Source organism: Sparus aurata, chromosome 6 (assembly GCF_900880675.1).
Source record: "Sparus aurata chromosome 6, fSpaAur1.1, whole genome shotgun sequence".
In the NCBI taxonomy this organism is placed as follows: Eukaryota; Metazoa; Chordata; class Actinopteri; order Spariformes; family Sparidae; genus Sparus; species Sparus aurata.
Window position 1 is genome coordinate 4,372,154 of NC_044192.1, and position 72,089 is coordinate 4,444,242.

The 72,089-nt window shown below is 40.0% G+C and overlaps 2 protein-coding genes across 4 annotated transcripts; one reads left to right on the forward strand and one right to left on the reverse strand.

Moving 5' to 3' along the window:
- Window positions 1-488: 488 nt before the first annotated feature.
- On the forward strand, window positions 489-11,552 carry LOC115583274 (programmed cell death 1 ligand 1-like). Of its 3 annotated transcripts, XM_030419936.1 has the most exons (7): window positions 489-627; window positions 3,638-3,961; window positions 4,267-4,295; window positions 4,790-4,796; window positions 6,548-6,826; window positions 10,102-10,197; window positions 10,392-11,552. In XM_030419936.1, the coding sequence occupies exons 1-7, from the start codon at window positions 576-578 to the stop codon at window positions 10,451-10,453; spliced, it is 849 nt and encodes a 282-aa protein (XP_030275796.1). In that variant the 5' UTR covers window positions 489-575; the 3' UTR covers window positions 10,454-11,552. The 3 variants fall into 3 exon arrangements, with proteins under 3 accessions (XP_030275796.1, XP_030275797.1, XP_030275798.1); XM_030419937.1 differs by lacking the exon at window positions 4,790-4,796 and having other exon boundaries at window positions 4,267-4,302; window positions 6,551-6,826; XM_030419938.1 differs by lacking the exons at window positions 4,267-4,295; window positions 4,790-4,796 and having other exon boundaries at window positions 6,551-6,826.
- Window positions 11,553-14,779: 3,227 nt separating this feature from the next.
- Window positions 14,780-44,554, reverse strand: LOC115583266 (uncharacterized). The gene is made up of 12 exons (XM_030419926.1): window positions 44,228-44,554; window positions 41,112-41,435; window positions 39,557-39,592; window positions 26,317-26,418; window positions 25,351-25,392; window positions 24,979-25,002; window positions 24,216-24,269; window positions 22,286-22,333; window positions 17,671-17,715; window positions 17,195-17,248; window positions 16,015-16,062; window positions 14,780-14,903 (listed from the first exon to the last, which is right to left on the reverse strand). The coding sequence occupies exons 1-12, from the start codon at window positions 44,292-44,294 to the stop codon at window positions 14,854-14,856; spliced, it is 894 nt and encodes a 297-aa protein (XP_030275786.1). The 5' UTR covers window positions 44,295-44,554; the 3' UTR covers window positions 14,780-14,853.
- Between the last annotated feature and the right edge of the window lie 27,535 nt (window positions 44,555-72,089).

Sequence of the window (72,089 nt, forward strand, 5' to 3'; positions counted from 1 at the left end):
GTTATGAGCCCAAACTGTAAGCTAGCTAATAATGATAATATTGATAACATTACTGTGGGTTCAATAACAGGTTTACCTCTCCACGTTCCTCTCAGCCGGAGATAACCAGAGCCCGCTTCTCCTCTTCTCCACAAGCACGAGGATTAAAAAGGAAATCAGGAATTCCCAGAAGCTCAAACAGATCTGACAGTCAAACTTTACTCTTCTTGTCACTTATATGGACCTGAGCTGCAGAATGTGATGAACCGATAGAGGCGGATCATCTGGTGACGCAACCAGGAAAGCTCTCGCAAGGGTAGACTGTCCCTTTAACAGGCTGAACGTTGTTTCTCGTGTTGACGACTGTGACCAACCACCTATCAGATCAGGGCCAGTGAGTTTTTCTGATGAGTCTAGTTAATATATGTGGTGATGACGCTTTTATTGTGAGGGTGTGTACCGGTTGTGTTGCAAGCCCTCACAGGCTGAGAGACAGAACCAGTTGTGATGAAGCGTCAGAGTGTTGAGGAGTGTGTGAAGCTCCGTCACATAGAGCCTCCATCAGTGAGGTGAATCCTCAGAGGACATCAACAACTATGGAGCTTCTTCCTCTCGTGTGTCTCTGTCTGCTGAGCTGCTCTGGAGATGGTAAGAAAACTGATCATCATCACTGACACTTTGTCATTTCACTTTATTTCATCTCAACAGAACAATGTGGAAACATGCACTACTGCTGTGTGTGTCTGTGTGTGTGGTGTGTGTGAGAGAGATAAACTTTTGTTTTGTTCTGACCTGGAACCTTCTGGAAGTTGTGTGTTGGACTTGCTGAATAACGGATGTAGTTTACTGTCACAGAGGAAAGAAACAGAAACATTCACATTAATTTAACTTATTGATCATGTTGAAGTGAATAATAAATACATAAACCTTCATGTGAGTCGAGACTCAGAGATCCTGAAAGTGTTGGACTTGTTCTCTTCGATCACAGCAGCTGGAGGTCTGATAACTGACTCAGGGTCAGCTGGGAATCTGTCTCAGTGGAGCTTCTAGTTTATTGATTATCAGCAGCAGATACATCTGTGACTGTGTGTTTATCTGGGAATGATTTTCACTTTATTTATTACTCTAAGTTACCACATGTATATAAAAACCAGAGCAGTGTGTCTTGTTGTCGTCCTCCTCTCTCTACCACTCACACTCATTTTCAACAATGTAGTAAAACCTGTTTGTGTGGTTTGAGTTAATCTGGGTGAGGAGACATCATCTGATAAATGATAAGAGCCGTCAAACAAACAGGTTCTTTAAATGTTTCCTGGTTTTTATTTCCTTCATGATGACTGGAGAGCAGTGACCTCAGAGATCGAGCTGTCAGAGTTCACACAGAGAGAGAAGAAACTTTCAGCCTCGTCCAATAATAAACCAGAGAAACGTCAGTGAACATAATTCTGTTTAAAAACATAATTCTCTGTCATGTGAAGCTTTAATCTGATGTCCTGAGAAAGTTCAGTGAACACATTTGAATGACAAAGTGAAACAACATGTGTGTTCAGCTGTGGAACAGGATAGTTTGGTGGTTAGTTGCAGTACCGCTGCTAGACATTTTGGTGCCCTAAGCTTAATTCCTTTATGATGACCCTGCAGTAATTGAGATGTATGAAGAAAAAGGATCAGTACAGAAAGAGACAAAATATTCAAGCAAAGAATCTTATACCGAAAAAAATTATAAACATTTAAAACTGAATGCATGCAGCCAAGGAGGTCTCCCCCTTTATAACTTATTCATTTTTTTTCCTCTTAGTCTGGCACTAATACTAATACTCATAAGAGAATGAGTTGCAATATTGCATACAATTCAACAATAATGTTTGCTTTATATCATTCATGAGGACATTTTATATTTATATCTTACCTACAGGAATAAGAGCAAAATGATACAACTAACACAAGACTACATTTCTGAATCTTAAACATTATTTTACCATTTAATTGAAAACAGCTTAAATGTTACAAGAGCATTTTGTCTTCTACAAAACGTTTTTCGTTTTCACTGGCAGATGTTGTCCATCAGTGGCGTGCACAGACTTTTTGAAGGGCAGGGGCGAAAAGAAGGGCACTTTAACATGTGTTTTGGCTCCCAAGAGGGCACTTTAGCCCGTGTCTTTTAACAATTGCCCCCCCCCCCCCCCCTTGCACATCACTATCGTCCATGCCTTTGCATCCCGACATAAATGCAAAATAAACGCAAGTTCATTTTGTCATGTAGCTTCTGTCACATTCAGCTGTAGCTAAGCTAGCTGTAGCAGTAACACTAAAGGTCTGAGTTCTTCAGACTTCACATTTTCAAGAGACATTTTCTGTCCCACTGCACATCCGACACCTGATGTGTGTAAGAGACTTAAGCCTACATTCTGCTGAATCCTACTGAATGACAATCCTAAAGAAGGTTGTGGGTTTATTATGCATTGCAAACACCAAAAGATGCATTCTCAAATGACACTATGCTAGGTAAACTTTGCTAAATGCCTGGCTGAAGACTATTAACTGCACACTACACAGTAATAAATGGTCTGAAGCAAGAGGAATTGTTAGCCTACCTTGTGCACTGACTGCTAACTGTTACTGAGAAAGTATTGACCACCATCACGTCAAAATAAACCATAAACTACTGCTCAGGTGTATGCTGGGCTAACCGGGAGCGCTGCCAGGGATTTTGGGCCCCATGAAAAGAAATCTAATTGGTCCCTTGTATAGGCCGGCAAAAAAATTGGATACGGTTTTATATAAAACTATGCATTTTAATGATATTTTTGACTATCATTCCCATATTTGTGAAAAGAACAACATGACAGTTACTTGGTTACTGCTCACTGTCTCCCTTGTAGTCCTGCCAGTGGCGGCCTTAAGCATCTGGGGGCCCGTTTCAATACTACATATGAGGCCCTATCCCATAAAACATTTAATTACCTATATGTTTGCGCCCATGCGTCTCTGATGCATTGAAACCTGAAAGGATGCAGTTGCCTAAACTCATCATGCCTCCCAGGGACGCGCATTGTCTTAAAACGATACATTGTGACCAAGTGTTAAAATCTCTATAGGGCAAGAAACCAGTAATGAGCAGGGGAAAAAAACAAGGATTGAAGTTAGTTTTCAACAAAATGCAAATGCATTTTTCATATTTATGTGCATTTTAAGACATGAACAGGTATCGTATTACAATCCAAAGCTATAACACCATATAACAATGATATTATGATATTTTTGGAGCCCCCTCAGCACTTGGTGCCCTACGCACAGCACGTGATGTGTGTGGTGGGAGCGGCGGCGCTGGTTCGTTGTGTCTTTGAATCCAGTCCAATAAATCAAGATCTGACATGAATAAAACTACAACTTCTGTTGGTGTTATAAAGATGAACAGTTTCCACAGCTGAACACATTCTGTAACATTCAAACACAAACACTCAATAACAGAAACCTAATTAACTTTACTGTAAGATTAAATATACTTATAATATGTCAGTACAAGCTCGACACAACCAAAACTATCATGTTAGAGGAAACAGGTGTTTGAGTTTTTGTTGTGTAAAGTTGTTATCTGACTTTGTTTCCTGATGACTCTACATGTTAACATACTGAGTAACATGTTTTTATCTTCCAGCTGTCAGAGTGGTCGTGGAAGAAGACAGTGATGCAGTTTTACCCTGTTTCCCCGTCACCAAGAGGAACCTCACGGGACAGTTCTTTGACTGGAGGAAAGATGATCAGAATGAGGTGTTCATGTATGATGCAGGCAGTCATTACAATAACGGCCGTACAGGTCAAGACGAGCAGTTCAAAGGTCGAGTCTCACATTTTCAAGATCAACTGAAGAACGGCAACGCCTCCATAAAGATCCATAAAACAAAGATGGCCGACAGCGGGATCTACAGCTGCATTTTTCCAGATCTTCAGAGTCAAACATCCATCATTGAGCTTGTTGTTGGTGAGTGCTTTCATTACACAGTTAAAGATGTCGCTCATTTACTGCTGCGACTGGTTCCAGAGTCCCAGATGGACTTTTGTTCAGTGGTCAGAATCCACATCTGGCAGGGCCTCGAGCCCACAGAGCTGCAGCCACATCTGGAGAGACGACCTCTGTATCAAACATGCTGATATCAGAGACACACTGCAGATTATGTCTCTCTGTACAATGAAGCTTCAGCCGTCTGTAGGAGATGAAATATGACTTTTACACAGTATTACCTGTCTGTTTTTAAAACTATCTAACGTGTTTGTTTTGCTTTTCAGATCAAGTCTTAAGAGACAGAACAGGTGAAGTGTCAGGTGAGTCCTGATTGTGATGACGTCACTCTCCACCTCTACATGTCTCTGTAAATGTCTTCTCAGGCCTGTCAGTCTGAACACTTACATCTGTGGGCCTGAACCTCTCTGTGTTCACCTGACTGGGATCAGCCGTCACTTACAGGTGGACACGTTTATTATATTATAGTTATACAACAACATCTTTTAAGTCCAAGAAGCCTGTGTGTTATTAAATCTAATACTTTTATTCAGATTGTCTAATTACATGAAGAAGTTATTGTTCAATATGCTGCAGTAGACACTTGGTGTCGAAGTATTCTTGAGCAAGATACTGAACCCCAAAGTTGCTCCTGATGTGCAGTTGGCACCTTGTGTGGCAGCCTCTGCCATCAGTAAGGGTCCTGCGATGAGCTGGCGACTCATCCAGGGTGAACCCTGCCTTCGCCCATCGAGTAAACTGGATTTGGCCCCAGTAAGCCCCGCAACCCCTTAGGGGGAAAAATGCGGCAACATCCTGCGACCCTCACGGATAAGCGGAAAGAAAACGGAACGGAACGGAACGGAACGAATGCTGCAGTAGAATGATTATTTACTGTATTTCCCACAAATCCTCCATTTAAAGTCTTTTTACTGACATGAAAGAATAATGTCATCTACTTTATTAATGTAGTTTAGTGTCAGGTTCATTCTGGGTTCATGATTTTAACTTAATGTTTCATATTTATGTCACAATCCTTCTGAGTCCCAACATCACAATATTCCTTTTATTCCTCTTTTTTATCTCAGTAATGATGAAATAGTTTATCTGTAAGCTGAAAGAAGCTCTTTCTGCAGCAGCAGTGACATTTGAAGCCTCTGACATCATCAATAAACTCTGACATCATCAAACTTCACCTGAAATTCTTCACCTGACAGCGATCAGATGGACTTTTTGAGGTTCTGTAACTCAGGACAAAAACTCCTGTTGACCTCAATTAATAATTAATTTTAATAATGTTTTGGTACAAAGACCTTCATCAGCTTCCATCAGGAAAATTCTGAAAGCTTCAATGTTTCCTTTTGTTTCCTCCTTTAGTGTAATAATATGATGAACTAGGTTTGTCAGTATTATCCAGAAAATATTTTGAATTCATGATATTATTTTCATAATCATTAGAATATAAACAGCTAGACATCTTTTTATGTCACTGGTGTTTATACTCACATTCATCACAATAATGGAAATTCACCATTATCAGCATATCAACTAGTGTTTTTATAGCAAACCACAATCAAAGTCTTCTGTCCTCCTGTCTCTTCACTGGACCGACTTTTAGTGACGGATGAGAAATAATTTAATTTAAAAACATTTGAATTTATGCACCAATCATACGTACGTAGAGTCAAATATAAGTGCAGTTGTTTCTGTTTGAAAAGTTCACATCACAGAGTCAAACAAGCTTTGGAGCTTCAGTATCATCTGATCATCTCTTGGTGCTTCTGAACTGTTTGTTTGTGTCGATACTGAGAAGAGTTTCTAACATTCAGTCTTCCCTCGTCGACATTAAACACTCTTATGTTTAATAGAAAAAAATAAAAGCACCTCAGATAAATCTTTCACAATTTTCTCTTGGCAGAATTTTATTGTTAATCTTTCTTTCAGGCAGCATAATTAAAGCAGTTCTCACTAACATGTGAAACATCAGGTGTGTTTACCTTTGAACACTATGTTTTATATTATATAACAATCTTTATTGTAGAGTCTAACAAATTCACTGTATATTTGCTTCTGCCTCAAACTGGAAAAAGTTTAAAATGTTTGAAATATCGTCCCATAAAATGCTGCTGGAGGCTTTTATTGTGTTTTTATCTTGTAGTGGAAATTCTCCTTGTGAAGTTAAGAGTTGCTAAATCTTTAAAGAATTTTAGACTTCAGCATATGAATCAGATCTCTTTAATAACACGCAGCATGGAGGGAAGATACGAGTGTTCTCTCCTGTCCTCTAAATGTTACTGACTTAAATACAAACAGAGAGCAGGTTACCTTCATATACAACCGTCACCAATCCCAGGACAGTGACCCTTCGATGTTTTAGATGGGACAGTAAATGTCATCTTATCTAAATTCCTGTATCCCATGTAGAGAGAATTTGCCCCACATGTGGCTTTCTCTCTCATATCCACAGTAAACTGTATACAAGCAGAGTGTAGATGAACAAAATCACAATATGACATTAATAATGCTGAAGCTGTCTCTTTATAATCTATTGTTTATATAATGTGTTCACAGGTGCAGCTCCAGAGCCATGTATCAGGACACTTTATGATAAACTGCTCTGGCGTCTGCTGCAGTGTGAAGCTCACGGTGATCCACGTCCTACATTAAAGTGGGAGGACAGTGATAACAAAACTCTTACTGCTGAGGAGCCAAAGATCTCAGAAAGAGGAGGTCGTTTTTACGTCACTGTCAAGACTACAGTGACCAAGACCGACAACTACAGCTGTGTAGCTACACAGGAGACACTCAGCCATCAGGTTGCTGCTGCGATCCCTGTGTATATTCAAGGTGAGATTCTTTAGTTGTAATTTAATATGTAAACAATTAAAAATGTTGTAAACAGAGTGAAACATTTGTGTATAAAAATAATGACGTTGCTTCATCAATCATCAGAGATTGGAGAGAGAATTAGATGCGCGTGCATACACACGCGCGCGCGCACGCACGCACGCACACACACAGACACACACACACACATCAGGATTAGAGACGGAAAATAACTTTGTGTTCAGTCTGAATTCACCTTTTAGGAGCATGAACGTCATTAATTATTGTCTTTGTGACGATGTACAACTTTTCTAATCATTAACACACTCTGTGCTGTAGGTGATATAGTTAGATTCACAGTATTACACTCACTCTGTTTACAGTAAATATATTTCAGAGGAAACATCTGAGGACAGTTATGATGCTCATTGAGAAGTTTTGTGCATCAAACTGCAGAAATCTTTATTTTAATTTATATTCCATCATTAAAGTGAATTTGAGTCGGAACAGTCTGAGACAATAAATCACTTTCAGTACTGTTGAGTTCTGTTTTATCAGATTATATAATGTTGCTGGAAGTTTAAATTATTGAAGTTACAGAACAGCTGTGTTGGATTACTTCAGATTAGAGCTGCGAGGTACGACCTTAAAATGTTATCATGATATTTTATATCACATCCTGATATAAAATATCTAACTTGATATTTAAACATTTTTTCAAAAGAACGTCATAAATGTTCGGACGAGCCACAGAATCAAATATCTCAATACGTTTGACCAAATAGATCTGACTGTGATATCAATATTGATGAATGACTATTGATACTTTAACAAAACATTAACAGGATGAGATTTCTGATCAATAATCAACATGGTTTGGGGGAATACTCGATTCTGATTGGCTGCAGGGTGTCCATTAACCCCTGATATATGGACACCTACTAAGTAGTTCCAGTCAAATTGACTGTTCACCGCTGTAAATTAATGCGCTAGCCGGCGTATCAAATCTGAATATTATATTCCCAGCACTGAGTTCAGTCTGTCAGTCCTTCAGTGTCTTATCCTCTGAACACCACAGGGTGGCGACTGTAACACACAAGCTGCAGAAAGTTCACTTCCCCTCTAAACTTACTGATACGTGAATAATCTCACGTCCCATTCGCTGTTCAGCTCTCTGCTTCAGGCTGCGGCCACAGTAACGTTACACACGGCCGGTCATTTGTTCGTGAAAATCGTGATATTGATTTGGGGAAAATGACATGACTGGTTAGCTAGCTAATCATGTTAGCTAGCATACTGTCAAATTATATTTACTGTTTGTCAACCGTACGCAATGTTATTGACTTTGAATCTTGTTAGCATAGCGTTAGCTTTCTGGCTCATCGCTGAGCGGACTAGAATATCTCCCGTTGCCAAGTCGTATCTATGGTCCGTCCTATTTACTGGAGGAGTGAACAACGTCTCCGTTGCATAAGAATCTTAGAGGAGAGTAATGATTGTTCCAGGTATTAGTCAAACCCTCAGGCGTTACCAGGGAAACCAAGTTATGGCTTGTGAAAAAACTTTATATTTTGATTGTAAAACGCATGAAAATGTAAATTAATGGTCCGAATTTCTTTCCTTTGGCAAGTGACCATGGTATAAGCGGGATAATGCCCTTCGAGGTGTCCATAAACAGGAATTAATGGACTTTGCAGGTTCTTAAGCCTCCGCGTCGTCCATTAACTCCTGTTTATGGACTGTAATGAGCCTTTAAAACCAGGAAACAGTTTTGATATTCTCACCATGTGAGAATATCAAATATCTAAAACAATATATATTCTCATATCATGATCACAGTTTATATTGTTTATGTTGCTCAGCCTACTTTAGATTGGACAGGTGTTCCTATTAAAGTGTCCACACCCAAACTATGTTAACAGAAGGAGACGAGCTGTTAATGATCCTGTGTTTCACATTTCATAACACATTTTCTTTATTATTTAATGTAAATAGAAACAAAGTTCATCACTGTTAGCTCTGTTTACATTAGAGAGATTACACAGAGACTTTATTCATCCCAACCACAAACTGCAGCTCAGTTACACAAGAATCACACAACAGACAACATGGAGACACTCAGACAGGAAGAGAAGAGTTTACTCACTGAGGGTTTCATTCTTTTATTTCTCACCTACAAACTGAACTCACACTGAAAACTAGGACCAAACTTTAACTGTGAATAAACACAATGATAGTTCCTGTAATAATATGAGATCATGGAGCTTTGAACTGAGTTTCTACTGGACACTCATTAAAACTTGTAATTAGCACCATTGTATTCAGGCTGTAACTACAAGTCTCCAACATTAATGATCATGTTATAATTGTAGTAATTGTGACTATTGAAGCAGCAGAAGCTGATCAGAGATCTGCTGAAGGATTTGATGCTGAAGGATGAATTCAGATTCAGAAATCAGGAGCGAACCTGTTTCACAGCAACATAAATGATCAAACTCTTCAACATTTCAAATCAAATCTGGATCCTGCTGTGATCTTTAGTGAGCTTTAGTTAGCTGAGACAGAAGAATTGTTCTGATTCTATCATTTAAAACTCTGTGTGGAGAGATGTGAAACTGTCTCTCAGTCTATATGTGTCTATAAGAATCTCTAAATATTGATTCTGTTCTTTTATTAATGAGTTAAAGTATATTTATGTTGAACAGTCGGAGCTTCAACAGACTCTCGCTTCATAAAACCTGCGACTGTGTTGATCTGCTGCCATCAGGCCCAATAACTGTGGACCCGACCAGCACCAAGAAGCTCCCAGTGATTTTAATCTTCATGTTTGTGGACAGTAGTCAGTGGTGGAAGAAGTACTCGGATACTTTACTGAAGTGACAGAAGCAGAAACACAAAGTAAAAATACTCTGTTCCAAGTAAAAGTCCACTTGAGTAAAAGTGTCAAAGTGTCAGTAAAAGTGTTGTGAAGAAGTTTTCTATTTGATCAGATGATCCTGTGTTTTTACTGTCAGATCAAAGTGATGAATGGAACTAAGTCCATTTGTTTCTTCACTGCTGGGACCAGAACCAGAAGCAGCCTCTGAGCTGTGGAGCCCAGCAGGAGGAAACTGGACCTGAGATCAGAGCTAACATCACTGTTCCTGCTCACATTCATCCCAGTGGAGTTTTCATGTGGAACAAGTTCAGATCTCAGGAGCAGACTCACCTTTAGTGGTTCTGTGTGGGCTGTGAGGTCCAGTCTGCTGCTCATCATCTGCACTCAGGTTCTGACTCTCACATTCACTTTTCATCAGTTTCAGGGTGGTCCGGTTGGTGGATTGTTGGTGGAGCTGTTGTAATTGTTGGTCTAGTCGCAGTTATAATCCTCCTAATAAGGTGCTTATGCAGAGGTAAGTAGCTGTTAGTATTGTTTCAACATATTAATGATGAACAGAACCAGAACTCATTCTTTATGTATCTCATGTTCAGAGTCTTGACAGATGTTTTATCTCTCTGACATTAATCATTCTGTGTATTTACACTCAGAGTAGATCAAGTTGGGATTTTCTTGAGTATAACTTTGTTTTGTTTCCTTCTGATCCAGGTTCAACATCAGACACAACCCACGGACCCAGAGAGACTGAACTGAGAGACAATATGATTTAAATACGGTCAGAACTAGTCCTGTTACCACGGCAACAGTCTCTACCATGAACTGTCCTCATGTCCTGAACCTCATCCAGATCATAGACAGTGAGATCTTACAGTTAATACATTTATATAAGAATAAATACACATATTCAGTCCTCGTCTTTATCTCACAGCACTCAGTCACAAATAGTGTCCAAGTCAAGTGTCGGACTCAGAATCCTGTCAGAGTAAAAAGACATCAGTCGCTCTGACACGTTTGTCTGATGGTTGAACAACATCTGAACCCGACTCACTTCCTGAAACCAACAAACCAACATTCATATCTGCTTAATGCTGACAGAACTGATTATTAATGAATCCTTCTGTGAAGTGAGAATTAAATGAATTCTGATATTTGGTGAGATTCAGTTCCACTCTTGTGCAGCTTGAAGAGAAAAAACGATGGAGCGAACAAACTTTGACTGTGTTATTAATGTTGTTGAGGACAAAGACGAGCTCTTTCTCTCTGTTCTATGTTGCTTTTATTCTTTTATTTTTATACTCTGATGATCTGATGCGTCTCTAGCAGCTGGTCAGTTAATCACACGTCGCTGGTTGGATCCCCGGCTCCTCCCGTCCACATGTCCAAGTGTCCTTGAGCAACAGGCTGAAGCCCAAACTGCTCCTGATGGTCAGACCAGCACCTTGCATGGTAGCTGACTGCCATCAGTGAGTGAGTGAGTGAGTGAATGGATGAATGAGGGCAGCAGTGATGTATAAATGCGTCTATTTACCAAATCTTCTCAGACTGCTTGTAGAGCTTAAAGCTCCTGACTGAGCTCCACATGTGCTTTAAAACCATCAGACTTCACTGAACTGAAGCTGCTGTTAACGCTGTCAGTCACTGTGAATATAATGTGACTTTACATTTGACATTTGTGTTGTTGGCATTATTTGGGTGGAGCCTGTGTTGGTTCTTGTTTGTGTTTTAAGGTGCTCAGCAGTCTGTCAGGTCCAGTTCCACACTGATGGTTCTGTTGTTCACTGATGATGCTCTTGTCGTGTTTCAGGTCATTTCAGGCAGCGCTTCATCATTTCTGTACAAACGCTTGAATAAAACATGAAAACTGTCAAACTGTGTGTTGTGACTGTTTCTGATGTTTCTGTGTTCAAACTGGGATCAAAGAAATAAAAGTGATGTTAATTTCTGGGTGTGATTCTGAGATGATCTCTATTTTACAGACATTAAAACAGTTTGAATGAAACAATATTTCAGATACGTCAGATTTAAAACAAAGCTTCTAACAAACAGACAGTTTACTGCACTGCATTGTTGCCTATGAATGTTTTGTTTGCCAACATTAACAGAAGTTTTCCTTCAACACTTCTTCAGAATTGTACTCAAATAAAATACTTGAGTTCCACTGTGGTTGTTTGTCCTCTTAACTTCTGACATGTTTTCATTAGTAACTCAGTGCTGAAATCCAAAAGAGGTCAAATTATTCAGTATGTCACAAAAAAAAGCATCGATCAGAAAAAAGATTTCTGTGTCAGAACTGGTCCAAAGGGACATTTTACCTCTGAAACTAAAAGTGCATTCTGCTGATAAAACTTGTGTACTTTTCCTTGAGTTACTTTGAATGCAGGACTTTAATGGTGGAGGAGTGTGTTTGTGTTGTGTTGGTCAGATCTGAGTATTTCCTGCACCGCTGACCAAACGGTCCAGTGTAAAGTAACTGATGCACTTTGAATGAGAATGAACAGGAAATGATCATCAACCTTTTGGGTTAATTCAGTTTATTAAAGTGAGTAACGAGCGCTGACAGGCTTCATGTTCAGGCTGATACACAGTTCAACTGATCAATGACCAACAATGTCTTTGACCTCAAACACAGAGTGTTTAATTAAACCAGAAACAATATAATGTGATTGTTGATTGTTAAAATTATAAAATTGTGCCGGTTTATTATTATTTGTTGTCTGCCGCTTGAGCTCAAATTCCCGTGAGCTGGAATGGGCCAGAAACTTGAAACTTGGCCCAATGATTGGAAATGATGTGCATAAACTTTTATTAAAATATGAGCCCAGTCTGCCAGATGGTGGCGCTGTAATTAAGGATTATAAATGCATTTTTGGGAAGGCCACGCCCCTCACACCGTAAGTCTGATTGACTTGAAATGTGACACACAAGTTCAGCTCAATGTGCTCTACAGAAAAGCCTCTTGGACCATGAAGCTCCGCCTACTTAGATGTTTTGTTTTCTGAATCTAGTTTTAACCAAGTGAATTGAAAAGACGATGAATTCAGTGCACGTTTGTCGTTGAAGACTATTTTGGAACACTTTAATTATTCAAAAACAGTATTTGACAAAATTACAGAGTACAAAACAAACATAAATAATAAATTAAAAAAAAAAACCCAATAAATCCAAAATCCTCCTGTACTGATAATAAATGACTGAATGACTTTTAAAGCCCCAGCAGTGATTTTCACTGTTCACACACATGCAGCTTCATTCAGGAACATGTTCACGCTGCAGCTGGATGCAGGAACAGAGACAGCTGAGCGTCTGGCAGCACATCTGGATAACTGCCATGAAACCCAACAGAAGGTCCACGTCGGTGGTCGCAGCACAAACACCAGCTCTGTGTGCAAATAAACATCTTTGTCTTCTGAATACATGAACATAAAACTTGAATCAAAAAGGTTCCGGAGTCAAAAAAGGAAAACTAACAGATCAACATCTTCCTAACCTTTTAGTTTGCTGAACTGCTGATCTGGATCTCTGATACACTTCATGAGCCTTTAGTCATAGTTTTAGTTTGAAAGTATTATATTTATATATTGTGTGTGTTTACTGCGTTTGTGTTAATGATCCCGGAGAATCGTAATCTCCTTTTTGTTTTACTACTTTTGTTGGTACAACTAAATGACAATAAAGCTTTGATTGATTGAATGATGACATCACAATAAGGCCGAGTCTTAACTGCTGCCTGCAGTTTGATGCATGCCGTGTTGCAACAGAGGATCAGAGGTGCTCTAAAATAAAGAGTAAAAAAAAAAAATCTAATTTTCTATTTACATGGCAACACATTACCCCTGTATGAATACACAAATATATAAACATATCTACAAACAGGGATAATTTCTTTTGGACTGTAACAACTAGACAGATACTAAGAAAACCAAATGAGCTGGAGAAATCAATTGGGTGACGAAACAAAGTTAATCATATAAATCCATTCAAAATACTTTGAAGTCAAGCAATGTATCATCAGTTCTAGTTTTATCTGTAACCCTTTTTAGATAGAAAAGGCGGCACATTTGCTCCAAGGTAAGGGTCGCAATGTGCCGGCCTGTCTTTCTAAAACCGAGGCGTAATATTCCTCCTCTTCCAAAAGCCGCCTCTGAGGTAGGCGTAAACATGTGACGTGACGTGAAGCTCGAAGTTGAGCTGTGAACAGTTGACAACGAATTTGACTTCAAAATAAGAGCTTTACATTGCACCCCATTGGAGTTTAGAACAGGGTTCTTAGCGGGGGGCTTTTAATTTGAAAGTAGCGACCGTTCCTAGCCTGCCGACACAACATCAAGCTAACACAACCAAACAGCTACAGAGACCGAGGAGACGCTAGCATCTCCTGGATCTCAGCGAATGTCCAGTTGCTCATCTTAATGTCCGCGGATGAAGTGATGGACTGACTGCTGTGATCAGCTGTTTCCTGGTTTTAAAACTCCCCGGCTGTGGGTCGCACAACAGTGCAGGTCATCGACACCTCCGCCCATCTCACGCAGAGGCCGCCACATTGACGCCTCGATAGCTGGCGAGGCACAAATAAGTGTACCCTCCGAGGCGGAAAATCGGCGGACCAGAGCAGACCCCCGATTTACCGACGTCTGTCTAAAAACGCGGACCGAGCGGCCAAAAGGACGGGCAAATTGGCGCCTCGCTGCTCTGTCTAAAAACGGCTTGTGTGAGTGTGTTCCTCCTTCATCTGCATCAAACTGTCCTCACTCACAGATACCAGCTACAGAAATACACCTGATGTGTTTTCATCATGATCCACATTATTCCCTGAGAAATTAACACAATTGTAAACAATTTTTTAAAAAGAGTGAGAAAAACATCTTAAACCCATCCCTTCATACAGATCCACCCCAAAAGTTAACGGGGTCCATTCTGGGCCGAGACACATCCTCCATCTGAGTTTACTGAGAACTGTTATTGTGTCTGCTGACAAACCAGCCAACACACAGACAGACAGTGACATCAAACCTCCTCGGTGGAAGGAACTAAAACAAGGCCTGGATTTCTACAATCCACCTGCACATCACAAACCTTACACATACACACACACACACACACACACACACACAGGAAGACTTCACTGGCCACGCTGGTGTCCGAGGTGCTGTGTTGTGGGCAAGTGGATGTTTCAGGCATTTCTAGGTGGGAGACCATCTTCATCTTGTTTATCAAGGGCACCTGCAGAAAACAAACGTATGCATTATGTAGAGTCGAGCTTTATATCAAACAGAACAGATTTTGCTGGACAACAAAAGATTTTAATGTTTGTTTCATCTTTCAAACATCTGTTTTCAAACAGTCAGTAATGGAGAGTGAAAGATTTATCTGACTGGTTTCAGTCAGTGTGTTTTAAAGACTCTGAACTCGACACCAAACACAAATCCTGTTAAATCACTGACTCACATTTAATGATGTCATGATTTCAGCTTCCATCACTTCCTGTCAGGATTATTATTAACATTTATTTTAAGACTTAACTGTTAATAATGATCACTGAGCACCAACAGCTGAGAGTCACAGAGCTGATACCAGAACATGTTCAGCTCTTTGGCTTCATAAACTCATCAATTCATATATTATTAATATGGAATCTGATGGAATCAGAAACCATTAGCCTAGCTTTAGCATTAAACCCATAAACACAGTGAAACAGTCAGTCTGGTGCTGGAAGGTGTGTTTCTAACTAATGTCTGTTTCCTCCTGCTGCCAGTCTTTATGCTAAGCTAAGCTAAGATAAGCTAAAATAAGCTAAGCTAAGCTAAGCTGAGCTAAGCTAAGCTAAGCTAAGCTGAGCTAAGCTAAGCTAACCACCTCCTGAGTTTAACTCCACAATTAACAGACAGACATGTAACAGTGGAATCAATCAGCCATCAGTCTCTCTGTGATAGAAAGCTAATACAGGTGAACTGTCCCTTTAAAGGTTACAGCCTGACATATTCAGTCCTCCAACATTCAGACCAGAAGTATTAAACCTACAGATCTGAAAACTGGTCAACATCCTGTATTTCCGTCCCTTCCTGCAGCCAGCTGGCTTTTAGGAATCAGTCTGAGAGTTAATGTGAAGAATCTCATGTCAGATGATGAACTGGCTCAAAGGGACAGTTCACTCCAGAATCACTGATACTTATTCAGTGCTAGAGTGAGTAAAAATAAGTACTCAGGTAGAAATTAAATTAAGTAGTTATTAATAACAATTTGAGACATATCAGAAAGTGGAGGAGGAGAACAAACTTCTTTGGTGATTGTCAGCAGTTTTGAAGAGGTGGAAAAAATTTAAATTGTCACCAACCATCATTGTTGAGAGGAGAACTGCTCACTGGATCATCAGGAGGACAACCTACAGAAAACAAAACAAAAGTAAACATTACAGAAAGTCAACTTCTATATGACACAGAAATGATTCTGGTGGAGATTTTAATGTTTGTTTCATCTTTTAAAAGTCTGTTTTCAAACAGTCAAGAATGGAGAGTGAAAGTTGGTCTGAACGGTTTCAGTTTTACTTTCATTGTTTTACAGAAGAATCTCAATGTTCAATGTTCCACTGAGGTCGACCACCAAACAGAACATTAGATCACCGTCTCTCATTTAATTATATGTCATGATTTCAGCTTCATCACTACAGATTAGGATTATTATAAACATCCAATTCAAACTCACTCTGCTGCCAAATGAAGCACTTTGACACCTGAGTGTTAATAATGAGCACCAACAGCTGAGAGTCACAGAGCTGATACCAGAACATGTTCAGCTCTTTGGCTTCATAAACTCATCAATTCATTTATTATTAATATGGAAGCTGATGGAATCAGAAACCATTAGCCTAGCTTTAGCATTAAACCCATAAACACAGTGAAACAGTCAGCCTGCTGCTGGAAGGTGCATTTCTAACTTTAGTCTATCTTTATGCTAAGCTAAGCTAAGCTAACCACCTCCTGAGTTTAACTCCACAACTAACAGACAGACATGTAACAGTGGAATCAATCAGCCATCAGTCTCTCTGTGACAGAAAGATAATACAGGTGAACTGTCCCTTTAAAGGTTACAGCCTGACATATTCAGTCCTCCAACATTCAGACCAGAAGTATTAAACCTACAGATCTGAAAACTGGTCAACATCCTGTATTTCCGTCCCTTCCTGCAGCCAGCTGGCTTTTAGGAATCAGTCTGAGAGTTAATGTGAAGAATCTCATGTCAGATGATGAACTGGCTCAAAGGGACAGTTCACTCCAGAATCACTGATACTTATTCAGTGTTGGAGTAACAAAACATAAGTACTCAGGTAGAAGTAAAAGCAGTAATCAGAGTAACTACTAGGGTGAGAGAACAAAAGAACTTAATTTGAATGATCAGAATAACTAATATTAAGTAGTTATTAACAACAATTTGAGAACGTTCTTCACTACAACAGCAGCAAACTAAAACATCAACATACTACAGCAAGAAAATGAAGAGAGAGAGTTCATACTTACTGCTGTATGTCACATCTGAGCTCTGATCCTCTGCAGCTGATTGGAGTTGTTCGTCTGTAAATATTAACAGTGAGCATTATTTGACAGCCATACTGCTGCTGTAGCTGCAGTCATTATCCTGCTTCATGTCATGTGGTAGATAACAGAGCATCAGCAGACCTGAGACCAGCTGACAATCTACTCAAGTAAAAGTATTCTGTAATAAACTACTCAGAAAAGTACAATTTATTCAAAAAAGTGACTCAACTATATGTAAAGTAAATAATAATAACGAAACATTAAACATATAGTGCTTTTCTAGATACTAAAGTCACTTAACAAAGGAAACAACAACAAAATAAAATGTATCTGTGAGTAAAGGGAACATATCAGAAAGTGGAGGAGGAGAACAAACTTCTTTGGTGATTGTCAGCAGTTTTGAGGAGGTGAAGAAAATGTAATTTGTTACAAACCACCATTGTTGAGAGGAGACTCACCTGTTTTGACACGCTTTTTACGAAAAAATTTCACCAGACATTCACCTGCAGAAAACAAAACAAAAGTATGAATTACAGAAAGTCAACTTCTATATGACACAGAAATGATTCTGGTGGAGATTTTAATGTTTGTTTCATCTTTTAAAAGTCTGTTTTCAAACAGTCAAGAATGGAGAGTGAAAGTTGGTCTGAACGGTTTCAGTTTTACTTTCATTGTTTTACAGAAGAATCTCAATGTTCAATGTTCCACTGAGGTCGACCACCAAACAGAACATTAGATCACCGTCTCTCATTTAATTAGATGTCATGATTTCAGCCTCATCACTACAGATTAGGATTATTATAAACATCCAATTCAAACTCACTCTGCTGCCAAATGAAGCACTTTGACACCTGAGTGTTAATAATGAGCACCAACAGCTGAGAGTCACAGAGCTGATACCAGAACATGTTCAGCTCTTTGGCTTCATAAACTCATCAATTCATATATTATTAATATGGAATCTGATGGAATCAGAAACCATTAGCTTAGCTTTAGCATTAAACCTATAAACAGAGTGAAACAGTCAGCCTGCTGCTGGAAGGTGTGTTTATAACTAATGTCTGTTTCCTCCTGCTTCCAGTATTTATGCTAAGCTAAGATAAGCTAAGCTAAGCTAAGCTAACCACCTCCTGAATCTAGTACTGGTAAGCAGGGGCGGAGTGGCAATCAGGACGGCCAGATGATGAATTTGCATGAACTGGTCCACAGATTATTCTGATGTACACAGCCGGCCTTTGGGCTCATCGAAACTATTGACGTTGTTTAAATTCTCTGCCAAAATCTCAGAGACCTACTATATTAGAATTAAGTATAAGTCCAACCAAAATTTATACCACTTGCTGACTCTCTATATCTCAGTCAAAGTTACCCTGAACACTCATCTCTGATCTCTGCTATCAATCTACTGATTTTTGTGTTGCCTATCTTAATTTAATTCTTCTTATTCAGGCCTTACAGAACTTTCATGGTCACAAGTAAAAAAAAAACAACCTGCAATTTAATTTGTTTGTTCTTAAATTAGCGTAGAAAGGAGCAAAGCCTCCTGGGAATGAGAAATGTGTTTATCTAGAGCCTATCACTGCGTTTATCTAATGAACCCATGTTGTAGGTATTCAGAAAATGGGGAAGCTAAAATGTTTCCTGTCCAGACTGACATCACATCCAAAGAACAGCGCGATGTGTCATGTTGTGTAGGGAGTACTACATATGGGGCAGCCAATATGCAGGGCAGTTACAAAGGCTGCTCTGCCTTTCTATCAGAGGCGGCCCCCAACCAAATCCACATCTGCAGCTTTGCACATGTCCTGAACCTGGTTTTAGCAGACACAACAGGCAGTGTTATTCAGAGTGCATCACTTTTCACTCTCCTAAGTGACACTGCTGTTTTCATAAGGAGTTCGTACAAATGCATGAAAACGTGGGAAGAAACCAGCACAGAGAAGCGGCACAGAAGACTCTCTCCAACAGCACAGACACGGTCCTGCTCTGACAAAGGTGTTCTGGTGTTTTGAAGGCCTGACAGTGCCGTGTATGTAGATCTAGTCTTGACACATACTTCAATAGTTCTCTACAAACCTATTCAAAGTGCCTAGTTTTCCAGTAATTTAATTACCTGTGTTTTTAGGTTGGCACTGTCTATACTTCCTTTTTTAAACTTATACAGGCAACTATTTGAGTGCTATGGGTCTGATACCCAGATACATGTCGTTACATGATGCTTGAAATTTCCATCCACCCACAAAGCTCTTTTTATACTGCACTTAAACATCTATAGTTCCTTACAAATGTATTGAAAGTGCCTGGTTTTCCAGTGGTTGAAAGTCCTGTTGTATTGCATTAGCACTACCCATAGTTCCTTTCTCCAAATGTATACATTGCTATTACTTTGATTTATAGAGAACACATGTTCATATTCAATACTGGAAATTATGAATGTACAAATTGGTGGGCCAGAGCGGTCAGAATCTTTCCTGGCGGATTTTGGTGCCCCACTCCGCCCCTGCGGGCAAGTTATTACTTAAAGTCCGTGTAAAGCAAATTCAGCCATTTTCTTCTAAACACATTAAAAAGGTCATACATGTATTTCCTTAAAACATGTAAAAAGCCATTCAACCATTTAGAATTTAATTTTGGAGCTAGGCTCACAAACTGTGTTTCAAAATTTCTGTGTTCAGGATTTAATGGGCGGGTCAGAAATCATGGCCGCGTTACTGCATAAACCTGGCCCTGCTGTGGAAGTGGTATAAATACATTCAGCGCATTAGCTTCGGTGGTTTTTCTGCTCACTCTCGAGTCTTGAATAGCATCTCTTACGATAGTTTGCAGCTAGTTAACCAGTCAACCAGTCAGCTAAACAGTCATGTCTCGTCCACATCGCTGTGCATCTTTCCTGGATGTCACAGTGTGCAGGGTAACAGCACTGTTAGCTTATTTAAGTTTCCTACGGACGACAACGTAAGGAAACGGTGGATCGATTTTGTCAAGAGGAGCTTCTATTACTGCCGAGAGTTAAAAATCACCACCATCACCGTCTCTGCAGTGTCCACTTTACCCCCGATAGTTACAGCAACTGTCACCAGGTGAAGTCTGGATATCTGAAGAATCTGTTGATGCTGGCCAGTGGGGTGGGAAATATTGACCCGACCGCGGACCGCAGGCCGGGTCGGGTCAATATTTCCCGTCAATAACCTCGGACCGTGTCGTGCCGGCCTTGATCAAGCATTTGTGTGTGTGTGTTTTTTTAATAACTCAAAATAATGACTGTATTTATGGCTACAATAGACGCATCTCTCTCCTCCCTCCATGTTGTTTGTGCCGCTGCGTGGTTTTACACGTGAGTGAGTGTCCTCCTGCAGAAACGTGACTTCTCGTGCACGTGACGTCACTCCCTGAGACGCAAGAAGAAAGCAAAAATGTATATTGTTACTAAGAAAATGACAAAAATAATAGTAACGCACAGTGATTTGAATAAGTAACTTTAATCTGATTAGTGGTTTGGAAATATTACCACGTAAGATTACTCCTCACTGAAAAAAGTGGTCAGATTAGAGTAACGGTTACCGGCATCACTGCACGGTTCCGCTCGGGTCAGGCTTGATTTATTTGGGCCATATCTAAGCTCTAAGAGTAAGTGTGTGTTTATGTATGTTATAAATATTGTACATTTGGGCAATTAAATGCATTTTGCTGAAGGTGCAAATCCTGAAAGTGATTTTCCATCGTGCATCCTGTCATGCCCATGTAATGTTAGCAAATGTTATTGCATTTAATCATGACATGATTTGGCCTCATTCCCTGAGCGGAGTCCATCTGACAGCACAGTGATAATCTACAGGTAATATTTTATGTGCACCAATATAGCTATGACAAGGAATTATATGTAGACTGGGGTTTTACGTTGGTGTGTAATGTAAAACATGGACTGTGAGGAACGAGGCTGAGCACTATCAGTGTCTGACTCAGAGTCAGTTTCTGGCTCTGATGGTTCAAACGGGTCGGGCTGGGTCTGTCCGATGATGCTGCTAGCTTCCATTGTTACTGTAGGTTACGTCCTTGTACGGTACACGGTGGAGGCTCCTCCCTCCGTGGGCGTGGCTCCAGTGCCTCTAACTGACACGCCCCCAGCGTTTCACAGCAGAGAGAGGTGCTTGTTTTTCCATGATTTTGAGACCTAATTTTATATACTTGGCAATTTTTTTTAGTCTTTCAGATTTTGCTCAGTGGTCAATGACAAATGTTTCTGTGGTGTGACAAACTCATAACACAAATGTATTTCTGCTTTACACGGACTTGAAGTGTTCTGTTAAAGGTTTCAGCCTGACCGGCTCATCACAGACTCACGTTAATGCTTCATAGTTGATAATAATGCAGCTCAGTGAGGATACAGACGTTTCATAGAGGAGAGGGGAGAATATAACGCTGATCTTCCTGTTGGTCACAGAGACCCTGACTGACAAATCACACAACTGGAGAGAAATCTTACACTTCATGATCCAAAACAGTTTTTAAGTCCTGTGGACACTTCTGTCCCTCTTTCCTGCTCGTCCACATATGAGCTCTGTCTCTCTGCTCCAAGTCTGATCACTCCTATTGATCAGTGTTTTAATAATGCCTTGTTTTAGTGGAGCTGCAGTCTGTAAATATTAACAGTGAGTGTTATTTGACAGTCATTCTGCTGCTGTAGCTTCAGTCATTATCCTGCTTCCTGCTATCCTGCTGAGTCGTGGCTGTGGTAGATAACAGAGCATCAGCAGACCTGGGACCAGCTGACAATCTACTCAAGTAAAAGAATTCTGTAATAAACTACTCAGAAAAGTACAATGTATCCAAATAAGTTACTCAACTATATGTAATGTAAATAATAATAACGAAACATTAAACATATAGTGCTTTTCTAGATACTGAAGTCACTTAACAAAGGAAACAACAACAAAATAAAATGTATCTGTGAGTAAAGGGAACATATCAGAAAGTGGAGGAGGAGAACAAACTTCTTTGGTGATTGTCAGCAGTTTTGAAGAGGTGGAGAAAATGTAATTTCTTACAAACCATCATTGTTGAGAGGAGACTCACCTGTTTTGACACGCTTTTTACGAAATAATTTCACCAGACATTCACCTGCTGAAAACAAAACAAAAGTAAACATTACAGACAGTCAACTTTTCTATGACACAGAAATGATTCTGGTGGAGATTTTAATGTTTGTTTCATCTTTTAAAAGTCTGTTTTCAAACAGTCAAGAATGGAGAGTGAAAGTTGGTCTGAACGGTTTCAGTTTTACTTTCATTGTTTTACAGAAGAATCTCAATGTTCAATGTTCCACTGAGGTCGACCACCAAACAGAACATTAGATCACCGTCTCTCATTTAATTATATGTCATGATTTCAGCTTCATCACTACAGATTAGGATTATTATAAACATCCAATTCAAACTCACTCTGCTGCCAAATGAAGCACTTTGACACCTGAGTGTTAATAATGAGCACCAACAGCTGAGAGTCACAGAGCTGATACCAGAACATGTTCAGCTCTTTGGATTCATAAACTCATCAATTCATTCATTATTAATATGGAATCAGAAACCATTAGCCTAGCTTTAGCATTAAACCCATAAACAGTGTGAAACAGTCAGCCTGGTGCTGGAAGGTGTATTTATAACTAATGTCTGTTTCCTCCTGTTTCCAGTCTTTATGCTAAGCTAAGCTAAGCTAACCACCTCCTGAGTTTAACTCCACAATTAACAGACAGACATGTAACAGTGGAATCAATCAGCCATCAGTCTCTCTGTGATAGAAAGATAATACAGGTGAACTGTCCCTTTAAAGGTTACAGCCTGACATATTCAGTCCTCCAACATTCAGACCAGAAGTATTAAACCTACAGATCTGAAAACTGGTCAACATCCTGTATTTCCGTCCCTTCCTGCAGCCAGCTGGCTTTTAGGAATCAGTCTGAGAGTTAATGTGAAGAATCTCATGTCAGATGATGAACTGGCTCAAAGGGACAGTTCACTCCAGAATCACTGATACTTATTCAGTGTTAAAGCAGGGTCCCCCCAGGATTTTTCCACTCAAATTTAAGACTTTTTAAGACCACGTCCAATGAAATTTAAGACCAACTTCGCACCTATTCTGGCATACATTTATGAAATAATGCATATGACTTTGAAGAGCTCCCTTATATTTTCATTTGACGTATATGAGCCCTTAGCAAAAAGTAGTTTATTCAAGTGTACTACAAGTATCCTTATTTTACACTAAAACTGAGGCAGTATACTTGAAGTGTACTTTTTACATACTACATTTTATATAGCCTACTTAAGAAAATTATAGTGAAGTATACTTGGCTTATACGGAAAAGAACAAAGAATAGTCTAAGACTAAGTACATTAATACTTAGACTTATACTTTAATACTAAAGCTATACTTGTACTTTAGTATACTGTGGACTGTGGTGCAAAGACTCTTGGGTATTCTGTTGTTGTTAGTGTAATTATGATTCGTGAATGTGTTTGTGAATAAGATGATGTGTAAGACGGTTGCGGGTTTATTCACATCCTTGTTATGTGGTTGAATTGTGTCGAATTAACAAAGATGATAAACATGTTGGCACCGTGAGTGAAGGGGTGTTTTCCGGGAGAGACTTCCCGTCTGTTACAACTACAGTAAGCAGCAACAAGTTTGGTAGATACCTCCCAAATGGGTTTGGTGTTGCTGCTTATCAAATTTAAGACTTTTTCAAGTTTATAAGACCCCCCGGGTACCCTGTAGAGTAACCAAAAATGAGTAGTCAGGTAGAAGTAAAAGCAATTATCAGAGTAACTACTTGAGTGAGAAAACAAAATAACTTAATCCTAATTATCGGAATAATTCATATCAAATACTTATATACAACAATTTGAGAATGTTCTTCACTACAACAGACGGCAAACTAGAACACCAACATACTACAGCAAGAAGATGAAGAGAGAGAAGAGGATGAAGAGAGAGAGTTCATACTTACTGCTGTCTGTCACATCTGAGCTCTGACCCTCTGCAGCTGATTGGAGTTGTTCGTCTGTAAACATTAACACTGATAGTTATTTGACAGCCATACTGCTGCTGTAGCTTCAGTCATTATCCTGCTTCATGTCATGTGGTAGATAACAGAGCATCAGCAGACCTGAGACCAGCTGACAATCTACTCAAGTAAAAGTATTCTGTAATAAACTACTCAGAAAAGTACAATTTATTCAACAAAGTGACTCAAGTATATGTAATGTAAATAATAATAATGATACATTAAACATATAGTGCTTTTCTAGATACTAAAGTCACTGAAAAGGATATTCCGCTGTAAATTTAATTCATGGTCTAACCCACCGTGACACTGAGTAGATCAAGTTAGCAGACCGCTAATTTAAGTAGTTTTAGCAACCTCAGAAATGACCGCACAATACACTGCAGTATACGCAAGAAACCGCCACCAAAAAGCCACAAATAATGCTCAGAACAGCACCAAACTTAAGCAACAGTACAAATAGGGTCTCAGCACATAGTCCGGGGCATCTAACCTCCGCTAGCTTAGCTGGATTTCTATTGTGAAGTGAGCACAACTCTCAACTGTCCTGCAACAGCTTCCTGTTGTGGGGAAGCCTGACGCGATGACGAGAACAAACTTCTTTGGTGATTTTCAGCAGTTTTGAAGAAGTGTGTTTTGAAGGATTTTTATAAAAGTGGAGTAAATATTATTTGTTAAAAACCACCATTGTTGAGAAGTGACTTACCTGTCGAGTCATTATCTGAATCATCTGGAGGATGCGTTATCCACAGATGAGAATGTGCAGAAAAGAAAACAGAAGTATAAATTACAAAAAGTCAACTTGTATATAAGTATTAATCTAAAGTATATTGTGCCTGATGATCAACTGGCTCAAAGGGACAGTTCACGCTGAAATCAAACATATATTTTCAGTGTTAGAGTAGCCAAAAATAAGTACTCAAGTAGAAGTAAAACTTTATGTAAATAGTTATTGACAACAATTTGAGACATATCAGAAAGTGGAGGAGGAGAACAAACTTCTTTGGTGATTGTCAGCAGTTTTGAAGAGGTGGAGAAAATGTAATTTGTTACAAACCATCATTGTTGAGAGACATACCTGTTAAGCCATTCTCTGGGGGATGTTTTTTCCACAGTAAATCTTCAGAAACCAAAACAAAAGTAAATATTACAGAAAGTCAACTTTCAGAATCAACTAATGAGCCCCAACAGCTGTGAGTCACAGAGCTGATACCAGAACATGTTCAGCTCTTTGGCTTCATAAACTCATCAATTAATTCATTATTAATATGGAATCTGATGGAATCAGAAACCATTAGCCTAGCTTTAGCATTAAACCCATAAACAGGGTGAAACAGTCAGCCTGGTGCTGGAAGGTGTGTTTATAACTAATGTCTGTTTCCTCCTGCTTCCAGTCTTTATGCTAAGATAAGCTAAGCTAAGCTAAGCTAACCACCTCCTGAGTTTAACTCCACAATTAACAGACAGACATGTAACAGTGAAATCAATCAGCCATCAGTCTCTCTGTGACAGAAAGATAATACAGTTGAACTGTCCCTTTAAAGGTTACAGCCTGACATATTCAGTCCTCCAACATTCAGACCAGAAGTATTAAACCTACAGATCTGAAAACTGGTCCAGTGGATCCTGTTTTATGTCTGTTTCTGCAGTCAGACGGCTTTTAACAAACCGTTCTGAGAGTTAATCCAAAGAATCATTTGTTAAATGATAAACTGGATTAAAGGAGCATTCTGTAGTTTTGTGAAAGACTTTTAATCAGAAGAGAAAGATCTTCATTGACTGATTTTTTTTCATGACTGAATAAACTGAAGAAACAAACAATTTCATGCAGTTTTACTTTGTTTATATGTGGCGGACCCTGCCACCTTTCTACCTTCAAGCAGTGTTCTGGGACCTTATTTTCCTCTGAGAACAGTTGGTTTACTCACTTATGGAATAATTACATATTTCTGAGTTCTGGACGTGATTGTATCACACAATGTTTCTGTAATGTTGATGTCCGAACATGATGGATATGTTGGTGTAATATATGATATAAACTTACATCTACAGCACACTACAGCAACAACCAGAAGTACAACAGCAAAAAGCACAGCAAGGAGTATAGTTGCCGTCCTCAACAGCTTTACTTCTCTGGATTGGTTCTCTGAAATACATCAGAAAAAGTTAATGTTAAACTCAAAATGTTACTGCATGTCATGAACATTTCCCTGAACATCAGCAGAAACAAAAAATAAATGTAAATTTAATAACACGTGAACAATAAAAATGTGTTGATGACTAAACCATCAGGAAAGAAATCTCACCATTTAACTGCACAGAGATCTCAAGTAGATCAGACTGAACGTTGTGTTTGTGTCTCAACAGCTGATAAATATCGCTGATGTAGAAATCAGTAACATCATAATCATGCCTGTGTGTCTGTAGAGATGATTCAGAAAATTCCCAGTCAGGGGGGCGCTAGAGCACGCAGGGCGGACTAGATGTGTTTAGGTGAAGCTCCGCTCAGATAAATTGAGTTTTTCATAAAAACACCTCTTTCTGACTAAAGATAAAGGATAAAGATCCCCTTTTTTTGCAACAATTTTCACCCTATTGCTCTGTTCTGCGCAGATGTCAAGTTATTGGCTAAGATGCTGGCAAAACGCTTAGAGTCTGTTCTGGCTACTATTATTTCCACAGACCAAACAGGGTTTATTAAGGATAGACACTCCTTTCACATGTCAGACGGCTATTTGATATAATATACTCACCCTCGTCCTTGGATTCTCCAGAATTAGTAATCTAAATGGATGCTGAGAAGGCATTTGACCGTGTCGAATGGCCCTATCTGTTCCACGCATTGAGACACTTTGGATTTGGCAACACATTTATTTCTTGGATAAAGCTTTTATATACATCCCCCCTAGCCTGTGTCCGCACAAACAATGATTACTGTGATTAGGGGTGGGAATCTCTTGGCACCTCACGATTCGATTCGATTCCGATTCAGAGGTCAACGATTCGATTCTAAATCGATTCTCGATGCATCTCGATGCAGCAAGTTCTTATGCACATTTCCATGCAAAAAATAAACTAATTAAATCTGAGTTTGCTAATCACTTCCTTTACTTTTTTCTCACTGTGTGACTACTTGGTACTTTTAAAGCAAAGTATTTGTAATGATCCATACTTAATTTACTTCCAATATATTTAATTAATAAAACAAATGAAAGAAATGTGGCAAGTCAACTGGAAGGTTACATTTGCTAGCAAACATCCAGCTTTGCAAAGAACCAACAGGAAAAGAAAAGTGTTCCTGTAGCAGCATACATGTAGTACATTAATACAGCTGCAGCTGGTCGACGGTTGATACAGGTGTTTGTATCACAGTGTAGGAACACACGCCTTTGTCTCTGCATCTTAAAGTGGTCTCATTTCGGCCATGATTACCTTTAACCCAAATCGACTCCTTTTTCCACTATATGGGACTGAAAGCCCCCCTATCCTGGCCTGGCAAATCCTCTCCTCTCCACAAAGTGAGAGAATGTTGTTTATCTTGCTATAAACAGATCACCAGAGATCTTCTTTTAGTAATTTATAATGACTAAGCACATCTGGTCTGTTCCCCTTTCTCCAAAGAAGATGAACCCCTTTTCCTCAGGTCAAACAAGGTCAAGCCCGACAGTCTTCTTTCTCCACACCAAGAGGAAGGAGGAATGTTTTCTAACATAGATGTGGTGATTTAAGATGTCTTGCTAATCTACGTGTCTCTCCCTCTGGAACATTCTCCAGTGGGGGAAGGCTTAATGGGAAACCTAATCTGTGTGTCCTTCTCCTCACATGTCCAACTGTTATTTACGATCGTTGTTGTTCCTGGGTCTGACATTCCAATTCCTGTCTTCTGTTCTCACCCAAATTCAAATACGTCCTAAATAACTAGAGAGCCGCTCCAGCCCAGACGCTCAGCTTTGTAGTGCAGTGAACGGAGTCCAGTGCAAAGCAAAAATTCACACCGCTTTACATCTCCGTCAGGCCGCCCTTTCTTTTGGCACCACATTCTCTCAACCGTAGAACCTCCGTATCCCTAAGCATTAGCGCAACGGCCCAGTTACGCTAATGCTTAAGGATTCGGAGGTTCTACGGTCTGTGTCTGTGACTGAAATTAAGTTTCGTTTTGATCGAAAGTAAACAGAGTTGCGTGCATAAACCTCTCGTCCAGCAACTGGGCCTCACACTGTATTTCACCGCTCACAAATCACCTGTATCTGATAGAGTTCAGTGAAATTATCGAACGTATTTTCTATTGATATTGATCACGTGTCTATCGCGATAGATATCGTTATCGTTTTATCGCCCAGCCCTACTGTCCACTTTCCCCGTTACCGTTCGCCATCGCCATTGAACCTCTGGCAGTGGCCCCCAGGTCCAGTCAGGCCCCGGGCATCTGGAGGGGAGGAGTTGAGCACAAACTTTCAATGTACAGGGATGACCTCTTACTGTTCATCTCTGACCCAGGCAGATCTGTCCCCCTTGTGTTGGCCATGCTGAAGGAATTTGGGCAAATTTCTGGTTACAAAATAAATCTTCAGAAAAGTGAGCTTATGCCCATTAATAATGCAGCCGCAGCCTATCCCCTTTCGGACTTGCCATTTAAGACGTCCTTAAGTAATTTCTATATTTAGGCATCTGTGTAACCAGAAACTACTCTGATTTGTTTAAATGTAATTTCTCCCCTCTGCTTGCTCGACTGACTCAAGACTTCCACCGTTGGTCTCTCATACCTTTATCTCTTGCTGGCAGGATAAACTGTATTAAAATGAATGTGCTTCCCAAATTCCTCTATCTCTTTCAATCTATACCCCTCTTTATTCCAAAACATTTTTTCCATTCACTCGACAGCTTGATCTCGCGGTTCATACAGAACAAAAAACCTCCCAGAATTCGGAAAGACACTCTACAAAAACCCAAAGAAATGGGTGGACTAGCACTACCGAACTTTTTATGCTATTACTGGGCGCTAATATTCGATCCATACTGCACTGGTATCACATTAACAATCAGCCTCCACCGTGGCTGCAAATTTAGGTTGCCTCATGTGGCTCCTCCTCTCTAATGTCCCTTTTGTGCCTCCCCCTGACATTATCACCATTATCTCATTCCAGTAATATTATAGTAAAAAACTGTCTCAAGATCTGGACTCAATTGAAACGCCATTTGGGGTTACAGTCAATTTCTCTTTTATCCCCTGTGCATTCTAACCCTCTGTTTACTCCCTCTATTAAAGGTCGGGCTTTCGCTGCCTGGAAGGATCTTGGGATTGTGGCTGTCAAACATCTTTACTAGAGGTGGGGGAAAAAAATCGATATTGCAATATATTGTTGTGCTCTCTGTCGCAATAAATAATCGATACACTGACGGCAAATAGCGATATTTTATTACAAATATCGATATTTTATTACAACACAACGTCAGTACTTAATCTCTCCTGTCCTGTTTGTGGGGGCGCTAATCCCGTAAATGAGGGTAAAGTAGGCGTAAGCAGCAGCTGGTGAAGAAGACGAGTTAACAACAGAAGTTACAGCTTTTTTCACATCATTAGCGAGGCGTGTCATTCTGATGACCTGGAAGAGCCCGTCTCCCCCATCCCACACCCATTGGATAAGGGATACTTAACCTTTAAGAAATTTGAGAAAATCAAACACTCCCTCCGTGGCTCCAATGAAACATTTTTAAAGATTGGCAGCCCTTTCAAGAGCATGTCCAGTTTCTGCAGCTGGATGCTCCCCCCACTGACGAAACGGCCCCCTGAACGGCACCCTCTTGTGGCTCCTGGCTGGGTTACGATCTCTCACTGTACTAGCAGCACACAGTTTGTCTCGTTGTCTAGTGTTCTTTTTTTTTTTTTGTCTTTGTTTTCATTTTTTTTCCCCATTGGTACTGTGCATTTGCAGGCTTGTGATTCTGTGTGGGTATTGACAAACTTTATCCTCTTGTTTTAAGTAACACCACTTTCTGCTATTAGTGCTTACCTTACCCCTTTCAATTGACTGTTGTATCTTACCCACTCAGAAACTCAAGATTGGTTAAAATTGACAGCAAGTTATCTCAACTGGAGACGCAATATAAACAAAGCAATAACAATCAAACACTGCAGGAAATTACCAACCTTAAATATGAGTACAATACAATTTTAACAAAACAAGTCAGCGATCAATTGTCCCATCTACGTACACGATACTTTGAACTTGGATACAAGCCACACACGCTACTAGCTTGTCAACTTAGGGGGCAGCAAAATAGTAGGGCTATACTTAGAATTAGATCTGGTGCTGGAGATATACTCACACATCTGAAATCAATAAATAAGTGTTTCGGGGAGTTTTATCAAGAATTATACAAGTCAAAAGCAAAAGGTGATGTGGATTCTTGGTAGTGGTGCACCGATCTGATATGAAGATTGTATATCAGCCCAGATATTGACAAAATGGCTGGATCGGGGATCGGTAAAATCGTTTTTTTTTTCTCCGTCGCAGCACATCCTACGTCATTTGTCGTTGCTCCGTCGGTCCTCCCTCCACCACAACCTCAGGGTTATTCACCACTGGGCTCCTTTGTCGCTCTCCTCTGCTGCTGCGGTCTACCCGACTCGCAACGATGCTAGATGGTCACAACAAGTTTGTTTATGGACGGTGCTACTGACTTACGTGCTAGTGTTCCCTCCGTGCGGACTGACAGACGCTCCATTTATTCTTTGTTTTGTTTGTTCCACTTTGTTAAGTGTCCTTGGGTATCCTGAAAGGTGCTATATAAATTAAATGTTTTATTATTATTATTATTATTATTATTATTATTATTATTATTATTATTATTATGATTGTTATTAATGTTATTAATGTTACACATGTTTACAATGTCCCGTAACTGTTTGATTATTTTGTCTTAGTTAGGAAAGTCTGGTACCTTTAGTCTCTTCCACATGGTGGAAGGAAGGTATAAGGTGGAAGGTATACAGGCATCGGTATCAGTATCGGGACAGTAAAAAGTCAGATCAGTGCATCCCTAATTCTTGGCTTAAAAATTTTCCCATTCCTTAACTAGATGAGGCTTCACGGGAGGCTCTCAATGCGACAGTAACTATAAATGAAGTGACAGATTCTATCAGATCTTTTGCTGGTGGAAAGGCCCCCGGGCCAGATGGTGTTGGACCGGAGTTCTATAAAAAATGTTCTCGACAGATACCTCCACTCCTACTCAGGATGCTGTCCCGCTCCACTGAGATAGAAAAATTACCACCAACATTATACAATGCGGACATTGCTCTAATACTTAAACTGGATAGAGACGACACAACTCTGACTCTTACTGTCCAATTTCTATGCTTAACATGGATTTCAAGATTTTTACTAAAATATTAGCCAACAGACTAAATTACTGTTTTCAATCCCTTATTCATAGAAACCAAACAGGGTTTATTCCAAACAGATATTCCTTTTTCAATACTAGACTGTTAATAAATATCATGTATTATAAATATGCTACAGGTTCTAAACAGGCCATTTTATGTTTAGATACCAAAAAGGCATTTGACCAGGTGGAGTCGGGGTACCTGTTTAGAGTGATGGAGTCATTTGGTCTAGGAGACACTTTTGTTTCCTGGATACGGATGGCCTACTTAAATCCAACTGCTTCTATTGTTGCTAATCAAAGCAGATCACATCCCTCTTTGCTCAAGAGGGGCACCCGTCAAGGGTGTCCAGTCTCACCATTACTTTTCGCACTAGCCATTGAGCCATTGGCAATTAGTATAAGGGAAAATAAGTTCATTAAGCCTATCACTATTGACGGTATTAACCATAAAATATCACTCTATGCCGATGACATTGCTATTTTTCTGACAGACCCCGAACAGTCTGTCCCGTATTTGCTTGATCTGATAAATGAGTTTGGCACGGTTTTGGGATACACCATACTTTTAAAATATAACTTCACAGAGAGATTAAATACCCTGAAAAAGAATATTGAAAAATGGAGAACATTGCCTCTGTCATTAATAGGCCGAATAATTACAATTAAAATGGTTTCCCTGCCAAGATTCCTTAATTTGTTTCAAAACATCCCAATTTTTATCCCAATGTCCTTCTTTAAAATGAGTGACTCTGTGATTTTACCATTTATTTGGGGATATAAGGCGCACAGAATCTCTAAACAAAATCTTCAAAAGCCAAAAGAATTTGGAGGCCTAGGCCTACCATGCTTCTTACATTATTACTGGGCTGCTAATAGCAGAGCGATGGTATACTGGCAACTGGCTAATGACCCTGACCACAGACTGAGATACCGTCCTGGTTAGCAATAGAACAAAGTCTACCTCAAAAAACCTCCCTCAGGGCAATTCTTTTTTTATCACCAAGGCCAAGAGCCTCTTGTAAGGGAGAGCATTACACAATGATCAATGCTCAAAAAATTTGGACACAGATTAGAAAATTTTGTGAACTTCCAAAGACATCAGTGCACACCCCTATACGGCATAACCATGCCTTTCTCCCTTCAAACATGGACGCAGTCTTTAAAGAGTGGAATAGGGTCCATAAAAGATCTTTATGTTGATAACCATCTCTGTTCATTTGAATTTATGGCAAAAAAAACATGACCCACCAAAATCAAACTTTAGTTATTTACAGTTACATCATTACATAAGACAAAATATCTCATAACTGGGGCGCCGAAAAGGGGGGGATAAGGGGAAGGATTCTAGGGGCCCATCATTGACAGGGGCCCAGAAAGGCCCCTAATAAAATTATAATAATGACAAAAATAATATGACACTAATTTGTTAGTTTATAATCATAAATATGCATCACTTAGTGCACTGATAATAACACTATGTTTATTTAGAAACATTTCTCAAGGCCCCCCCCCCCTTATGTAAAATGGTTCGGTCCTCCCATCAAATCAACTGAACTGCTGCGTGGTGCGGTGTATTCAGTCAGTAAGGAGACCGAGAGAAGGCAAAGTGTCCCAGAAGTCGGGTAGCCAAAAAAGGAAAGACAAAAAGATTATGCAGGAGAGAGAAGCAAAGGGACGTCAGTATGTCACCCAGTTTTTCCAGAAACAAGGTGGGTTTGGTTCATGTGGTGGAAAGTTCTGGAACACATTAGTCTGTTGTTTATCTTAACCTTGTGGTTTTTAAGCTAGCTCACTTTTCTTACAAACTCTGGATTTTTAGATTTCACTGCTCACATTTAGCAAGCTGCCCATATTTAATCAGTTGACCACCCCTCCTGTCAAAAATGATGCATGTTTGAACAGACACGTCAAGTGCAGCAGCAGCAGCCGCAGCTGTCTGTGAGCGCTGTGAGCCCCCTACCCCTGAACCAGCCCCAGTAGGCCTACCCACAACTGAGGAAGGAGGTGAGCAGCTCTGTGTTGAATTAATCTGTTATTATGGAAAAAAAGATAAATTGAAATCAATGAATAAAGATCATTCTGAAATAAAAACACTTAGTCTGTATTTATTTCAGAATAATTTAAATGGTTTAAAAAGCATATAGCCTATAACTTTATTTTGTTTTGTTGAAATTTAGCTATCAATGAAACTGAACTATAAACTCACTGAAACACTGTTTGGTCAGTAGTTTGGGACTCTCACCACTTGCTTTGCAGTAGGAAAGAGGAGAATAATCTGGTGCTTGCAGACTAAGTGACTGCTCTCAATCCAATCAGAGAAACTTTAACAATATTAAATCGCAACGACCATAGAGCCTCATTTATGTATTTAATTCCACCACGTACAGTTTTAGAGATAAATTATTATTATTATTATTTTTAATAGATTTTTTTAGCAATATATAAACGTATATAACATAACTTAATAAAAACAACAACAAAAACATAATGTAAGACAGCATACAGTTTTTACATTGAGTGCAGTGGCTGGTCTAAGTGTGTGTGTGGGGGGTGATGTGCATGTTTAAAAGAGAAATTGTGTGGTATTGCTATAATAGTAATTTTGGAGATAAATTAGACCTAAATGCAGGGCTACAAGAGGGAGACAGTGAGCAGTGGGGTACTGGTTGTGAAAATCACATTTTCTTTTGTTATTTTTGATCAAATCACTGACAGTAAAACAGAATGGTGGGAGGAAACCTGAATCTGGTGATTGTGATGCTATTTCAAATGGTATTACAGGAAATTCTATATAATTCATGTATGTCATGCATTTGAATTTTTCAGGTAATTTAATTTAAGAGAATTTTATATTTTAACCATTAAAGTTGCAGACTTGAAGACAATGAATCTAAATTCCATTGTATTCTGAGTGTTCAGTGCTTCCCCTACCAAGTAACTGTCATGTTGTTCTTTCCACACATATAGGAAATTGTTGTCAAAAATATCATTAAAATGCACAGTTTTATGTAAACAGCATAACAAATTTTTGCCGGCCTTACAGCCGGCTATACAGGGGCCCAGTAATATTTCTTTTCATGGGGCCCAAAATCCCTGGCAGCGCCCCTGTCTCATCATCTGACTCCCTCCCAGAAGAAAATTCTTTTTTAAGCTCCTACTTGACCCAGCAAAAGCAAAAGGTTTGATTTCAAAATTGGTTTGTATTTTCTCCTACGAACTTGCACAGCCTGATGTTAAATTTAAACAAATGTGGGAGGCTGATCTCAACATCACTATTCAAGATAAAATATGGAAACAAGCTTTAAATGACATTCACCATTGCTCAGTCGATGCTAGGTTGCAATTGATTCAATTCAAGGTCATACACAGGCAGTGTTGGGGAGTAACGAATTACATGTAACGACGTTACGTAATTTAATTACAAAATGTACGTAATTGTTATTAAATATGTTATTAAATTACAGTTGCTTTTGGAAATTTCAATGATTATAACTTAAGTTACATTTTAAAAATCGCTGCAAAAACTCGGATTTATCAAATAGTTTTTCGCCCCCCTGGATTCATGTTTGTTTTTAGTTTTTTTCATATCAACATCCTCCTTCCAAAACTGACGCTTGTGATTGGCTCTCTCTGGTCATGTGCCATTCGACTCAACCGACAAACCGCACGGCCGCAGTCAGACTCAGCAGCAACAGTGTCGGCGGCGCACAAGATGTTCCTGGGCTGGAAATACAAAAAGCACTTCATACAGGCAGAAGCCAGGCTTCCCTGTATTACAAACAAGGCCGCTTTAATGCACGGGCTTACCTGGGCTGAAGTTCAGGGGCCTCCCAAGTTCAGGTTAACGATGAGCTGAAAAGATCATATTGTTTTGTAACTTGTCAGGTTTTCTGTTAATCACTCTAATCGCACGTTACGTGGCTGCTGATTGATCCAAATTAGGAGTGACCCACGTGGCCCCATAGCCTCTGGCCCGTGGGCTGACCTATCAGAATGTCTATAGTTAGTTTTGGGGTGTGTCCCTCTATGATGAGTGACATTTAGTGGAAAATGTCAGGGAAAACGTCTGAGAGTGGTGCCCAGAAAAGAAAAAAACGTATTAAGAAAGAGTTGCGCGAAAAAGAATTACTGAAGAAGATCCCAAAGCTTTTTTAAACCAGCTGCTGCTGAAGATGGAGCCAGCAGCACCAGGAGAAGCTGCTATCTCACACACCGGAGGGAGCGGAGGAGCCGCCGGCCGCTCAGGTGGATGTAGCTGGAGAGGAGCAGGGGACCGCCCGCAGCAGAGGAGGGGAGGAGGAGGGGGGAGCACACGGGCCCCAGAGAGAGGACCAGGCTGAAAAGCAGTCAGGGGGAGACGAGTCAGATGACCCATGTAACAGCAGAGGTGGATAGTAACGAAGTACATCTACTTCGTTACACTACTTAAGTAGTTTTTTGAGGATCTGTACTTTACTTGGGTATTTACCCAAATAAATGCCTCGAGGAAGAATACGTGACTACTGACACTGCACGTTTTTCTTCTTCGCCTATTTCATGTATTGTGCTGCTTTCTGTCAGTTAATATCACACTGATGATCGCCGTGACTCCAGTGCAGCAAAAACAATAAAAAGTACGACTTGTAGCCTAATTTAAACTTTCTGTCGTAAAATATGCAGAGGAAAACTCGGGAGAAGCAGCCGCTAGACGTTTCTCTGTCGACCAGAAGAAGGAAGAAGAAGCCACCGTGAGTGACAGCAGAGATGAGGAGTTTGCAGCGAGTGCTGGTCGGCTGAATCGTTTCCTCCGCCGCACCAACTTCACTTGCAGAAGACAACTATTGCCCAGCTGGATGCCAGAGAATTCACCAAGAAGCTGGGTAAGTTTGTGACATTTTCATCCCGGATTTTTGTGAGGAAGGAATAAAACGCCTGTCCCAAATAAATACCTGGTATGTTAAGTGACTGAAACAAATAAACGCCCCAAATAGTATTTGGTATACTACGGTACTCTAAAACTACTCTGTTCTTTACTTGTACTTGTATCAAAAGTACATTTTATCACAAGATACTTAAGTACATTTAATGTGAGCTACTTTAAGACTTTTTACTCAAGTAATTTTCTTAGGGTGACTTCTACTTTTACTAAAGTCATTTTCAGTTATGGTACTTTTACTTAGTTATTCTTTAATAACTTTATACACCTCTGTATAACAGTGACCCGGACTGCTGGGTAAACAATATTGACACAAAAGTGCGCGCTTATTGGGCGAAAATGCGACATGAGTCCTGTCAAAGTAAAGATGCTATCATGTCGGCAAGACTAGACGAAAGCACTTATGTAATTATAGCTTTTGCTGGATTTAAATTGTTGCGGTTGTGCATTGTTTTAAGAGAAATGCACATCTGTCTAGATTATAGGCTACTGCAAACCTTCTATAAATGTTGCTCAGTTTCATCCTTTTGGCACCTGGCATTAGGCCATGTTGCTATCCATGGGGCTGAATGGAGTGTGTCTGTGCAGGTGCATGTGATTGGTTGACAGGGCCCGCTGAGGCCAGAGAAGAGGCTTCTACTTTGATCTGTTGCTGTTCTTCGCTTATGCTGTTATTCGTTATTATCAATGTTTGTGCAGACAGGTGATGGTTGGTGACGTTTTTGTGATGTAGATTACCTAGATATTACGCTTTTTTAAAATGAGACTCTATAAATCGAGGGGATGGAGGGCCTACAAAACCTCTCAGCCCCGGGGCCTAACATCAGGTTAAGGCAGCCCTGTACTACAAAGGTGGCTCTCTTTTAACCCGGCTAGATCACCATGGTAACGTATGCTTAGCTCATAACCTGGTCCCGACCAGGTTCTGTTCAGAGGTTAATCATAAAATCGGCTATAAAAGCGCCGCTGTTTCACTATTTAACTTATTTACAGCTGGCGTCACCTTTACTTTGAAAGTCCAGTGGAGCTGGATCAGAACATTTGTGCGGAGGGAGAGATCGCGCTGATCCGCTGCTGTTTACTTTCTCTCTGAGCGTCTCCGCCTACAGATGTTCAGCTGATGGGATACGCTGCTCAGCTGTTGATCCGACTCGCGTCAGGAGGTCATTTATTAGACTATAGCCTATTTACTTTTATATACAGTCAGTCACCACTGAAAGAAGTTGTGCGCTCGCAGCAGGACAGATCATTTAACTTAATGTGGCCATGAATAAATTAATTGTTTCGCCTGTTATGTGTTGCCCAAACGCAAATCTTGAGTAGGTCTACTCTGTTTTCTCACATTTAAAAAGGTCTTTGTACAGAGACAACATGAGATTTGCTTGTAGCTACAGCACCTAAAAAACCCACTGTAACCTATTTTCATACGCACACCAGCCTCGCTTTCAATAAAACACACACTGGCATTTTATAATTGCGATCAGTGAAATATATGAAAACAATATAAAACACAGTTTAAAACAACAGTTGTTGTTGCTCTAAAGCTTCATATTTAAAAGCAGCTCAATGTAGAGCTGTCAGAAATTAAAATCAGCCTCCTCTTGTCATATTTGCAGCAACACTGTTGCTTCAGGCTGTGATCAGGCTTTTTTGTATCGCTCATACTCTCTCCATTAAAACAACCTGCTCCTCTTGGCTGAAATCAGCCCGTTGTCGCTCCATTTAGTGAGGAAGTGAGCCTCCTTCAGTACAGGCCTGAGGTCAGACTCATAATATATGGTTCAACCTTTGAACTGAAAGGTTTATCACACTATAGGTCTTAAAATGTGAAAATGGTTAGCAGTTGAGAGATTTCATTCAAAATAAAGAAAAGTAATCATAATATAATCAAATGTAATTAGTTACATTACTTTGAGAAAGTAATTGAAATAGTTACACTACTATTACATTTTCAACAGGGTAACTTGTAATTGTAACCAACTACATTTCCAAAGTAATTTTCCCAACACTGTACACAGGTTACACTATTCGAAGGTTAAGTAACACAAAATCTTTCCCCAAACTTCCCCCCGTGTGAAAGTGCAAGAAATCAGATCGCACACTTGCACACCAATTTTGGTTATGCCCTGAGATTCAAGATTTCTGGTGTTCGATTTTCAGATGGTATTCTCATGTACTTAAAGTAAACCTGGATCCTGACCCTGAAACTGCTTTACTTGGCATTTCTAACACTTTGGACAAGATGGGTCGGAATGCTAGTATAGTGGTGGCCTATGGTATGGTCATAGCAAAGAGATGTATTTTGAGGGTGTGGAAATCTGACTCACTACCTAAGTTTGAAGACTGGATGAGGGAGCTAGTAGGAATCCTACACATTGAAAAACTGAGATATGAGATATCCGGTAAGTTACAGAAATCTTGTGGTGTGTGAGGACCTATCTTGGAGTTCTTGAAACTGTAGTTAACCCCCCTAAAGAGTATCTATCATGACATAATTGATGTACTCAAGTGGACATTCAACTCTGATACAATGTTAAGCCTCTTTGTGTGTATTTTGTTTTACAAGTTAGTCTGTGTCAAATTTCTTTTTTTTCTTTTTTCTTATCTCATATGTGTGTGTTTGTCTGTTGCTTCAATTGTTAAGTAAATTGACAATACAAATATTTTGAAAAAAATAAATAAATACATTTCCCAGTCACTAATCTGCCACATTTTTAGCAGAAGGTTAAAATGCTTCATTGTTACATCTAATGAAATAACTGTGAAGACTTTTATGGTTTTAAGAAGCAAATCAAAGCTGATTCCATGAAGTGATCAGCTGACATGATGTTGGTTGGTTCCTCTGCTCAGGTCAACCTGCTGCACTGTGAGAACAACACGTCTACATGGAGTTACTGCATCAGAACCTTTGGATGATACTGAGGCACAGAGAGCTGTAGCACACCTTACAGGTACACAGATCAGTGACATCATCACTCACCTGGGATTTCTCCTGATCGGTCTCTCAAGATCCGTTCTGAAAGATAAATAAGAACATTGCATGGGTGAGATTATGAACTTGTCACATTTTACTGACGAATTCACTTTTCAACACAAAAACCCAGACTGAGCACAAACCATGCCAGTTTGGGATGTTTCCATTCGGGATGATTTCTATTGCTCCTCTGTAAAAGTTGACCAGGATCTTGCTCAGGAATGGGCTTTCTGTACAGCCCTTTCCTACTCGTCAAAAATCCAATTTAAACCTGCTAAGATCAGATTTTGTGTTTAATATCAAAGTGTAAACTCTGCATTTACATCTGTATTTCAATTGTCTTGAATTGCAGTAGACGTGAGTTTTTATCACCTCGGCTCAGCTTTGATCTACAATCTAAGAACTGGGTGAACACACTAAATTCTGCGGGGAGCGTCAATAATTGAACAGTGATTTGTTGGGGTTGGGCACGAGGTATCTTTCACCATCACTGATTGGTTAGTCACCACCTGCAAGGGCAGATGGGATAACAATGGCAGCGTCAACAACACGAGCAGAACATGCTGCTGCATACGACTTGCCTGAAGACCCCCCGCTGCGTAAAGACACTTTTGACTATTGGAGATACAAACATTACTTTGAATTTGTTGAACATAAGGGAAATAACTTGACTGTAAGGAGCACACTTTGCCCATGTTGGAAACTTCTCTCCACCGCTGCTAACACTACCTCAAACTTATTAAAGCACCTACAGAGACATCACGCACACACAAAGCTTGTTGCTAAGGAACTGTGGAGCAACATGAATGTAACGAGTAATGTAACTAATTACTTTCTTCAGGGAGTAATCATGTAATGTAAGGCATTACTACTTTTGAGAGTAATGTGTAATGTGTAATATATTACTTTTTTGAGTAACGAGCCCCAACACTGCTGGCCTCCATGCTGCCTACTGCTTGCATGTGTTTACCTGATGTTGTTTCCTGGTTACGGCACATTCATCACGTGAAACATGACCTCACTGATGTACAACGTAACACTTCAGATTAAAATCAGACAGGCTGCCTTTCCAGCAGGAAGTGGGAATGAGGTCAATAGGTGATTTCTAGCAGGTTGACCTGACCTGCTTATTCTGATGGAAGCAGTAGATTGTTCTCTGTGCACCACTTAGCATGATTATTGATTTTCTGTTAATATGAACGCTCATCTTTGTTTATAATGCAACAGATGATGTTGGTGTCTTCCGCATTCTTCACAGTAGAATCATCGTGAACTCAATACTGTCACACTGTTCACACAGTCATGAGTGAACAGTGTGAACAGGAGGAAGTTGAGCACACAGTCCTGGGGTTTTACTGAGCCCTGTTTAAAATGGTAATCTGCCAACAATCCCTATGTTTTACAAAATGCATCGGTAAAATGATTACATCTTTTTTTTGTAACTAAAAGATTACAGTTACCATTTTTGTATCCTAATTACATGTTCTAAGTTCTGTGTACTGTTTTAATCCCCGAGCCTGCCTGTCATACAGCACATTAACTGTTTAATGAAAATACTCACCAACAACAAGCTCAATGTTGCAGGTTTGACTGTGATGATCTGGAAAATCACAGCTGTAGTTCCCGCTGTCGGCCATCGTTGTATTCTGGATCTTTATGGAGGCGCTGCCGTTCATCAGTTGAACTTGAAAATGTGACACTCGACCTTTGAACTGCTCATCTTGACCTGTGAAGCCGTTATTGTCATGATTTCCATTACTATAAAAGAACACCTCCTTCTGACCATCTTTCTTCCAGTCAAAGGTTTTTCCTGTGATGTCCTCCTCTGTGTTGATCAAACAGGGTAAAACAGCATCACTGTCTTCTTTCACAACAACTTTGACACCTGGACATGAAACATAAAGTAAATTTTATCAATATGTTCACCAGAGAGCTGTCAGGTTGAAACAGTTTACAAGCATGTTAGTTAGTAATCAAATTATTTATGTCTCTAAATGTTCCTCCACATCACACCTACTGAAATATTCTCCCTCAGGAGAAGCTTTGATAAATCACTTTGTGTGACTAATGCAACCTCAGCATTATTTCAGTGATGACATCATCAGTCCTGGATGACCTGGATATGAAAACTGTGTTCAGAAACATTTGAAGAGAGATATTTTCTGATGTGAGCTGCTTCTGACCTGCTGACCTGCAGGCTGACAGAACCTCACACTGTCCAAAGAGATATTCACAACGCTGGACAACCTGCAGCCTTTCTTTACACTCTCACTTCTTACTCAGAGAGGTTAGAGTTTAGAAACATGTGCATATTATCACACACACCATTATTAACACAACACAAACACATTTCTCTACATTAACAAGATTAAGAATATTGTAAACAGGAGACTCTCAGCTGAAATCTGAGTTCAGTGTCTGTGATTCTGTTCAATGTTGGTGATCAAGTTCTGTTTGTATAGTTGCATAAATAGAAATCACAGAGAATGAAGTGAAGACATTTGAAGTTGTGATCACTGAATAAGTGTGTTTGCAGTCTAACAATGAGCACAAACATGTTAGATTAAATCAAAGTAGAACTGGGTCCACTCTCACTGGGCCCAGCTGCTCCGTATAGTGCTGAAGCACAACTGTCCCTCTTACACTGCTCCACCCCCCAACTGGGCCTGAGCATTGTTACATTTAAAAAATGTTTACATTTACATTTTAGGGCATTTATCAGACGCTTTTGTCCAAAGCAACTTACAGTAATTCATACATTTATACACTGATGATGGTGGCTGCCATGGAAGCTGCTAACAAGCACACACAGAGACCATGACTGTAACTTTACTGACTTCTTTGTCGAATATTTTATGTTGTTTTGGTCGTTTGTGGGCCGCAAAATCAATTTGTCCAAAAAACAAAAATATTTTCACATCTTTTAATAGCATGAAAGATCTCTCATGTACAGCCATAGCTGTATACTATTGTGATGACTGGACCAACCTGTTTATGTTCACATAATTCATGATATGTTCCAGTACTGCCCAAAGGACCTGAGGTCCGTCCAGGGGCGGCTCTGGGGGGGGGCCAACAGGGGCCAGTGCCCCCATTACTCCCAGTCTGGACCCCTCTGTGGCCCCCCCTACAGGGAGTCTGCATTAATATTACAGATTTCTTGCAATGATTTTGTTCTGAAGGGAAAGGCAGAAATAAAGTGTCTCAGCAGTTTACTACCCAATCAAAAATGCTGAAATTGTAAACACTGCTTTGTCTGAATGAGGGGTTTATCTTTTTTCCCGGGTTGTATGTGCCCCCTAACAAAAAAGCCGGCCCCGACCTGGCCCCCCTATTAAAACTGGTCTAGAACCGCCACTGGGTCCGTCCACCACAGTCTCAAGAAAACATTCCTGAACTCATCACTGACTGCTTTTTGAAAAGTCACAGTTTGAAGCAAATAACATGTCTAATAAAATTAAATATTAAAAATAAAATTTACCCACAGCAGTGTACAACAATGAGGAGGCTTAGCAGAGTAGTAGGTGGTGGTGTATAAAAACAAGGTATCTATTTAATACACACAATGTTCCTGGATAGAATGAAACAATGACAGAAAATACATCGGACACCTTTAACATCACAGGAAGGATAAAACATATATACAGTTAACAGTTAGGCCTAGACATTAATTGTCCTTTAATAAGCCTGTTTAAAGGCCCCAAAATATGTCATTCACTGACATTTCCTTCGCTTTTTTATTTTAGCTAAATGAACTAGTGTATCTGATTATTTGTACATTTTTATAATAGATAAAGAAATTATAAAACATGTTTCCGCTGCTGACAAGTTTAGATACAATATCAAACTAAAGTGAGCAGAAGACACAACCTAGTTATGAAGTATTAAGGATTTAGTTTTTGAATCCAACATCATGTTTTCCTGCTGTTGCGTCTTTGACATTGTGAAGTGATGAACTGTCCTTCTGAACTAAAATGAGTCTGCAGAAACATTCCGGTCTTAATTTAGAGGCTTCACAGTGAAAATATATGATACTGTGGTGAACTCTGCTGTGTTATTGGTCTGAGAAGACTCTTAATGACAGTCTGTCATTTAGATCCACATGATGTTTCCAACTTTATCTTTCATCAATAACTTTGACTCATTATTCACAACTGAGATGACAAAGTGTTCATATTCAAAGAAACAATCTTTCAAATACACATTGCAGGCAGAAGTTATTAATTTTTGGTTTTGTTATTTCTATACGTTTGCTAAATGTAGTTTTTTTGTCAGATTGTTATATTTGTTTGTTTATTGACAGACTGGCCTAATTAATGTGAACTCACCGTCTTTGCTTTTATTTTGAAATCAGTTGTTACACGATCTTACCGTAATGCCTAGTATACAAACGAATTGCAAATCAACATTGTTGATTGATGAAGCGCCGTGAGGAGACGAAAGTGAAACTAACTCGAACTAAGTTGGAACGAACCAAAGGTGATTAAATTAGTTAATGAATCGACACACAAGGTAATGAGAAAAATTAAGTACAATTGAAATAATAAATAATGAGTCGAGACATACAGTGGTGACTTCTATAAAACAATACGATGGTATAAAATCTTTTAGCCGTTAAGCTAACGCTAATGTGAACGTCACAGATCGTTAAGTACTGGTGATGATCATCTTTCTTACCGTACAGTACAGGTGTCACTCCACACAGAGTCAGCAGACAGAAACAAAGATCCAGAAATGTTCTCATGTTGAAGAAGAGGGTGGAGGACGAACCTCACACCAGAACTTCACAACAGAACTTCTTCCTCACATCCTGCTGCTAACTGTCGTCAGAGAGATATTTACAGTCCAACGTCCCAAATAAAGTGTCAGCGGGCCGCTGCTGAACACCACACAGTCCAGTTTAACGTTAATCCCGTCCGTCAATACGGTGATATTCAGTAAATATACGTAAAAAGGCCTCGACACGCTGACAAGTTTTCCAACAGTTAACTTCCTCCTTTCTGTGCTTCCTCCTCTCAGGTGCGGTCGGTGATGTACCTGTGCAGAAGTGTTGCCAGATCTCGCGAGAGAAACAAGCAAGAGGGCCAATGAAAAAAGAAAACAAGCCCAAAATCAGCGACTTCTCAGTTCATTGTAAGAAAAAAATATATATATGTATACAAAAAAATAAAGAGATTATGACACACACATAAATATCACTCTGAAGCCAGAAATGTATTGCAGTGTATCATTGTATTTATTATTGTTTTTATATGTTATGATCCTTTTTTGTTTTTGTTCCAGGACTGTTTTTGTTCCAGGACTTCAAAACAATATGAAATATAAAACAGGAAGAGGATCGAGGAAGAACACCATCCTCATCTTTCAAGGTGATTCAGGCACCAAATACAAAAACAATATTCAACAACATAACAATTAGTTGAAAAAGAAGTTCTGAAATATCTATAAAATATCTGAAATATCTTTACATTTTAATGTTGTCAATGGAAAAAGTCAAAACAAGAGGAGGCTCATGCTTCACCTGAAGGTGGGTATGTTGTTGAAATAAAAAAGAAAAACTTTGTGGCATAAACACCCCAGCTGCTGATCATGAGACAAAAGAGAGGATAATTCTTTACATACATACACACACACACAAAAGTTCTCTGACGACTCTGCTATCGTCTTCCTCATCAAGGATGACAGAGCCTACAGAGAACTTATTAAAGACTTTGTGGACTGGTGCCAGCAGAACAACCTCCAGCTCAGGAAGACCAAAGAGCTGGTGGTGGATTTCCACAGGCATAGACAACCCTGCACACAGGTGAACATCCAGTGAGATGGTGACATCTTACATGTACCTGGGAGTTCACCTGAACAATAAACTGGACTGGACTGATCATACTGCTGCTACATACAAGAAAGGTCAGAGCAGACTGTATCTGCTGAGGAAGCTCAGGTCCTTTGGAGTGAGATAAGATCATCAACCCATACAAGTAAAATCACCTTTTCGTTTGGTTTTTCCCTTGTATACACACAGTGATCTGCAGGATTCTGTACAAAACCATTCTCAGTCACACATGTATGTAACATAGCATTCCAGTTTCTCCCTGACTGCTTTAGACCATAGAGGGACTTTTTCAACTTGCATACTAGCGTTTCACCTGTTTCTGACTTTTTCTCATAACCTTCTGGTTGCTCTATATAGAGTTCACAGTCAATTGGTGCATGCAAATAGGCCGTTTTAACATCCATCTGGTGTAGGATTAAATCCTCCTGTGCTGCCTTTTGCATGATCACTCTTACACTTGTCATGTCAGCTGTGGGTGAGAATGTCTCCTCGTAGTCAGTTCCTGGTTTTTGACTGTAGCTTTTTGCTACGAATCTCGCTTTGTATTTATCTGATCCATCTATATCAGTCTTTAGTGCGTATACTGCTTGCTTGTCTGGTGGCAATTTGGTGAGGCTGAAGGTTTCGTTCTCTTCCAGTGATTGCATCTCGCAGGATTTTGCGTTACATGGACCACTAGAGGCTTGAATGTCTCTGGGAGCCCGCCTAGTATCATGGCATTATGCTAATAATCTGTTTAAACCAGATATATTATATTAAGGTTTGTGTCGTTTTGGTCAGCATCGTTTCTTTGTTTGCAGCATTTTGTTGTTGCATGTGTTTTGCGTGTCTTTGGTTCTGCATCGTTTATGTATTTGCAACGTTTGGCTGTTACTGCGCATTTGCCCTTGTCGGCCACCGTACTTATGCGACCTCTGTAGGAAACTGATTTTCCCGATACCATTCAGTGTGACAACTTTTGTCCTGATACCTTTCAGTGTGATGACGTTCAGAGTGACAACTTTTGTCCTGATACCTTTCAGTATGATGACGTTCAATGTGACAACTTTTGTCCTGACACCTTTCAGTATGATGACGTTCAGAGTGACTACTTTTTTCCCGATACCTTTCAGTGTGACAACTTAGTTTCTGATACCTTTCAGTGTAACAACTTAGTTACTAATGCTTTCAGTGTGACAATTTTTATCCTGAGATACTTCAGTGTGACAAGTTTTTTTTCTTAGGCCTTTTGGTCCAATGACTATTTTTCATGTGGCTGTTTGGTGCGAGTGTGACAGAGCTTTTCCTGAGACCTCATACCTTTTCATCTGAGGTCTGACGCTGAAGCCTGATCCTGAGGATGTCCTAAAATGTACACCGTACACATGAAGTAACAACAACAATTAGCTTCTTGCTGTTGAATGTTTAATTCAAATAACACATATGCACTTTATGAAAATGATGAGGGCATCATGAACCCCCAAGTGCTCTTTTGAATGAAAGGCCTCTAAATTGAAGCTTCAATTTTTGTGTGCCAACTAGGCCCAACACATGAATATTTAACAAGTAGTTTGATGCACCTAATATCTAAATTAGCCAACCACACAGTGAGACAATGATAACAGAAATCTTCAATCTCTTGCAAGTAAAATACAAAAATGCATGTATGTAAAGAGTGCATCTTTAGGGATGCCGTTTGGCTCGGTGGGTGGAGCGCGCGTCCCATGTGCTGGGGCTCTGCAGCGGACCTGGGTTCAACTCCCGGCCTGGGTCCCTGTGCTGCGTGTCGCTCCCCCTCTCTCTCCCTGTTTCCTGTCATGTCTTCAGCTGTTCTATCAATAAAGCCAAAAAAAAAAAAAAAAAAAAAAGAGTGCATCTTTAAAGTTTGAAGTTTTTTTCATGCAAATGTTATGTTATTTGCATGGCTGCTTTGTATAATGTACACACCAAACTTGGAGTCTATTAATACTCTACTGAAATCTTTTGATTGACTTCAGAATAATGCCAGTGAAGTCTGTTCAAAGCAGCTTTATGTATTTTGAATGCAACTAAATCAACATCCTAGGCCTCTCACATAACACCACTACAACACCCCCCACTTAACATTAACTTGTCTAAATGGAGCCAGATGCAAACACAGGTTGATGCAAAAAAAAAAAAAGAGCAACAAAACAGCAACACAATTCTATCAACAAAAAACCCCCATGTGATGTTTGTTCACAGTGATGGATCACCTCACTTGTGGTTCACAGGCTCCATGTCTCTGCACGCTGATTTTCATGCAGTGCTGACATGAACGTGGCTGCCTGGGAGTGTGATAAAACACAATCAGTGTGCTTTTGAAAAATGTTATGCATTATGCACCTAGTTTGATGCACCTAATATCTAAACTTGCCAGCCAGAGTGAGACACTGATAACAGACATCTTCAATCGCTTGTAAATAAAAAAAAAATCAAGAAACAACATATAGAAAAAGTCTGTGGTTACAAAAAGCTTGTCTCAAATGAATAAACTCTTTTCAAAAACATTGGTCAACTAATTTCAATGCCTTTGGTCCTGGCATTTACATGGACATGTAAACTAAACATTGCTTGACGGATGATTGTGTTCGTGAGGTAGTGATCTCACCCTTTTACTCTGTCCATTCAAAATTGGCAATTTTGGAAATGAGGCTCAGCACCCTTGGGTTGACAGCATATTGACGTCCCTTTTCTTTTCGTTTGACTTTGGTCCCTTGATCTGGGTTGATTCTGAAGATGCATCTGTTGGAAAAAAACATTTTTTTAACACAAAACATTCAGAGAAAACTAATATTGGCATTAAAGCCTGTGAAACAACATCTCCTAACTCATCTCCAGACTCCTAACATGAGCAGTATGTATACATACTGTATGTCACAGAGCCTAGTGCTAGTGTAGCCCATAGTCAGACGAGCATGAACTGATGCAGCATCTTGGTTATAGCCGCTTGTCTGACTAGGCTGATCTAATCCTAGTCTAGTCCAGCCTAGTCAGACAAGAATGAACTGATGTGGCCTCTTGAATGAGAGGTGAAACGTCTTAGAAGACATAATAAAGTCCAGGTGCATTCAATTAAATTTCCCTGAAATACATATGTCACAGAGTTATGAGCTGTAGAGGAGTTGCCAGGTTTGAATGCTATGTGTTTACAAACAAAAATGCAGTGTGTGCATGCATACTAAAAGCGTACCTCTGCAAGAACTCAAGCGTAGCGGCAAGCTCCACTGGGTAGTCAACGTTGTGCAGGTAATATGAGCAGAACATCATCTGGAATGCTTTGGTGAAGCAGGGAAGCTGTTCGTTGACTATGACCTGGCCCACAGCAACCATGAACATCTTGGCAGTGAGTGGGCTACTACCTGCAAACAGTGCGAGTATGATTACCTTAGCCAGCAATTAGTTTGCTACATGTATATGGATCCCCATTGCTTAAGTAAGCCAGGAGCTGTGTTCCCACTGCGAGACAAAAACTGTACCAATTAAAAAAAAAAAAAAAAAAAAAAAAAAAAAAAATTGTAAAAATTATGTAACATAATTTCTCCATCTCTAAACATGTTTTGCATCGTACTGTACACTCCTCCATATGTCTAAACATAAAAATGTTAAAACAAGTCATAACATTTTTTGGCATACCTACCACAGACTACAATGCAGGGTGTCCATGGTAGCTTGGTGGTGTCCACATCAGTCGCGATGGCGGTGTCATCGACATTTAGTAACATTTTGTCTTCCTGCTCTTTGAAATGGACAAGCAGCAGCAGTACAGCTGCACAAGATTCATCTCCTCCTGCCAGGGCTTGGTTCAGAATAGTGCCTGCTCTGCTGGACGGCTCGGTTTGAGCAAACTGGAAGTACCGCAGGATTCTTCCGAACTTAGTGGCTGTGGACTCTTCAAAGCTGTCATCAATCTGGACGCCTGTTAGTTCTTTGAAATGAAGCCTCATTCCAATTTCCTGGCAGAGGAAAGGCCATTCCTTAAGGATATCTTCTGTCTCCTTCAGTCCTGACAGTATGTCTCTCCTCTGTGAGGGAAATGTCTCAACCATCAGTTTTTCTATTTTCTTTACATCTTTGTCTTTGAACATATTCATTAGCTCTTCTTGTTTTTGCTTTTGCTTATCTTTTGTTTCGCCAGCAGGAAGCTCTGGGTCAGGGTAATGCATCCATATGCATCTTTGCATGCTTTTTTTGCATTGTCAGGGGTGTGACTTTCAGAAAGCCTTTTCTGGGCTGGAGGAGTTTGGAGACGTCTCCAGTTATCAATCCGAGATATGAACTGTTTCACAAGTGAGTCATAGCCAGTGCCGACAACCTGGCCCTCAATCTCATCTCGGAAGGATTTTGGGTCGCTAATTACCATTTTCCTTGCTATTTCAGTGATGTGCCTCTTTCCTGGTTTCTTGCATACTGTCAGTATTTCAGCAGCCACTATCCTAATAATCTCCCTTCTCTCTGCTGCAGTCGGTCTCTTCTCAGTATCCAACACTCTTCTTGTATTTGAGGGCACCTTATTCCAGGGTATTTCAAAGGTGTAATGCCAGCTACTATCTTCCCTGGCTAACGGTGAGGAGCCACTCCCAGAAGTAGTAGGTGAGGCTTGACTTCTCATAGTTATGACTGAGACTGGGCTCCTTGTGGCAGTGGACTTTGGTGTGGTGTCGATGTCATCAGTGTCACAGACGAATGATCTTTCGCCGGTGCTCGCCTCTTCAATTTCACTGCTAAGTAGTGAGGAGGAATCATCCTCTCTCATAACTGAGGATGAACCTGAAATAACAAAAGGACACATCCATGTCAGTCAATATCATTCATATATAGGTTCCACTTATTGTTCCATCTAGTGAGTCAATCCTAACCTTGTATATTCTAATCCAGTGGTAAATACACTCTAAACCTTCACTGTTGATAGACTAGTGTCACAAATCTAGGGAGAAGAGGGAGTTGACAATGACTCAATAAAGATTACACAGAAAACAGGACGTAAATACAAACTCAAACGAAGGGAATGAGGAACAGGTGGAAAGAGGGAGGAGAAGGTGATGGGAGCCAGGAGAACACTGATAGCTGGAGAAAGACTAGGAGGCAGAGAAGAACAAACGAGACAACAGGACACAGGTGAGGCAAACATGAAACAGAACACAAAGGGACAACTAATACAAAATAAAACAGGAAACAGAACACACAAAAACCACAACCATAAAACCAGTATGCACACACCCCTGTAAATGAATCGTCACAAAAAGGTAGAGTTTGGATGGATGTTTTAATTTAATGATTAAATAATTACTTCTGAGAGATGGATTCTTTCTATGATGTCAACTTAAGAGACTCATATATTAGCAGAGACAATTCAGAGCATTTCTGTTGTTATCGTCCAAGCCTGTCCAGTGTCCTTTACAACAATGGCTTTACTGGAGCTAACAGTGCAGTGTATTCTGCAAGATTAAGAATAGTGGAGCACTCTGCCACCACTTATTTTGTTATTCTCATACAGGCTTGACAATATTGCATCCTTTAACATTTAATTAATGCAGTTTTCAAATAAAGAGGCTACAGACCATTTATCTCATTTCATCTCATCTCTTAATTGCCAGTTAGGTTTCATATTGTGTTTTCCTGGAAAAAGGACACCAGTGATTGTTTGGCACAAAATACAGCGGTGACTACGGCTGGGCGATTAATCGAATTCTGATCGCGATTTCGATTTTGGCTTCTCACGATCATGAAAACACTGTAATCGAAGAAAAACGATTAACGTGCCACCGCGCGTCGTGTTTGCAAATTACTGCGCTGTAAATGCACAGTGAACGCACCTGTGTCGCCTGCAGCTGCAGCAGTGAGTGTGTGGATCAATTGTGGAACGAGCGATTGACAACATGGCAGAAAAGCAGCCTGAGCCTTTAGTTGAAAAGACAGGTAGGACAACTTCGGTCATTTGGAGACATTTTGGCTTCAAATCGTCGGACGTGGAGCAGAAGGAGATTGTTTGCAAAGTCTGTCACACCGTCGTGTCTGCACCCCAGGGCAACACGACACATTTATTTAACCATAAAGTGGTCTATGACAAAGTATTGAAGGAGCAAAAGACCCAAAAAAGTGTAAGAGCGTCAACTTCAGCCACAGCCACTGCAACACAGTCCTCCATTGAGGACACTCTTTACAATGCCGCTCCATAGCCCACCGGCTCCCGGCAACAGCGAGAGATTACGGAGGCTGTGACATTCATGCTAGCTAAGGACATGTGCTCTATCAGTACAGTTAGCAACCCAGGCTTCAACACACTGGTCAACACTTCGGACAAGCGGTACGTGTTGCCATCACGCAAACATACACATATTATTATCATTTACTTTTTTACTTGTTACTAATCTATCTGGTTGTTTTTCTAAAAGTTATATTTAAAGTTGAGTTTTGGTGGCTCAATAAATACTTTTTTTGAAATCAGTGAATAATCATGTTTATTAATCATGATTTCAATATCAATCAAAATAATTGTGATTATTTTTAGCATAATCGCCCAGCCCTAGCGGTGACTGAGACTTTTCTATTCTTTTAATTAACAATCTCTTATGAATCAAACTGACACCCAAGTATCATCATACCATCCATAAGCATATCTTCCCTGGCCTAAAAAACAACAGTAACTATCAACAACCTTGATTTTGATCTTTTTCATCATCTTGGTATAAAATTTTAATCCCTAATGGGCACTTCTAAATCGTGATTCTTTTTTCCCCTATTAAAGTGCACAACAATCTGAGCTGCATGCTATGCACAAACTGTATACACCACACTGAGCACATTCTCCAGCCTTTGCCACCTTTGTCTAAAAAAAAAAAAAAAATCCAGCAAAACCCTTGGAAAATATCTGACAGATGTCATACATGTTCCTTAGAACTGTATACTTTATATGACAATGTGAATATTTATCAGCTACTCGCATCTTATGTTTTACTTACATTTAATGCACGCCATAACCTTTCTGACTTCTATTGGCTTCAGAGAGGGATTTCTACAGGCTGCAAGGTCATCTGCCTCCACATACTTCAGGTCCTCAGCTGAACAGACTCCAATATTTTTGATAACCTCCACCACTCGCTGTATAGAATCCTCTTGGCTGAAGACAGAACTGAGGACTGAGGTTAGGTCACTCACCCATTCATCCATGACTACAAGAGGGGATAAAAGACAGAAAACATTAGCTTCCTGGATAACTGAAGAGGAGTTTTTGTTTAGTAGAGTTTACCCCTACAGATCAACAACACTGTGTTTAAGAGATATTACTTTATGTCCATTCAGACTGTACAGAGGCAATGGATAGAAATCCAGACAGTGTTCTGCATTTATGCAGTGCATATCCTCAGCTGCTTGTTTGACTTCATAGAGTCCGTACTCTGACAAATACACTGAAGTGTGTGGTGTCACCAGAAAGCACACCTTTTTCTCATCTTTAATCAAAATGAGCTCAATCTGACCAAACTTGATCGACTCATCAGACTCACGTTTTAGACAGAAAACATCCTTTTTTGTAAAGGGTGCATTTAAAGTCAACCTCAGTGGGCAGAGAATCCGGTTCTGGAAACATGTGTGCTTCAACTGCATTGCGCACTGCATCACTGTACAGGTGAGCATGATATGGAGTTGAATTTTTTGATTTCAACACGGGTGCAAAAAAGGAGTTCGAGTTGAGGGTTGTTTGGAGGAGTTGGTGCTGATTTGCAAGAGACTGGCATATATTCTTAAAGTTTTGAATCCTCCTCACACACCTCTTGAAGTAAGAGTGTTTACTCTCAAATCTCATTGTCCATAGTCGTATTAGGGGGCCCATTTTGAGGATCAATGATGCATAATGGAGAAGATAGTGGTGCTTGGGTTTTAGATGATCAGAAGGAAACACTGCTTTCCTTGTTTCCAGATATTCAACCACAACAATGTTGAGGTAAGCTACCTGGGCAGTGGTGATCTTGGGTGCACACACTAGTTCCACAAGTTCTTTCAAAGTGATCATGAGTTGCCACACTGGGTCATGAGGATCGACTTTTTCACCAATAATAACAACAGGTAGGAGTCTAAGAAGACACCAGTTCTCAGCTGCTTGACCACCTACTGTTTTAGCCTTTTCATTCAACTGACAGGGAGATGACCTGGAATCCGAGTCCTTGTAGGCAAACTGTGTGATTCGCCTGTTCAGCTGAGAGTATGTGAGCCAATGCTTGACCTTTATGAAGTAGCGCAGGTAAATGGCTAAGTCATAGGCTACAACTCCCTCAAACAAGTCATGCCCTATGCATGGAGGAAGGCCTGGCTGACATACATAAAATATTTCAGAGTGTTAAAGATAGAGTCCCAATATATGCCTTTGACATGATTCACATCACTCTCCTGCAATAACTGCACTGCTTCTTTGTAGTTATCAACTGTTCGTACAGGAAAGCTCTGACTCACACTATCAAGTTGGTCTCTTTGTACCTCACAATACCTGCAGAATTACTTGGAGTTGCTGAAATTCTGTGTGTAGCCACCAATGCAGTGTGACCCCAAATTGTCACCTGCAATGGATATTATGGTTGCTCGAACCACACGACCAGAGGGTGTCACAAGTCCATCTTCTTCAAGTTGTCTCAGGTCTGACAACAATCTTGAAAACACTGTGTCCTGACCAAAGTATTTGAAGTCTGTCTCCCTGCACAACAGTACTAACTGCATATTGTCAATACTGGAACGATGGAATGGCTCAAAGTCAGCAAGTGTGAAGTATACTCCCACAAGTTTATGTTTTTTCCTGGCTGACCCAAGTGGGTTCACACCTTCAAATGCATCTTGATACAAAATCAGTTTCAGGACTACATCACCTGCTTGTAGAACCAGCTCTTTGGATTTGAAGACAGAGCCATCACAAATATCACTTAAGATGATGTCAGAAACAGGACAATTTGAGACTTAACACACTCTTCCCACACAACAGGATCTTTTAGAATAGCTCTTAAAGTGTCATGCAAGGGTATGTACTAGGGATGCAAACAATTAATCGATTATCGATTAATTGTCCATAAGAAATTACTTGATTAAAATAAATTAATTGCAATTAATTGCGTTTTGAACCCGTAATTCCCCGCCAGTCCACATGAGGGCGCGTTTGACGCCAGACGTACTTGACGCACACGCGGGAACACAAGCAAAGCACGGCTCTGACGACAACAACAATACAAACGAGAAGCGTTAGCCTGACAGGATGAAGAGGGCAAAACGGAGTGCAGTATGGATCCACTTTAAGTTGGTTAATGACGCCAAAGACGCCAAATGCACAATATGTGGAAGTCTTTTAAAGTAGGCTACAACAACTCAACAACTTCGTTGAATTACCACCTAAATATGTCACATTCAGCCGTGCTACAAGCAGCGAAAGCAGAGGGCATTACCCAGCGGATATGTAACATGGTTATTACAGACATGCTGCCGATAAATGTCGTTGACGGACAGGGATTTCGAGAGGTAATAAAGTACATCGAGCCAGGGTACAATATCCCCGATAGAACAATGTTAACCACCCGTGTGGAAGCAAGCTACACGAGGAAGAAGGCTGAGTTGAAAACACAACTTGCAACCACGAATGTGGCCCTCACAACAGACTGTTGGACTTCCTTGAATACAGAAAGCTACATCACAGTTACATGCCACTACATTGAACCGGACTGGCAGGTAATTCAGCAGTCCTACTCACAGAGCATGTCAGTGAGGCATACGGCTGACAATTTAGCTGGAGGATCCGCACGCTTCCTGGATGAAAACGGGGCTCTTAATAAGGACATGACCAACAATGTGATGATCTTCTCATCAGGGAAGAGACACTGCATCGGTGACCAGATCGCCAAGGTGAAGGTGTTTTAATTTACAGCCATCTTGCTGCACCAGTGCAGCTTTGAGAGCGACCCCTCCTAGCCCCTCACCCTGGACTGCTCCTACGGGCTCACGCTGAAGCGCCTCCGATACTGTGTCAGCGCCCGGCTCAGGGGGAAGCTGCTTGGCTTAGTGGCCCCAGCATGAACAGCATGTCTCTACTGTGCCTCAAGGCCAGCAAACACTTTTCCACCAGTGATGTGTAACAGTATCAACATACAGCACCTGCACTAAATTCTATGGTTGTTTGTCATATTTAATAATGATATTTAATGGTTATCTTAACACAGACTGAATATTAAGTATTGTTGGTGCAGGGCTGAGGGTTTAGGTTTTACATTAGCTACAGGTTGAATTCAAGGTTGTTGGGATCAGATCGAAATGTATTAGATTTCTGCTTCACAAGGATAGAGTATCTTGTGAAGAAGACACACATTACTGTATGTATCTTTTTTATGATGCTGCTATTAATGTTTCCAATGTCGCAGATGAGAGAATGCCCAATTTATTTTCATGTTAAGTAGCCTGTGTAATATTTTGATATTTTCTATTCAGAATATGTTTGATATGCTACCAAAATGTTATTCCCTGCCCTCAAGTGAGCCCAGAAAAAATCTTTTATTAAGGAATATGATTTGCATCTTTTCTTTATATCATAAGGAAGATAGCATTTTATGTTACGTGTGCAGTAGATAGAACCTATTCAGAGGGAAATTCAGCTTCTCGGAAAAATTGCCATTTATTAATTAATCGATCATCGATCGATAAGATGAAACAACTATCGATTAATGAATTACTCTATAATTTGCATCCCTAGTATGTACTGTGCGTAACAGTCTCTTCTATGCTCATTGGTTCCCAGGTAAACATTTTCTGGGTGCACATAGGCAAAGTTCTTCTCAAAATATTGCCTCCTGGTATGTTCAGTGGAGAGATGAGAGCTACATGCAGCATGCAAATCAGTTTCCTGGAGACTCTGAAAAACTGAATCAACCTCAGCATCTGACATGTTACCATTAGCTCTAAGTGTCTCTTTAATCTTGTCTTTTGTGTACTGATGACAAATGTCATTCAGGACATTCATTTCTTCAACAATCATTTGAATAGTTGATGATGGAACCAGGTATTTTGCCTGTAGTTGCATGTAGAACAGGCACAGATTCCTCTTGTACAAGGAACTAATATCAATATCTTCCGTAACCTGCGACTGATTTTTACTTAGATCCATTCCAGTTTCAGTTTCATTGGACTCAATCTGAGAGGACACAGATGGTTCGGAGTATGTGACTCTAGTATTTACATCAGTTTCATGTCTATGTGTTCTTGCAACATGTGATGTAAACGATGGCTTTACTTTAAATGTCCTGTTACAACTGCGGAATGGGCAATGTATTAACTCATGATTACTCAAATGTTCCTTGAGGTGCGCAACAAGATCTCTCAGATCTATACACTGCTTCCTACAATTAACATCATCACATATAAATGGCCTCTGTGTGTCATCCAACTGAGAAACAGGACTGTTGTGGGAACGATAGACATGAGCTTTTAAGGCAGTGTACTTAGTAAATTTTTGTTTGCAGTCTGAAAAGCAACATGGATAGTGCCTATTTGCTAGGGGTGGTTAATCGGTCCAATTTCCCGATTTGATTCCGATTATTGAAGTCTCGATTCGATTACAAATCGATTTTCGATTATTAACGATTATCGATTTAATTTTCAATTACTAATGATTATTGATCTTCCATTTAACATCAGTCAGCTGCTGAATTATTTTACTTATCTTTTGAGTAACACCTCACAGCACCTTCAATATTGTATAGTGTAACTGTAATATCAAAATGATTATTTTTTAATTTGTTTTAAATGTAGTCTTTCACTGTTAAAAGAAAGCTGCCAATCTCAGCAGCCGGACTCATGTTAGAAGCATTGTTGGTGACGAGAACCAGGGCGTGTTTATCTATTCCCCACTCGTCTGCCATTGCTTTGAGAAACTCACACATATTTGTTCTTGTGTGGCTATCATCCATAGCTCTCATCTGAAGTACGTAGGACATTAGCTTCCATTAACTGCTGACATAATGAGCTGTAACGGTCACATATGAGACTGTAGCTCTGGAAGTCCAGGCATCGCAGGTTATTGCTACCCTGTGAGCAGAGTTGAGGGACACTTGCACGGAAAGCTTTGTCTCCTTGTAAAGATTTGGAATCGATTTAAGTGTGAAAAAGCTCCGGGATGGAATAACACGTCTTAGCTCCAGACTGTGGACCACGTAGCAGAAGCCTGTAAGAGGAGGACTCCAGTTTGTATTACTATTTAAAAAAAAAAAAAAATATATATATATATATATATATATATATATATATATATATATATATATATATATATATATATATATATATTTATTTATTTATTTTTTTTTATTCGATTTTTGGAAATTTAATAATCGAATCATAATAGTCAATATTATAATCGTGATTAATCAATAATCGATTTTTTTCACCACCCCTACTATTTGCCTCATGTCTATGCAGAATCTGATGATCAACATAGCTTTTGATACTTTTCAGGGAGAGACCACATGAGTGGCATACATACTTTGGCATAGAATATGCCATTGTAGTCCACTGTTGGAAAATATGCAATACTCCACACAGCACAAAAGGTCTAGAACAAGAATAAGAACTAATTAATAACATAACAGGGTAGACCCACTGTGTGCACACATTCACAGACAACCTCACCTTGTGTTTGTGAGATGTGGCATATGACAGGCTGTAGTTGATCAACTTTCTTGTTCCTCTAGGCAAGACTTGCTCTGAAGAGTGGCCCAATGTAGCAGTAATAGCTGCACATGTAGCCAGTGGGGAACAAAGCAGCAAGTCAATTCAAATTAGTGCAATGCAGAAGTAACACTGTGTTTCTACTTTATTATACGTTTGTGTCCTTTTTAAACGGAATTCTCATTAGACTAATTTAACATGAATTTGTTGTTCACAATGTAGAATTATCAGGGAAAAAAATAGGGTGTGCACAAAGCAGCGATATGAGTTCAATTTTTTCAGATTTTACCTATCAACATAATTAGAAATTCCTACTTTCCATGAATTATCACAAAAAATCGTTGATAAACCATAAACCAAGACGTTTACTTTCTACTGCTTTTAACCCTCTGGACTCTATGCTGGCCATTTGTGTCCACCTCACTTCCTTTTTGTTGATAATTTTAGCTGTGTTAATGCATATGGAATGATATTTCCCAAGGGTCTGGATTTTTGGCTGATCTTTCAATTTTCAAAACCTGCTCTTTAAATATGTCAATATTATACTGTGTATCTACAATTGTACCTTATGGCTCTATCGTGGACACTTTTGGCCAATTGAAACCCATTAAAACCACATTTTTTAATTCCTTGTGATTTACAGTATAAAATCATATAATTTAGGTAAAATGGCTTTCATTCTAAACTCAACACTTGAAAATTGTAGTTTTTAATGTTTTTCACCAGATTGTGTCATTTGTCCATTTTTGGGCAAGGGAGCAATTTCAGTTAATATTCTTAGTTTCCACTAGGGGCGTATGATGGTGTAGTGGTAAATTTTAATATTCCCTTATTTACTTGAGATGCCTCCACACCCTGCTTTCCCCCAAGGCATCAGATGTCTTTGTTTGCTACCCATTTGTGTATTTTAATGTCTAGACCTTGTAATTGCATTTTCAAGTTTCATGATATACCCTTTTGTATTTTAAATTGTGTTGATTAGACCCCTCAATCACACTCCAGGATGTCGGTGCTGATACCTGTGAAAGGCAAGAGTGTGAAAAGACATTCTGAGTAGGGGGGCCGACCCCACAGCAGACAAAGGACGCTAAACACACCCAAGGGGTGGGTTTTTCCTCAGGCATAAATGTTCAAGTTTCCTGATGTTCAGGGTCTTTCTTCATTTTGAACCGCTCGCAGTTTGATTGACCTTTTCTTTGCAAAGAAAATAAAACTTTGTCGGCCGGCAAGAAATCTCTATTTCATTCTTCACCAAGAGCAGAAAATTTCCACGACAATTTGGTGTCAGAAGTGGGATTCCTCAGGTGATCGTCTGGGACGGAATGCGGACAGTGACAGGCCATCCTGGAAGAGAAAAGCTTTCCAGCCTCCAACCTCAAAAATCTCTTCTGAGAAGGGAGGACTGACCGCAGACGCCCCGGATTGTCACTGCTGGAATTCTGCGAACAACAAGTCAGCGAAATTTATCTGGTGGGCGTTGAAATATTGACATTCTAACTCCTTTTCTCTTAAAATTTGGGATTTAATTTGACATAATATTTCTAATTTTTGTTTTATCCACAATTGTATCTGAGTCTATGACTCAGGGATCAAAGTTTAAATACTTTGGGTTACGCTTTGATCACTTGTGCGGGTTATATGATATTTTATTATATTGATATAAAAAAACGAAGTGGTCCTTACAGAGACGTCTGTATTGAAATTGTCGTGCACGACCTCCACAGCTGGAATGGGGAGTAAAGGCTCTGTTGAGGCGGGACCTCCAGAGGGGGCAATTGTGGATATAATGAGAAAGAAATATGGGGATAAAACTCTAAAATATTTAAATGTCTGGACAGCTGAGTTTGGATTCCCAATAGGGGGATCTCTCAGTTTAAAAACTATATTACTATTAGAGGAAAAACTAAAGAAAAAAAAAGAACTAGACATGAGAAGGAAAAAGAAATTATTAAAAAAAAAATAATAAAAAAATAAAAATTGGAAACTATAGAAGATCAAAGAGAATGTTTACAGATTTGGAAAACGGAAGCAGATGCAAGAAATAGGAGAATAATGCAGAAACAACTTCCTTTTCCACACGAAAGAACTGAAACCAATGAAAGTCAGGATTTACACACACAAAGAACATCAGACTCGCAGGTTTCTTCCTCTTTGTTTCCACAGTTGGCGGCTTTGAAGCTGGACCCAGACCTCAACGGCAACCCACCCTACAATCCCTCAGCTCCACCACCATACAACTCTACAACAACCGAGAGAAGAGGAACAGATCCCTTCAGCATGACACAACAAACAAGTTCGGGAGCAGCTCATCCTGATGTGCCTGTTCAAACAAAAAAATTCTTCAGACAAACGACCTTCTCCAATCGCACATAGACTACGTCATCCGAATCAAGATGCAGCCTTCAACATGCCTATGGTTGAAGTTTCTGGACCAGAAGGTGCAACATTGGTTTTCCGTGCATGGACTTCGGCTGACATCACAGCAGCCTCTCAACATCTGCCCAATCCTACAGCATTCAAAAAAAAAAAAAGAAGAGACAACTCAAAAGGAACTTCACATGGCAGCAATGACCATGTATAACACAGTCCGAGACTACAGGCAACCACACCGTGAACGCAGACAAAGAATACACAGCCAAGACAACAACTGGAAAAACAATGCTAACAGATCTGCAAGAAAACATCCCAATGACGTCTGTTACCACTGTGGACAATCTGGACATTGGAAACGTGAATGTCCCATATCAAGATCATCAATCCCACAGACATCAGACTGACGGTGGTGAGGGGTTGTCGGCGAGCGATGGACTCCTGCTGACGAGCTCAACCAACATGTGAAACCAGAAGGAGGTACCGCACCACACTCACACACACATATTGAGCAGATTAACACACAATCTATTGGGAGCTCAGACACAATTGCTTTAACATATGTTCAATACACATCTGATCATTTCAAAAGGTTTCCCAAACATACATTGACTATTGCCGAACAAAATGTTGAATTCTTAGTTGATTCAGGAGCCACACATTCTGTGATAAGAGCTCTAGAACTCACTACAAAACCAAGACTGAGTGGAAAACATGTTTATTCTGTTGGTTCATCAGGTCAAACAATCAGAGAGAACATCACTGTCCCACTTAAATGTGAGGACGGACCACATACAAATTTCAAACATGCATTTTTACTCTCTGAAGTCTGTCCCATTAATCTCATGGGCAGAGATTTAATGTGCAAATTAGGCCTTTGCCTAATCTCAACCTCAGAAGGTGTGAAAGTTCACAGACAATCTGATTTGGAACCAAGTCTTTCACACTCCTTTGTTCACCAAAATTCAAATTTGCTCTATGCATATCAATGGAAATTGCAGGACCTAACAGTCTCTTCTGAATTAGTCACAGAAGCTAAAAAGACAGTTTTAACAACTGCAACTGATTTCATGACCAGAGGATCTGCATTGTACCTCTCATGTGTCACCAGAACCTGACGAGCCATTTGAGGAAAGCTGGCTGAGAGAGAGATTTGACAAGCTTAAACTATCACACATATATTGGACACAACACAGATGTGCTATATCAATCTCTCTCACATCAGCTCAATCCAACATGTACACCATAACTGATTCAGTCCCACACATAACACTTGCAAAACACACATCAGATAACTGGGAAGATTTGGGCCCATTCATAAAATCATGTCAGCGCGCAGCCGATTGGCAAAAGACGTGATCGATCTATTTTTTTTTCACCAACACTGCAGTGTTATTGTAGAGGTTTAACATCTGTTGTGCACACTACGAAAACAATCCAGCTGGTACCTGAAAGCACTTCTAAATCGTTTTCTTTTTTGTCTGAAGAACAAGCTGCAGCTATCACCGCCCTACAGGAAGTCCCTAAGACAATGTGGGCTGTTAGTAAGTACGATGTTGGCCTCATCAAAAACTGTGAACCTGTTGTCATAACTCCAAAATCTGACTTTAGACCTTGCAAGACTCAATATCCACTAAAACAAGAAGCCATCGATGGCATAACGCCAGTTTTTGAGTCCCTTAAAGCAGCAGGAGTAATTATCCCCTGTGATGACTCTCCAGTGCGCACATCTTTGTTCCCTGTCAAAAAAAAAAATCAGATAAGAATCAACCCACAGAATGGCGTTTTGTTCAAGATCTGCAAGCAGTTAATGCAGCAGTCCAACCCAGAGCTCCAAATGTTCCAAATCCTTACACCATCCTGTCTCAAGTTCCCCCAACTGCGAAATTCTTTTCAGTGGTAGATCTTTCTAATGCTTTCTTCAGTGTTCCAGTCCACCCAGAAAGTCAATTTTGGTTTGCTTTCAACTTCAATGGACGAGGCTACACATTCACTCGCTTGTGTCAAGGATATTGTGAGAGTCCCACCATCTACAATGAAGCTCTCAAACAAAGTCGTGAATCTCTTGTTCTCTCTCCAGATAATGCTTTACTACAGTATGTTGACGACCTTATGATCTGCAGTCCAACCAAGGAACAATGCGAAGCCAACACAGTCAAACTCTTGAAACATCTGGCTTAAAGTGGTCACAAAGCCAGCTTGTCGAAACTACAATTTGTCCAGGAACAAGTTGTTTTCTTAGGTCATGTCATCACTTCTGAAGGAAAAACTCTTTCACCAAACAGAGTAGATGCAATTCAGAATCTTCCAAAACCTATCACAAAAAAACAAATGATTTCATTTCTTGGAATGTGCTCTTATTGTCGACAGTTCATTTTAAACTATGCCATTCTTGAGGCTCCACTCGCCTCCCTCATTCATGGCAATAGTTTGCAGTCACAAGATAAGATCACATGGACTCCTGAAGCAGAACAATCTTTCACCGAACTTAAACTTGCCTTACAGACCACTCCAACTTTGGGACTACCTGACCTTACCAGGCCGTTTACTCAAACAGTAGATGAAAAAAATGGATGCATGACTTCTGTTTTGTTACAGGATCACGGAAATAAACTACGTCCCGTAGCTTATTTTTCTTCAAAACTGGATCCTGTGGCTGCAGGCCTCCCAAGATGTCTCAGAGCTGTTGCTGCTGCAGAAAAGGCAGTTATGGCATCCAGAGACACTGTGGGTTACTCTGATGTAACCCTCCTGGTCCCACATGCTGTGTCCATGATTTTACTTGAACAAAAAACTCTCCACAGCAAGATGGCTCAGACATAACACTGTGCTTTTAGAAATGTCTAACATCACTGTTAAAAGATGCAATGTTTTAAACCCTGCCACTCTCCTCCCTACGCCCGACGACGGACAGGAACATAATTGTGTTGCTGTCCTCCAACAGGTTTGCTCTCCAAGACCAGGGGCCGTATTTATCAAGCGTCTTAGAGTGCCATTTTACACTTAAGTCCTGAGAATTTGTGAAATTTAGTCCTACTCTCAAACTTAAGAATAAAAGCTATTTATCAACTTTCTTAAGTCTAAGAATCACTACTACTCTCCCAGATATTTAAGAGACCTCCAGAGGTGTCCTAAGTGGTTAGGAGTTGCCAGCAGGGGATGGCACTGAGGTGAGATTGATGCCCGTTGCCTCACACGAAGTGCTTGCGCCTGGCTGCACCGCGTCAAAGCACAGGGAGAGTGCGCGTCAGAGATGCCCGGGGACACAGGAGACTCTCTTAATGCATCTCGATCCAAACTGAAACATAAAGAATATGGCTGAAATATCAGAAATGCTTCTATTGTTGTTATGGTTAAAACTTGAACAAACACACATTTTAGACATTTACTGAACAGTGGCCTGGCAATTATCCAACAACAATTACGCACGTATCTCTCTCATCAAAACACACCTAGGAGCAGCGCAATATCCCTAGAGTTGTAACAGGAATAATTTGTGAACTCACCCTTTTGAAAGCAACTCGAGCTTCATCGCAGCTGGATCCTGGCCGCCGTCCAACCCAGAGATGCTGGGGTTATCTTCTCCAAGTATGCGCTGCACAACTTCTGCAACTGCGCTCAAGTCTTTGCCAGGTGGTCCTCCACCTGCATAAGAATATAAAAATGAATTAATTAGATATGAGCGAATAGGGTGGCATGCAAGCAAATGAAAAAGAAGCACTACATACCAGTGCGCATGGAGCAGGCCTTGAAAGCTGCGATTTCAGGTCTGCTTTTCGAGAGAACGTTATACCACTTTTTCTCGCAGTCAGCTGGTGACAGATGGCTGAAGGCTTGAGAAGTGTATAGTTGATTCCCTATGTCTTCCCATGCCTGTTTTTTATCGTGGCTGGTAAGCGTTGGGCTGAACTTGCCTTTAATGATGAGCTTCCTTTCCTCAACTAGCTCCACTAAGAACAGTATCTCCTCCTCTCGCCAATTGCGTTTTCTTTTTGATTCCATGTTGATTTCTGTATGTGGTTGCAGTAGGCTAGTATATATAGAGCCACCCACACCAGTTTCAAGTTAGTTGCCTAATTAATTAACGAAAGAAAAGGAAACATGTATTTTTGATTAATTGCCAATATGTTTTGTATTATTTTGTAGATTATTGTCAAAATATACACTCCCATTGTCCACTTAAATATTTCTAAAATATTTCTTTATTCTTAGACAAGGGATTCCCTTCCGTGATTGGTCATTTCTATGGACACAGAAGTGACGTCACCTAAAATTCCGTTTACGGCACATAGTAATGTCGTAATTCAGCTCTGAGAGTGACACTTAAGATTCAGTCCTACACTTTGCTGAAAGTGTGAGTAAGACGCTTGATAACTAACTTTTAAGTGCAGCTTTCAGCGAAGAATTTTTTTACTCATAAGTCAGCTCTTAGCAGGGTTCTTAGGAGTAATTCTAAGAAGCTTGATAAATACGGCCCCTGATCTACAAGAAACCCCATTAATTAACCCTGATTTGGTTGTTTTTGTAGATGGATCTGCCTCACGTGACCCACAAACCGGTCGCAACAGAGTAGGATTTGCTGTTGTCACTAACCATGAAACTCTTGTCTCAGATTCACTCCCTTCCCACTACTCTGCACAAGCGGCAGAACTGATAGCATTGACAGAGGCATGCAAACTGGCAAGCAACAAAACTGTAACTATTTACACTGACTCCAGATATGCATTTGGTGTTGTACATGATTTTGGCACTCTGTGGAAACACAGACAATTCTTAAAATCTGACGGAAAACCCATTCTCAATCATGACAAAGTTGCAGCTCTTCTAGATGCCATTTTGCTCCCAACCTCAATTGCTGTTTGTAAATGTCTTGCTCATACTAACAACTCTGACCCTATCTCCCTAGGAAAACGCAAGAGCTGATGCGGCTGCAAAAAGAGCAGCACTCCAACCCATTATCCTTAATCCTTTGTTTGTTTCAAATTCAGCCTCCATACCCAGCTCCCTCGAAGCATTACGACCTTTGCCACACCAGAAGAAAAAACGCTGAGGAAACGATGCGGTGCCACACAGAAAGAAGCAGTGTGGCAAGGGCCCGATAACAAACCATGTCTACCTAAACATTTCTTTCCTCACTTTGCAAAGTTGACACATGGATTGGACCATGTGTCAAAAGGGGGATGTTGGATACCATAACCCGACATTGGTTCACCAAAGGTTTTTCAGCCTATGCGCAGAAGTTTTGTCAATCATGTATGATTTGTGCAACACACAATACAGGTAAAACCAAAACAATCACACACGCCGCTCATCCACCACCAAATAGACCATTTGAACATTTGATGATGGATTTCATAGAACTGTCACCAGCAGAAGGGAAGAAATACTGCTTAGTGATGGTTGACATGTGGTCAAAATGGGTTGAAGTATTTCCAGCAAAACACCAAAACAGTCAAGTGGTAGCAAAAGCCTTGTTAACAGAAATCATTCCTAGATGGGGAATACCAACCAAACTGAGTAGCGATAATGGTACACACTTTGTCAATTCTGCAATCACCCAAATCAGTGAATTTCTTGCCATTGACCTTAGACAACATTGTGCATACCATCCTGCCAGTGGAGGTGCTGTTGAACGAGAAAATGGTACTCTGAAATCCAAATTAGCAAAATGTTGTGAGGAAACGGGACTGCCATGGACAAAAGCTCTGCCTATTGTCCTAACACACATGAGAATGAGGAAAAGATCCAGAGCAAACATGAGTCCTTTTGAAATTCTTTTCGGCAGACCTCCATCTTTAGGAGTGGAGCCTGTATCCAGGCCACTCCCCTCCACTGGCCTATGTGAAGATGATATGTTACAATATTGCAAAAACTTATCTTCCACTCTCTCTCAAATCTCTCAGCAGGTGAAGTCAGCCCTTCCACCGCCAGCTTCCATATCGCTCCATGACTTCCAGCCTGGTGACTGGGTGGTGATAAAGGACCTGAGAAGGAAACATTGGCATTCCAAACGCTGGCGAGGTCCATACCAAGTACTCCTGACAACACATACCACTGTGAAGATCGCTGAAAGAACAACGTGGATACACGCCAGCCACTGCAGGAAGGTCCCCAAACCAACAGAGGGACTCAGCTGCCAACCCAAACGACACGAGAACGAACAACGTGAGGACAACACGAGGGATAACTCCGTGAATTCAACACACACCAATTAGACACACAGAACCCTTTTCTTCCAACTAAATGACTGCCATGATGATACATTTTAAAATCTACGTGAATTAATGTGTCGGATAAATAAGTTGTAGTAGGATTTTAAAGTTGCATTTTGTTTTGTTTTTTTTCATTTTCTCATTTTGTTTTGTCTTATTTCTTTATCATTATTTCATTTCGTCTATTTGATTTTGTAAATATTATTATTTTTATTTCTTGTTTATTTTTACTTTTTCTTCAGTTGTGATTAATGAATAATCAAAAGGGGGAAGTGTAGTGGTAAATTTTAATATTCCCTTATTTACTTGAGATGCCTCCACACCCTGCTTTCCCCCAAGGCATCAGATCTCTTTGTTTGCTACCCATTTGTGTATTTTAATGTCTAGACCTTGTAATTGCATTTTCAAGTTTCATGATATACTCAAACCCTTTTGTATTTTAAATTGTGTTGATTAGACCCCTCAATCACACTCCAGGATGTCGGTGCTGATACCTGTGAAAGGCAAGAGTGTGAAAAGACATTCTGAGTAGGGGGGCCGACCCCACAGCAGACAAAGGACGCAAAACACACCCAAGGGGTGGGTTTTTCCTCAGGCATAAATGTTCAAGTTTCCTGATGTTCAGGGTCTTTCTTCATTTTGAACCGCTCGCAGTTTGATTGACCTTTTCTTTGCAAAGAAAATAAAACTTTGTCGGCCGGCAAGAAATCTCTATTTCATTCTTCACCAAGAGCAGAAAATTTCCACGACAATTGCTTCCTGCACTCCAATGGAGCAAATGAATGACACAATTTTGACATAGGTGTGATCCTAAGGATGTCAGGTAATGATGTGTGTTTGTGCATGAAAAAAAAATGAGTATTAGCAAGATAAAGTGACATAAATTACAGTATCATACCATACAAGTTTTGGTGAATTTCTCTTGGTACAGGTTATTGAGCTTTGAGTTTCCAAGGCAAACCTGGCTGTGATGCACAGGTTGAAAACAACTGTAACTTTGATCTTTTCATAAAGAAATGCCACACACAACTACACAATAGCCTTTACATTCTCAAATAGCTGCTCTCCAAAAAAAAGAATCACAGGTCATCTTGACCTCTGGCTTCTGGGGAAACAAAAACAAAGTCTGACACTGTTTATAAATCTGTCCTGGAGTTTTTGCAGGTGCAGTCAGTACTAATGCTATAAGTGAGCCTATCAGCTCCCAGATCCTTCTTTATCTGTAGGATGGCGAGAAGGTCATATGCCCTGACTGAAGCACTTGAGTATGTGATTGGCTCAGAGAGTAAAGATGGGGAGAAATCCTCTGCGGTTGAGGAGGAGAAATCTTCTACCCAAGATGAGGACACGTCCTCTCCTGAAGGTGATGGGACACCTTCTTCAGAGGATGACAGCAACACTACTGATGACGACTTCCAGCCAGTGCCTGATTCCTCTTCCTCAGGGGAAGAGGACAGTACAGACACAGCGATGGAGGCCGATCAGCTGATGGCAGAGACAGAGGGGCTGGCGGGTGAGTGGATGTCTCGTCATGGGAAAATAATGTGGTTTCCCATTGCTGAAGAGACCCTGCACCACAATCCAGTATCCACTGGTTTCACCCCAGGGCCCACCCTGTATGCAGTTGCCCATATCAGCAACCTGAGGTCTGCCTTTGACCATTTTATTACAGAGGAGATCATTCAGCTGCTGTGCACCAACACAAACCTGCATGGCAGGGGCGAAAGGCAAAAAAAGGGCACATACAGCAAGTTCTTGCGACTGAAGAGGGCACAGAGGCGCGCGTTTTGGCTCCGAGGAGGGCACCTTAGTGCCTGATTTTGTCACCCAAAAGGGCAGTTTATCATGTTTTAACCAGCCAAAGGGGCAGTTTGTTGTGTTTTGCCAATCAAGAGGGCACTTTAACGCACTTTTTGGCTCCCAAGATGGTGCTTCAGCGCGCGTTTTGGCTCCCAAGAGGGCACTTTAGCACGCATTTTGGCACCCAAGAGGGCACTTTAGTGTGCATTTTCCAACAATTAGGCCACTGCCCACCCCCCCATGCACACCACTGACATCTACAATATATCCCCAACAAGCCTGCACAGTATGGCATTAAAATCTGGTTCACCTGTGATGTGGCAACCTCCTATGCCTGGAGCATGGAGATTTGGGAAAACCACCCAGTTAATTCTGGAATTGATTAAAATTTTGGATTTCATGATCAGGACTGATGTCAAATTTGAAAAAAGGAGCAAATATTTTCAGTATATAGTGTTTGTATATAGCATTTTGTAAGCAAACAGGAGGTGGACACTTTGGCCATGCATAAGCTAAGAGGGAGTCTTTATGTTTTTTCTGTCACTGCACAAAAAACTAATGAAGCATAAAAATCATTGATACTGCTTATTATTGACAACCATTTAGCTGCAATAATGGTTAAAGAATAATACAGGTAGCATGTATTATTTTGTAAAAACATGGTGATTTAATGCTATTCTCCCTTATAAATCATCAGCATTATGTTATCTTATAGGCATTTAAAGGGTTAAAATTCTGAATTTGAATGAAATTTTTGTTTTCATGACCAGGACTGATGCAAATTTAAAAAACTGAAAAAAAAGTGGAATTTTTTTTATATATGTATTAGTTTTATAGCATTTTAGAAATGTAAACATGAAGTGGACACTTTTGGCCACGAACAAGCTGAGAGGGTAGTAAAAACGAACAAGGCCAGAGGGTTAACACTTGATGCATGCACTGGTGGCTAAGCTAACGTTTTTTTAAATTGGTAGCGAGCTAGCTTTATAAGCAACCTTCAACAAACATTTATATTCTAATATGCGGCGTAGTTAGAAAAGTTCACGACGGCGTCTAGTTGACACAGTACTATTATGTAAACTACGCACTTGGCTTTGTTTCTTACCTTCATGTAGGTCAAGCTCTCTGTGGAGAGACGGACACCGCGTGCCTTTCAGTGACCGTAGGCAATGTAACGTGTGGGGGAAGGGCAGGTCACAAACAGGGCAGTGGTACGTTCAGGTGCAATCGGTAAACTTGTTGATGGGTAAAGCTTGAATTCGGATGATGTTTAAATGACAAAGATTATTGCAAAATAAAAAGTTATGAGTGAATTAGCATTGGTAAATTCCAAGGTAGATTAAAATAATGTAGCCTATATCTATTGTGTTGCATTAAATTGGAAAAGGCCTTTATCTGCTATTCAACAAATTGAAAATGACAGTACCATGAAAACCTAAATGATGGCCAGATTCTGGAATGCAGGTAAAATATTAATATTTTGTTTACAGATTTTCTTGATTGCTTTGAAGCAGCAATCAATTCAAACTCCACATTTTCAAAACAGTTAACACACAGGCCAAACAGTGGCACTCATGGTCAAAATGACTTATTTTGTTTGCAAAAGGCTCTAACCGTGCCAAAACATTTAAAATATGCAACAAAAGCAAATTTTGCCTTCAAACAACAGAACTTGCAAACAAGTGTATGAGCTCTTCCAATCAACCATTACACAGTGGACAACAAAATACAAAATACAGTGCTCAGTGTAAATCACTGCACCACAGATTGTCATTGTAGCCTATTACTGTACATAGCTTTCATGCCAGTGCCATTTCTTGTGCTTTCTTGCAAAGAATTGGATCCAGAATCAGAAATGCTTTGATGAAAATTATATTGATTCCATTGATTTTTTTTTTTCAAACTGTGACTGAAAACTGAAATACTGTAAATATTACACAAAATACATATAAACCAAAATAAAATCTATTAGAGTATAAGAAATAGCCACTATTGATATTCAGTCTCTTCTGTCCTGACGATGGGGCCACATGGCCTCATCCACATCACATTCATTATCCTCTCTTGCAATGTACCGAGGAAAAGATTTTCTTGCATGCCATCCAACCTTGACATTCCCCTGCACCTATTTCTCACTCTAAACTGCCTTAGACCTGTTCAAGCCATGTTGGCAAAGAACAACATAGATACTGCACTTTTTAAGGCCTGTAGAATCAGTGTCAAACAGGTGCTTTAGTGATTTCATACTGATGTAGGTAGTTTCTAATAGTTAGGAACAGATGGTTTCTGTTTGGTTACCATAGCTAAAACAATGGAGTTTGGACTGCTTGAATGACATCTGTGTTAACTGTTCTGCAAAAGGGTGGAGAAAATGTGTCATTCCAATGAGAAAGGGTTAACACATTTGCAAGAGGTGTGTTGTGCTCTGCTGAGACAGTGACAATGAAAACCGAATGGATCCTAGTTTGTTTAAACAGGTCAAAGCAATCAAGAAAAACTGTAATTCAAGGGACATTACATAAGGCAGTAGATCGTGTGTGAAAGAGAGAGAAAGAGATGCTTGTGTAATTTAATATATCAGTCTACGAATCAAGATATATTTTTTTCTTTACTACTGGCTGACTAGCCATGTTGCTTTGAACGTGATTGGTTGATGTAGCTGTCATCAAGAAAACTGGCCAATGACAACTGTGCGCGCCTTCTTTTTGAAAATACGTCACTTTCAATTGAGTACGGTGCTACCGTCAGTCGGGCTATCGGACCACTAATGTATTACCTGGATTATTACCTCAATTATTTTACATCTGACATGTTTTATTTTGAGCAATTCCAAGTTGTCTCAACGGAGAACAAAAAAAAAGGAGTATGGACGCAGTTGAAGGGTCAGACGGATCTATTTGGTCAGCTAACATTAAGTGAACTTCACAGTTACAACTGTTCTCCTGCTGTACCAGGTAAGAAAACATTTCCCTCTTATTTTCTGTAAATTCATAACCTAACGCAATGTTTGTGTTCAGTTCCTAACTTTCAGTGATGGTGTTTTCAAACAGATTAGATAACCTTAAGTAACGTTAAATTAACAAAAGTGACAGGTGACAACGTTAGCAAGCTTGTTGACCTGATTCGTGATTCTAATATTGAATGTTTTGGTTTTGGGCGTTCTGTTTGCAGGCAACGAGTAAGTAACCTCACAGTTGGTTTTTTCTCTCTCTCTCTCTCTGTGTGTGTGTCAGGGATCCAAACTTGTCACCACCGTTTTAGTTTTTTGAAAAGAGTATATGTGCGTGCAGTATTGTGCCGTAACTGAATGCACTGTATTTATGCCTGATGAACGTTATTGTTAACGGCCGGTGGTGGACAGTAACGGAGTAAATTTACTTGAGTACTGTACTTAAGTACATATCCAGAGGATTTGTACTTTACTTGAGTATTAGATTTCTTTGGTACTTATTACTTGAATACATTTCCAAGACAAATATTTTTACTTTTACTCAAGTTAATTTCTAGGAAGGCTGAAAAGTACTCGTTACTTTCAGGTCTGCTCTTTTTTTTTTTCTAAGATACTATTGGACACAAGCTGTGTTTGTCAAAGAAGGAAACCTATCACAGTGCACGCTCTCCACTGGGATCTACGTAAAAGCGGAAA

What these genes read in the sequence shown, in the direction of transcription:
- LOC115583266 (XM_030419926.1), bottom strand. Translation starts at nt 44,294, where the DNA reads ATGAGAACATTTCTGGATCTTTGTTTCTGTCTGCTGACTCTGTGTGGA. An exon ending in CCGATCAGGAGAAATCCCAG is followed by an intron (nt 26,419 to 39,556) that starts GTGAGTGATGAT and finishes GATGTATTTCAG; the next exon opens with AGAACCAATCCAGAGAAGTA. An exon ending in CTCAGATGTGACATACAGCA is followed by an intron (nt 16,063 to 17,194) that starts GTAAGTATGAAC and finishes TGTTTTCTGTAG; the next exon opens with GTTGTCCTCCTGATGATCCA.
- LOC115583274 (XM_030419936.1), top strand. Translation starts at nt 576, where the DNA reads ATGGAGCTTCTTCCTCTCGTGTGTCTCTGTCTGCTGAGCTGCTCTGGA. An exon ending in CATCATTGAGCTTGTTGTTG is followed by an intron (nt 3,962 to 4,266) that starts GTGAGTGCTTTC and finishes TTTGCTTTTCAG; the next exon opens with ATCAAGTCTTAAGAGACAGA. An exon ending in AATAAGGTGCTTATGCAGAG is followed by an intron (nt 10,198 to 10,391) that starts GTAAGTAGCTGT and finishes CTTCTGATCCAG; the next exon opens with GTTCAACATCAGACACAACC.